Source organism: Lytechinus variegatus, chromosome 15, assembly GCF_018143015.1.
Source record: "Lytechinus variegatus isolate NC3 chromosome 15, Lvar_3.0, whole genome shotgun sequence".
Classification (NCBI taxonomy): domain Eukaryota; kingdom Metazoa; phylum Echinodermata; class Echinoidea; order Temnopleuroida; family Toxopneustidae; genus Lytechinus; species Lytechinus variegatus.
In genome coordinates, this window is record NC_054754.1 from 16,172,321 (window position 1) to 16,226,509 (window position 54,189).

At 36.2% G+C, this 54,189-nt stretch overlaps 1 protein-coding gene across 2 annotated transcripts; it reads left to right on the forward strand.

Annotated features, from left to right (window-relative positions):
• The first annotated feature begins 5,131 nt into the window (after positions 1 to 5,131).
• Positions 5,132 to 47,581, forward strand: LOC121428682 (short transient receptor potential channel 4-like). 2 transcript variants are annotated; one of them, XM_041625483.1, is made up of 16 exons: positions 5,132 to 7,085; positions 9,066 to 9,258; positions 12,495 to 12,619; positions 13,526 to 13,897; positions 16,885 to 17,013; positions 17,963 to 18,353; positions 32,077 to 32,213; positions 35,958 to 36,188; positions 37,266 to 37,409; positions 38,262 to 38,461; positions 38,868 to 39,075; positions 39,795 to 39,974; positions 41,430 to 41,474; positions 42,689 to 42,916; positions 43,358 to 43,633; positions 46,897 to 47,581. In XM_041625483.1, exons 1-16 carry the CDS (start codon positions 6,876 to 6,878, stop codon positions 46,900 to 46,902), a joined length of 3,075 nt encoding a protein of 1,024 aa, XP_041481417.1. In that variant the 5' UTR covers positions 5,132 to 6,875; the 3' UTR covers positions 46,903 to 47,581. The 2 variants fall into 2 exon arrangements, with proteins under 2 accessions (XP_041481417.1, XP_041481416.1); XM_041625482.1 differs by lacking the exon at positions 46,897 to 47,581 and having other exon boundaries at positions 5,133 to 7,085; positions 43,358 to 46,009.
• The last annotated feature ends 6,608 nt before the right edge of the window (positions 47,582 to 54,189 follow it).

Genomic DNA, 54,189 nt, shown 5'->3' on the forward strand with positions numbered 1-54,189 from the left:
AATCTGTCTTATGAAGATAGCATGCTATCTCTCAATGATAGCATTCTGTCTTATGAAGATAGCATGCTATCTCACAATGATAGCATTCTGTCTTATGAAGATAGCATGCTATCTCACAATGATAGCATTCTGTCTTATGAAGATAGCATGCTATCTCACAATGATAGCATTCTGTCTTATGAAGATAGCATGCTATCTTACAAAGATAGCATGCTTTCTCACAATGAAAGCATTCTGTCTTATGAAGATAGCATGCTATCTTACAATGATAGCAATCTGTCTTATGAAGATAGCATGCTATCTCTCAATGATAGCATTCTGTCTTATGAAGATAGCATGCTATCTCACAATGATAGCATTCTGTCTTATGAAGATAGCATGCTATCTCACAATGATAGCATTCTGTCTTATGAAGATAGCATGCTATCTTACAAAGATAGCATGCTCTCTCACAATGATAGCATTCTGTCTTATGAAGATAGCATGCTATCTCACAATGATAGCATTCTGTCTTATGAAGATAGCATGCTATCTCACAATGATAGCATTCTGTCTTATGAAGATAGCAAGCTATCTCACAATGATAGCATTCTCTTATGAAGATAAAAAGCATGCCATCTCGCGAAGATAGCATGCTATCTCACTATGATAGCGTACTATATCATAATGATAACATTCTGTCTTATGAAGATGGCACGCTATCTCACAAAGATAGCGTATTACCACATAGTGATAACATACTTACAATATAGAATTCTGTCTCCGGTTTTGGAACAAATGGCATTTTGCTCATTATCTGAGTTGTATGTGACTGCATACCTCTATCTATACATTTAAACGTTACCTATTTATCGCTTTCTATTCTTAATATCCATAGGGTTTTCTCTTTGATTTCTTGCTGTATATTTATATAACAGATCTAATTTCTTTCGTTCATTGTGCCCTGAGCACTGTACATAGTGGATTGGGTATGATAAATCATATGTAAATCATTCTTATTGCCATTAACATCTTGTGCTTCCAATAATAAAACCAATGAACACTTTCAGCTTTGATATCGATGTTCCTAGGACAATCGACGAGAATTTCGTCACCCTTTTTGTAATAAGCTGACGACTGCATCCGTTGTTTTTACAAAGCAATCGTTTTTAGCCATGACCTACATTTAGGCCTAATTGTGACATGTAAACACGTGCTGTCCAGCACTCCAGTTTACCCATAACCTTATGTCTTTGGTGATATTCTTTTGGTATGCAAGATTCAAGGCTATAGGATAGATCTGGGTGTCACTGTGTTGGATCATCTAAATGTACGGGATTTTTTGGGCACTTTTTTATTATATTCTGACCGGACATGGTGGCTCAGTGGCAGAGCGCCCGCCTCGTGAATGGGAGGTCGTGGGATCAATCCCCGGCTGATTCATATTACAGACTTTTTTTGAAAACGGAACCTTCTGTCTTCTCGACACATGAGGATAGAGAATGGTAATAATAAAAATTGTTATACAGGGCTCGCTGGAAGAATAGCTTCCAGCTGAGAGTGGCTACCCTGTGTAAATAAGAATTATTATCATTATTATTATCATCATTATTGTTATTATTATTATTATTATTATTACTATTTTGTTAAAAAAGTATCAAATTATTAAAAGTTTCCTTGATACAGTATATAGTGTGCGTGTGTTCACTTAAAGGTAAATGCTAGTTTTGGTAACGATATCAAAATGAGTTCGTACAGAATCCAATGAAATGACTACCAAAGTGTCTGTTTGTATAAATAAAACGCATGTGCCAAAGGGTTCTGGAAGAAAATTTGTAATTGCTGAGAAATCGGCAAATAACAGATTCGGGTAGAGCGTCGGGCCCGAGGCTCTCAGCAATAATTATACATTGTCCCCCGTGCGCTTATCTGTGTTGGGGATCTTCGGTGTGAACATTTTTCAACGTAGATTTCAAGATTTCACAAAGTTCAGTTAATGTAACTGTACCAGATCTAGATCCTCGATGATATACTGACAATTAAGCCTTGTTTTACAGACTTTCTCATGAAATCAGTGTTTACTGCAACTACTGGAATTTCTCTTTAACTTTTATCTTTTTTGGTATTGGATTCTGAAAGGGAAGTTTGGAGTGAATTTAGAGCATAGACGAAGAAAAGAAATATCTGTGGTAAATTCAAGACTGATAATACATTTCCACTTCGAATTCACTAGAAACGCACTCTTTTTAAGAGTGTGTGATAGATGATTGGGCTGCCATACACTGTTTAAAAAAACCCTGATTTTACAGAGGAAAAGAAGATTTTGCAGAAAGCAATAACATAATCATTATGTAAGTTCTTAAAACAGGATCTTTTCTGCAATTTAACAGAACAGGTCTGTTTAAAAAGGGAAAATGGTGTTTTATTCAAGGGAATTTGTAAGATTCCATACACCAAATACCAATTTCCCGTAAAATTACGCAATCTGGTAAGATTACATGTGTTGTCGAGATTCTGCTGCAGGAACTTCTTTTATTTTAAGGATAACAACTTGTATAAATCACGAGAGAAAATCTTAATAGTATCTGCATTCCAACCACTTACTCGATGATGATTTAACATTCTCCACTTCTCCACTAAATCAATTGTGGAATGATTCTTTCTACAAATTTTCCCTTTACTTATTGTATATATATATTTGTAAACGCCATAGTTCTTTTCGGAGAAGTTCGTCGGCGCAGCAAATGAGAAAGACAGGATTTATCGTTCAGTCATCCAAAGCTATGTCGAGTGAACTTAATTAGTCGCTGGTGGAAAAAAACGCCCATTTTCCCGGGACAAGTTATGACGAAATCCAGCTACAATAGCTCATTGTGCAATGTGATGTAACAGTCACACAAACGAACCGATTCCTAATCGATCGATGTTATATCATTGGTAATATCGTAATGTATTTTTGATCGGTCTGATGCTGGTTTCACAGGTCGCACCAATGAAACCGATCCTAATCGATCGACGGTCCGCCGTAGGTAATAACGTATTATCTTTTGTCAGTTTTGAGTTGTTTTTGCCGATGTAACTAGAGCATTGTGTGATGCCGCCCTTGGTACACGTCACAATGTAGATTGTATGTGACGTCATATATAATTATTGATTTATGGCTTCATTTTGTGTTGCAGAGAGGCGAGTCCGTAGCCATGATACATGTTTGATTAATTTGCGATAAAAATACGATCACTCCAAGGAGCAGATGGTTTGATTGTCATAACCAAATGATAGATATCTAAATCGTTGATGATCTCTCTGTTTCTTTCTCTGTTTTTGCTCACTGAGTCACTCTCTGTCTCTCTCTCTCTCTCTCTTTATCTCTATCTTCCTTTTAATTTACCTATATTTATCCATCTATCTATCTGCATGTATCTATCATATATCTATTTGTCTATATATCTATCTATCTATCTGCTTATCTTATCTAATCTATCTATTTATCTTTATCTATCTATTTTTTTCCTCAATGTGATACCCTTTTCTGTCTTGTATATGTTGTTTCCCCGTGATCGTCACCTTTTTGCAAATGAATAAAGTTCGTCCACTTAAAACAAAATGGGTGAATATAGGCACAAGATTTGGAAATGATAAATGAAGCAAGAGATACCGTTTTTATATGCTGATACTACGTTGTCTTGGTCACGTGGTAGTCTAAAGGTATCTAGAATGAAATTATTGATAAATCGGGGCATTTCAATAATTAGTTTTGTGTTTATCTTTTAAAATTTTGTTGGAACCTGCTGCAAAATGATGAGCATGATTTCCTTAGTAAAGTTAAGATAATTAAAAAAAAATGATACATGCACGATAGATAAGTCCATCTGTGAAATAAACAAACATAAAAAACCGCAAAACGCTCCCACGCCCTCACTATAAGCCTGGTCACACCGCCCGAGCGTTGTTGGAGCGGTCGTGGAGCGGAGAGAAAAAATCGTCACCGCTCGCTACCGTTCATCATTTTCGATTTCGATTGTTTTTATTTTGTTTTCGATATTTTCCCCAATTTTGTGAGCAAAATTCGACCCTCTCTCCCTACCGCTCCACGACCGCTCCAACCACGCTCGGGCGGTGTGATCGGCCTTAAGTCATTCACGCACACACGCGGACCCTCAAACACTCACGCACAGTCGAACACACAAAAAACTTATTAGCAGACGACACGATCCAAGCCGAATCGTTGAGAAGTCGTGCAAAACAATTGTGAACGCTTTTCGTTCAACTCTATAATTTGATTAACAATGACTAATCTATCCACCAATGGATATCTCCAATTTACAATACGCCTAAACTCTGACCGGTGTTTCGTTAACTCGATGGTCATCTCATAATCAAACACACCTTTCGAGTTGTATTAAAATCACTCCGACAATGATTCGGTCACGGACGATCAAATCGGATCGATTTCCTGTCAATAAATTATCGGTCAGCCGTGACAATGGTAATATCGAGCATTTCAATAAGATGCGTCCTCTATCTTATATATTCCCTCCAATATCCCCTCACCTTCGTTCAGACCATAATGATCGCGATCTAGCGTAATTTACTACGTTCGCTATCGACTGCATTATTATCCGCTCATCATTTTTCCGCGACATTTCAAAAATTGAGAGCGCTCCCCTTTGTCGCTATTTCCACCGAACAAAGACTTACGATTGCTGCAAATTAGAGCAGAATGGCAAATCTTTTCGCCGTGTAGAGAGGAGGAAATGTCAACTGATCGACTCGATCTTTTATAATGCCAAAGGATAAAGAAATAGTCGGGAATCTAAACGAGCGAATTCGATTGAAGTAATTAATTAAACACTGGATAGAGACGGTGGCCTACCCCGACCGTTGCTGGTTGGTTTTAATTTGTGTTTTTCGTCAACTTGTTTAGTGAGTTGCGAACAGATTCGTGACTGGTAAAGTAGATGGCGTGTTGAAAGTGCCTCCTGGATTAATTTGGTGGTAGCAGGACACGATCATGAACAGTTGGAAAATCAGAATAAAGGACTGAGTGGAATGTATCGCCATTCGTTCACGTATGATTTCAGGCAGGTACCACTTGTGTAGTGACCTCCAAGACCCTAGGAACGAAAGTTGCATCTCTTTTATGGCACCTGCAGCGGACCATGTTACTAGGATCATAGAATGCTTCGCCGCTTTTGATTCAACTTCGCTATTTAAACTCCTCTTAGTCCTTGATCTTCACACTTAGACGTTTCGTAAAGACTAGAGTGCCTGTATTTGTGGATACATACCAAGTATTTATCATCAACAAGTTATCATCACTTATGTGCTTGACACATTGAGTCTTCTTTGAAACTTACTTGGTCTCTTATTCAAACTTTGTTGATACTTTGCGCGGCTTCTTGACATGAGTAGATGGTTGTGACCTTAACGCAGTTTTACTCTTAGTAGGATTTTGAGGATTATTCTCACCTTGAAAATGAAATAAAAGGCCCTTTATTGTGAATAAAAGCTGGGATTAAAACGTTTACCAGAATCAAGAATCATGATCCAGTTGACTGCAGATTAGCTTTCTTGTCGCCGGTTGGTCAAACCCGAATCAGGAGTGTGATGTCGTCATCAAAGTGAGAATCAAAGGACATACGAACTTCTCCGCTGACCTTGTTGACTTTGTTACTCAAGAAAACATATACCTTGCCATTTTCTACACATTTTGCTCTTAAAAACCAGGGTAATCTAATTAGAATTAATCTTAAATCCATGGAGTGGAAGAAAGGGTGGTGTTTCTCGGAACCGCTTCCCCGGTGACTTACACATTTTTGACAACTTTTTTTTTCGTTGATTGGCATCGGAACATAAGCACCCTTACCAGGTGCCTCACTTCAGTCGATGTGTGTACACATGTGACGTTTACCTATTGATTGAAGCAAGCACACTAAGCGTTATATCGATGACATTGTGTCGGGTTGCCGATTTGCATCCCCATGTTGATTGGCCCACCTGCCCTTGGTAAACTTCCACTCAAGAAATCCCACAGAGAGATAGAGAGACGAAAACAGAAAGCAAAGAAGATGAGATAATGTAGTTGGATTTGATTTATTCATGGTTAGTCCGGTTCGAGCAGAGCTAAGCACTACTTATCCTCTTACGGCGGAATTTTGTTTCATTTATTCATTAAAAGCAAATCCTTCGTCACAAATCTATGAGGAAGCGTTGTTATTTGGTGTACCTTTCGGTCGAAGTGTTACTATAGTGACGAACTTGTTCTCAAACAAGAGTATACGAATGTTAGTTACCAAAAGCTTAGAACTGTTTTTGATCAACAACATTCAGCAGGCGCAGTTTCGTTTTCCACGTCCATGAATCGAGCACGGTCAACACTTTAATATTTATATCTGCAGGAATATATTGTTCCCTATCATGCCATCGAGCTTCTTCGTTACATTTCTCATGCTAACGAGGAAGGGGTCTTAGCCTGATTGATAAACCTAACAAACCATTGCATACTTTTTTCGCTGAGCCTACATTTACTGTTCTACATTTTGCCAAAATTGGTAATCTTTTACATCTTCCTTAGAATGCATGCACATCGTACGTTGACCCGCATGCCATCTCTAAACAGACGAGCATAAACCAAAGCCCCAACGTTTGCAAACTCAGGAATTTACTGAAAGAAACTGACGCACGATGCACCTAGGAATCTGTATCCCATGATATATCAACATGAAAGATATATTGATGATAAACAGCACGGAATGCATCATCCAATATACCTAGCTAGCTGGAAACTACAGATATAGAAAGAGGGGAGGATAGGGCGAGGAGATACAAATATTGACCAGGATATCCTTGTGTTCTGCGAATAATTTTCTTGTGGGAGACGACCAGCCCCATCAGGTATGGATCCCAGTCGTGAGGGCGACCGAAGAGGTGGCGTCCTCAACACCACAGAGACTGTTGTAAACCCCATGGACATACCGAACAATGCCAGTCCGCTGCTTCTCCAGAATGAGTCGAGTCCATTGGATATTATGATGGGATTTATACCCGGATCTAACCAGACACCAGGACAGGATCAAGACAAAGGGGACTCACAATCTCAGCAACCGGTATTTTACGATGGGTTTAGATTTTGAAGAATAAAAAATAAGGAAACGGGGAGTTTGGGTGATATTGGTCATGGTTTTGTTGGGTAAAGCTGGCGGAATTGATTTTTTTGAATGTATATGTCTTTTTTTTACATCACATGAAAGTCTTGTCATGGTGGGCTTGGCATTCAAAGAATTATATCTTAATGAAATAAGTCATTGTGCCTTGTTATATTGTACTTCATATTTTTTTGTAAATTGACCCTTTCAGCATGTCCTGCTGGTCAATTTCTATATGTATTTTATACCAATCAAGAATTAAATTAATAATTTTGCAAAGCTTTCCAGCACGATAAAATTGATGAACAAGTCCCATGTCCTTTTTGCTCAATAATAATACCAACAAGACAGTGGGATTTTAGCAGTTTAGCATTTGAAGTGTTACCGTATTATTATCTGGTGGTTTAATCTGGTAGAGTTGATTCCAACGATTTTTTTTCTGTTTTTAATCACCACTTTGAAAAAAAAACAGTGAAATTTATCATTGGAATGTTATCAACATTAAACACCATTAAGAACTGGTGGGTGTTTCATAAAGCTGTTCGTAAGTTAAGAGCGACTTTAAGAACGACTGGTGATCCCTTCATGCGGTAAGTGGTATATTGTATTGGTGATGGTGTAGCGCGTAAGAAAGGTTCACCAGTCGTTCTTAAAGTCGCTCTTATCTTACGAACAGCTTTATGAAACGGCCCCCAGGTCGTTTAGTATTTCCTTGGGTAGTTAATTTACTGATCGTGTTATAGTCTATTCATTTAGCGCGAAATGAATGCAATATCTTGAGCAAAACGAACAGAATTATTTTTCTCTTTAACCTGTTTGAACGACGTTTTGAATCACATGTACGAAAAGACAATAAAAAAAAGGAATACACGTTTTTTTTGTAGTTTGCTTGCACATACCACCTATATCTTTTATATGTTACATGCATCTTTAAATGAAGGTAAGCAGACACTAAACATCATGTATATTGAGTCACCTGTAGATTTGAATTAAAAAATACACTCTTCCGTCGCTCGACAGGACATTTTATTACTCTATCCCTCTGAGAAAAGCGAAATAAAGTTCACCGAGCAGGCATAAATGCCTGCTACAAGTCCTGTCACCTCAGATCAGCAACACGGTAATTGACGGTATGAAAAGCAAGGGAACGGTCGACTATTATAGTTATAGAGGATGAATTACTGTATCAAATGGGAAAAAACGGCGGGTCGAATGTCAAAATAATTTGCAAAGGCGGAGACCACCCTCAATAGAATTGCCAGGAAATCGTCGACAACATGATTCTAATGATAATTACATGTTTGTCTTTTGATACAACTTTTTTTTTCATAGTTTGGATGAATATGCGCGCTAAAAGTTGAGTATGCTAAGCTGTATTTTAAATCGATTCAGTACATTTGAACTAATTTTCAAAGCTTGGTCTAATAACTTTTTTATGCTGAACCTTAAAATGATTACCATTGCATCTGCAAAAAGAAAGAAAAAATGTTCATATATTTAACCAATTTTGATGCATCAATATCTTTCGCTCATAGAAAAAGTAAATGAACTTATAAGATCCGTAAAATGGCAATAACAATTTGACCCTTATGTAGTCGTTTGATTTCACATGCAAATTTGCAAGTTTTCAACTTGTTAAAACATTCTTTTTCAATATTTTTTCATTCTAATGCTAAAAATCTTAAAAGAAAATATGACGCAATGAAAGAATGATATCATTATTACCCATGTGAAGAAAAATTTGTAATCAATTAAAAATTCAATTGCTATAAATAAACAGGGTACATGAATATATATGATTCATGATATTGAAGTTTCATATCTCTCTTTTCTTCATTTTTTCTTTGAACATTCGCTCGGCATTTTAATATTGTGAAGAAAAAAAACTGTATTGAAAATTAATAACCCTGATTTGTGTTAATTTATCTTTTTCCCCAACAGAAAGGGAGTCCAACTTTCAAGATGTCGAAGATGCCAGAGAACTCGGTGGAATCACTCTTCCTCCAAGCCACTGAGAGGGGAGACCGTAAAGCCATCATTTTCGCTCTCGAAAACGCTCCAGACCTCAACGTCAATTGCACGGATGCAGATGGAAATTCCGCCTTGGTCATAGCAATACAAAATGGAAATTCAGGTACAAATTTTTTTAATTCAAAAATGTATGTTGAAAAATCCAATTGCAAGGCAATTGGTTGATGGTACTGCAGAGATAAAGAGTCGTAGAATGTGGTGACGTAGCGCTTGAAGTTGAAATCGAAGCAGTATCCCCAGTGGTAGAAAAAGAAGAAGCAGAAGAAGTAGAAGAACAAAAAGAAGAAGAAGAGGAAGGGGAAGGAGAAGAAGAAGAAGAAGAAGAAAAAAAAAAGCATCAGCAGCAGTAGTAGTATTTAGTAGTAGTAGTAGTAGTAGTAGTAGTAGTAGTAGTAGTAGTAGTAGTAGTAGTAGTAGTAGTAGTAGTAATCGCAGTCGTCATCGTCTTAAAAGTAGTCGTCTGAAATTTGCCCTCGAAACAGTTAAATCAAACAGTTTTTACAAACAATCCAAGTAGAGATTCAGACAGTGTATATTTTCAAGTTGGTGTAGGAAAGTGGATGATTTAGAAAATCTTCAGCTAAAATGATATCACAGAACAATCTTTTATAAGTAGTAATTGGATACTTTAAACTTATCAACAAATATATTCTTGAAACCCGATTTGTCAAGGATCAAAATATTGAGGTAGATATCCAACTTTGCTTAAGATTAGTGAGACGGAAATTTAGTGCAAACATTGAGTGGTTTGGTAAATAAATTTACGAATTAGAAGTGCTTACTCTAAAAAAGCCAACAATATAACACCGAAGCGAATCGCTAAATTATGATAATATCGCCAATTATTTGCATCGTTTATCACTGTCGCTAGGTTATTAAATTGTTACATTTACTGTAAAGAAAACTAACTTTTATAAATTTGATAGAACTCGTTGAAAATGAGAAGGAATTAATTCCCAAATTGGTGTACTAATAATTGGAAACAGCTAATAATTGTATTCCTTCGATGTCATAGTGTTATGTGTCTAGCAAAGTGCATATACTGGTATGACATGTTTAATAACCCAATTCCTGTTCATTATCACAGGCGAAATAGAGATGTCAAACGAACCGAATATGCTGAAATATCTTTTAAATAAGAGGCGGAATCAGGATTTTTGAAAGGGGGTGGGGTATACAATTTACAAGCAAAATCAAAATGGTGTTCATTCCAAACAAGGGACCGGTTTTCATCGATGGGGTGCAAGGGGGGTACAGCATACAACAGGTTGCGATTTCTGTACAAGTTTGGGTCAAAAGGAGGGGGCATGTGCTACCCGCGTCCCACCCCTTTCCGGGATCCGCGCGGGTAATATCAATTGAATTCCTCCCTGTGATCTATGACGATATAAATCCTCACAAATTATTGTGATTACATGATGAGAGGCCGCGAATGACCAGGCGGTAATTAATCATTACTATTCAAAAACCCCGTTGAGCGCGAGAGACTGAATTAGATCAAAATGGACTTAATACGATAAAAGTTTATCCCCGAATGAAAGGCGAACACACTTTCATGGATAAATTCATAGATGGCATCCCGAAAGATGTCATCAAGCTTTGTATGCAATTATATGAAACCAGTGGGTCTATACACAGAGCCAAGACTATTTTTATTGACCAATTAATAGAATATACGCAAATTTATTTACAGCTATTTTTTTCTCATATCATTCATTTTCACCGCAATGTTTGTTGAATGGCTAGCAATTAAATCAATCTGCATGGATAATTAATTCAAGGTTACGAATGGCTGGATCAGCTATCATCAAGATTCTTAGCAAGCATCTAATTAAGGGATTATTATTAAGTAATCGCTCGAAAATCAATCACAAAAAAATCAATTTTCAACCCGATTTATTACCATCGTTAATTGATCCTTTTCATTAGCACACGTCCGGTTTTTGGTATAGCCATTGAACAGAATGTCAGTGATCCATCCATATAGTTTTCGAGTAAATGGGTCAGTGTGAAGTTTAAGAGTGAAACCGTGTAAAGCAGAATACCATTTCTTTTCATACTAAATACAGTATCAAGTTCATATATAATCAATTGGAATAGGGGGTATTTCACAAACAATAAAGCATGTTTACTTTTAAAGTAACGTTTAAAGGAAGACATATTGGGTAATCCCAGTTACAATAGACAAGTAACCGAATATCTTACCTACTCTACGCGGTGATTTGTTGTATGCCACACCAACTAGTAAATTGACTCTTATAGGTAACCCTTTATATAACATATTCAGATATTAATACAACATCCAGGTATTCTTGCAATTTAAAGGTTGAAATTTTCTATGCCGTGATGAATCGGTATAACCCTTTCACATCACATTTCCTCACAATTTCAAATAATTACGGACCTTAATTTATTTTATTACATGAATTGGTGGCCTCAAATAGATAGACAATTGAATCCAATTTGTGAATCTGGGGCAAAGTCATAATTGATTAAGTGACACCTATAGTTATCGACCCACATGCATCACCAACACAACAGTGATTACTAGGGGCATCGATCCATGTTTTCGGATCGGGGTGACAAAAATGAAAAAAAATACAAAATTTACATTAAAATGTATGCTTAGAAGTAATTCTATGCCAAGTTTAATGATTTTATAGTGCTTTACGGTGCCTTATAAAATATATATTTGCATTGTTTATTTTGAATTTTTCTACTTATCAAAATAACATTTTCATTGGGGGCGATCGCCCCTATGCCCCACCCCCAGGATCGACGCCTCCAGTGATTACTGTTTTGCTGCCTATACTCCTAGCATAAATACTAGGACATGATGATTATCTGGAATTCATGAATTGAGCAAAATCGGTGCATGGTAATATTAAACATGGTATATGTGTAGCAGCTGCTCAGTAAATATAGAATGTTCATTATGAAGTTAAATTACACATTGTTTCAAATTTCTCTTTTCTCAATGAGCATGAAATTAAATGGCATAGATGAGAGATAATTGAGACAGCCTGTTTGTATAATGCAAGCAACGGTTGCATGATTAAACGAAAATTGGATATGATTAAATCACTTTTTTCTGTGACCAATACATAGTAACTGGTAAACACGACTGAAATTAGATATCTTTCAAACTATTTGCATTTAGTGAAATATTAATTCTGTCTCTATATAAAGGTGTATATTATAAACGATTTCTGCAAAGTATAAAATGAAAATTTTAAATAAATATACAGTATATGGTGTAAAATGAACCTTTATTTAATGTAAATAATCTTAGTGATATCAGTAAAAACGTTCTTGTTTATTCTTTCTCATTTTTTTCAGATATAGTAAAGTTATTATTGGATCATAATATTCAACTCGGTGATAGTTTATTACGTGCAGTAGATGCTCAATTTACCCAGGGTGTACGACTCATATGCGATCATATAAAGAAGAAAAATATTCCAGTAAGTATACTGAAAGTGATACCATAGAAACAGATAAAGGTGATCATTGTGAAAGGCGGTGGTGGTGTTGGTGATGAAGGTGATGGTGGTGACGGTGACGATCGTGATGGTCTTTGTGATGATGGTGGTGATCATGGTCGTTGGGTTGGTAGTTACTTTGAAACAGCGATGATGGTGCTGGTGCTGGGGATGTTTTTGGTGGTGGTAGTGATAGTAGTGGTGGTGGTGATGGTGGAGGTGGCGTTGTTGGTGGTGGTAGTGATGGTGGTGGTGGTGGTAGTGTTGGTGGTGGTGGTGGTTGTTTTGGTGATGGTGGTAGTGGTGGTGGCGACGATGGTGGTGGTAGTGTTGTTGGAGGTGGTGGTGGTAGTGTTGGTAGTAGTGGTTGTGGCGTTGGTGATGGTGGTAGTGGTGGTGGTGGTGGTGGTTGTGGTGGTGGTGGTGGTAATGGTGGTGGTGGTGATGGTGGTTGGTGGTGGTGGTGGTAGTGGTGGTGGCGGCGGTGGTGGTGGTGGTTCAAGTTAGTTGGAATGTCAGGAGTGATGTTGGTGGGGATGATGGTTGCTGTGACGACGATGACAAATTAGACGATGGCGACGATGGAGATGATGATTATGATTATGACAGTGGTGGTGGTGGGGATGGCCATGATGATGATGAGGATGATGATGATGATGGTGGTAGTGGTGGTGATGATAACGACAGGGATGACGAAGATGATAGTGATTATTATGATAAAGGTGTTAATAAGGCTCTCATAAGTTGATTTTTTAAAGAGAAAAATGATAATATCTGTATTGAAAACATTTAAAGGAATATATGATACATAATTTGATTGTTATAACAGATCCAGTATCTTTATCATGACCCCTTGCTTATTCTAAAATATATCTATATCCACTGTAGGAAGCGTTGAATTGCAAGGCTCTAAATGGTGATTTTCACCCCGACGTCTCGCCGTTAGTCCTGGCCGCTCAACACAACCATTTCGATGTGATCAAGATCCTCCTGGAGGCAGGAGCCAGGATAAAGGACCCTCGGGAGTATGTGGACCAAAGTGAGGTCCACACCCTGGAGAACTCTGTTGGTATGCTCAATCTATACAAGGCCTTGGCTAGCCAGTCTTATATTTCTCTGACGTCATCAGATCCATTCAATACTACGTTTGAGCTGTGTGCGAAGCTACGGAAACTGATGAGGACCAAATACGAGTTCTGTGACCAGTTCCAGGAACTAGCAGACCAGTGTGAGCAGTTCGCTGCTGATCTACTGGACCAGGTTAGTCTGACGTCTTGCCTTATGCTACAGAACGAAACTGACTCAGTTATATACATGTACTCATGAAAATGCAGCGAGCAAGCTATGATGTAATGTCCCCACTTATTCTTTTGAAATAAATAATATTACACAATAATTTTTTTCAATTGCTTTCTTCAATGAATGAAAAATGGGATTTGCTATTAAATTATTGTTCGGGATAATCATTGTTGAAACTTATTCAAAAAAGGGAACATTTTTACAAACATATGAACATAAAATATGAAATGATTGATTTCCATGTAGTATAATCTATGGACCCCTACAAAAAACAAAATTTGCTGATGGGGTGTTTCATCCCACGAGTGATAAATAAATAAATAAATGAATAAAAAAATAAAATAAATAATAAGAAATATTGGAGAGTCGGAATGTGACATCATTAATCTACCTCTTGTATATTCATGACGGCATGCATGTTTTCAAAGGATACTGCCAATATTTAAAATTAAATAACTTCATCACTCTATTATTCCTAAACTTTTGATAAACTTTGATTATGATTGGCTGCTGAGCCCTTTTATCATTTCATATGCAATAAAGACAAATTGTCCATACTTGTAATTCTTTTAATTATAAAAGCGCCCCCTGGTGATAACTTGGGGGTTTAAATAGTTAACCACATAAAGCACGTGTTGCCTATTGTAAACTACCAGTTGATGAATCAACATTACTTTTACAACATATTAAGTTAGAAGATTTTAAAAGTCAGCTCGTTCGATTAACGATTTCACCAAATTTTGTTGACAAAATACATCAAAAGCTGTAGAAAAAAAAATGGTGATAAAACGAAACTTTTTCAATGAAGTGAAATCAAGAATATCGTGGATATACCCAAAGTGAGATTAAAAGTAAATGTCGCGGATTGTTCATGTAGTTTTACAGTGACGTACAATTTTTTTGGGTTCATATAAGGCCAGGATACGCATAGTTCTGGCCAAGTCAGCGAGTATAAAGAATGCGATAATAAGGCCTATGTCAACAAGATTTTCTCAAAATAGGGTCTCATCAAGAAATTGGGTGACAGTTTGACATTCATTTTATATATGTGTTGAAGAGAACTGCAAGCATTGTCGGCCTATTTTGCCAATTTACCTTTCTTCGGCTCGTGGCATTTCATTGCGGAAATTAGGGATTTGTGCTGTAAAATCGGAGCATGATGCAAATAAAATCTGCAAATAATTGGTTTTAACACGTCGATGAACATTCGTGTATAATCCATAAAAAAGACAGCATTGCCTCCATTTCTATACGGCATGATGATAAAGTTGGGATTACTTTAAAAGACAAGGATAAAAGTGTGTGAATGGTGACGTCAGAAGCACGCACGTGCTCTAATCGTGTTTTTGCCTATATTGTCAACCCGTGCTGGTGTTGCCATCTTGTAGAAGCAGACGGTTGATATGGCATTGTGACGTCATTTTGACAGAGTTCTGTGTGAGGAAGATGTCAAAGGGTTGGTCGCTTCCTTGAATGGTCTATTTACATGTGTTATGTGGTGTGTAGCTTATTTGAATTGATACAAGCTAAAAATAGAAGACCGGTGTCGTATTGCACCTCTGTATAGGAAGATGAATTAATTTCTAAAAAAAAATATTTCTTACTTTCTTCCATTTCGATGAACTTTGAAGAACTGCAGTTATGTTAGTTATTTTTTATTGTTTAATTTCGGGAGCTCTATTAAGTTTCCCTCACTGCGAATAATTGCTTTCAGAGAAATTACCTCCAATCAGGGAAATATGCAATTATCGTGACTGTACATAAACATGATAAATGCCATACATAGCTATGAAAATAATTGCATGTATATAGGCTTTTCATATTGGTATGATGTGTATTTAGGAATAAGAGTAATTTAAAACGTTAAAAATTGATCACATACACATATAAGAAGATCCCGTCGGCCCCTGCAGGGACCAAGTTTCATGAAACCCTAACATTTTCATCAGCCAATAAATTGCATATAGAGTGCATATTATTAGATGAATGACTTGAAGAGTGTATGCACATGATGCATAATTATGAAACTGGGATTATTCTTATGGAAATCAGACCAATATGAAAAGTTATGAAGCTTACTTCAGCGTATCTACAATGTCAATAGCGAGTTTTCGTGCGTTTTATGTAACGTTGAGAATATTTCGAAGATGCCCGTCAAATCACAACGAACATTGTTGAAAACTGGTAAATCTGAAGTTTTGGAGCTGACGAAAAAACAATTGCAATTTCAGTTTTCAACCCGATTTATTTCCATCCTTCATTAATCCTTATCATTAGCACACGTCCTGTTTTGGTATCGCCATATAGTTTTAGAGTAAATGGGTCAACATGGTCAATGTGATGTTTAAAGGCCACCGCACACCTTACGATTGTTCGCGATCCGATTTTGGAACAAATCGCATTTTGCTCATTTTTTTGAAGATGTGAATGGAACATATCATTGTATTTGAGGTTTAAATTAATTGAAAGAATAATAGGATAACCATTTTGAAACACTGCAAGCCCTTATTTTGGAGTAAAGGCCAAATTAGTTTCAAATCGTAGCCAGTCGTACGACTGCTATGACGTCATTACGACTAGATATTAAATTCGCTATTTTTCTAAGAAGGATGACAGCATAGTCACAGATTTGAAGATAGGTATTCATACGATAATTTAGAACATTACACAGTAAGATATTCCAAGTATCAATATTATCATCAAATTCTACTACATTTTACTCTGAAATCGGGTCGCAGGCCAGTCGTAAGGTGTGCGGTCGCCTTAAGAGTTTAAACTGTGTAAAGCAGAATACGATTTCTTTTGTACTAAGTACACATGAACCTATCCACGGAGGATTATGACGATAGACTCAAACGGTAAAAACAATTGGGTTGCAAGTGCATAGTTTGGCGCTTTTCAGATCATTCATTTACAAGACGATCATCGCTTCTTTTTTTACGATACAGGTACGAGATTCGGGTGAGCAGGCCTACATCTTAAATCACGACTCGTATGGCTGGGGTAACCCTAACTCAACCCTTGCCACCGAACAGCCGAACAGAGTCAAAGCAGCCATTCACTTTGAACAAAGAAAGGTAGGCGCCATTCTTTTCAAACATAACATTACAGTCATACCAACGAAACCAACTCTAAACCGACCGATGGTGTGCAATCCGAAGCAACGTAATTGCTTTGATCGGTTTGAAGATGGTTTCGCTGATGTGACTGACCCTAATGACTCACGTTTACCCTAAAGCGTCAATTTTAATCCCTCAATGTCCTTTCATGAAGATTCTTTTCATCATGTTTATAAAAACAGCCCATTTACCTTATTCATAATGGGGTAAACGCGTAATAATCTATATCACCCTGTATGCCAGTGAATACATCAAAACCAACAATTTTTTTTGTCGTAAAAGGCTAATGAAATTGAACTTGCCTTGATATGAAAGGGAGTTACCATTGTATCTCAAGTACTGTGTCAATCTACATTAATTCTTCCATTAAGCCTTCCTTAACATGGTTATGTGTTCATGTGGCCATTTTGGGATTACCTTTTTTGTAGTCGTGATGTCGCTAATTTACTTTGGAGTAATTGAGAAGGATTTGTTTACATTCACGCGTTGATTCATTCAAGTTAGCTTCGCATTTTGTAGTGTTTTCCCTGTCAATTCATTGGAAGGAAAAGTCAGATAATTCATTAATTAATCAAAAGCAGATTGATAGAACAAGGCCTGAATTTGAAGATAAAAGTACAAAGAATTGATATCATTACAAAGTCAGTGAATTGTTCTCATTTATACATTTTTTTCATTTTGGGGGAGATTATTCAAGTGCACATAAATGAACACTTTCATGTTATGTCAATGTTCTAGGCCATCATAATTACAGGCACGAGCTCATTCTAAACTTGCGTATTTCGTCAATATTCGTTCTCCTAATTCATATTTACCATGTTTATGTCATTTTTTAATACACACATTTTTAACATGAATACATTCTACCTTGATATATCTTTCCCATCTTTATTTTTGTCCCCTGCAGTTTGTAGCCCACCCTCACTGCCAGCAGCGGCTGATCGAGCGCTGGTACGCCGGGCTGCCGGGATGGCGTGACATGAACGCGTTCAAGTCCGGTCTTCTCGTTTTCCTGATCGGCCTGGGTTTCCCCCTCCTATCCATAGCCTATATCATCTACCCCCGGGGGCGGTACCGGGACTTCCTCTCAATACCCTACGTCAAGTTCGTCTGCCATACGTCATCCATGATCTACTTCCTCCTCCTGCTCCTCTACCAAACGATGGCGGAGAACCAGGTTAGAACGGAGACGGACACGTTGATAGACGGTAACGGGACGACCACGGCGACGAAGACCATCGATTCCAGGTCGGAGCCGCCGACGATAACCATGTTACTCATCGTAGCATGGGTAGCAGGTTAGTCTAAGTAGAGATGCCCCCCCCCCCCAAAAAAAAGGGGGTAAAGGAGAAAAGGAAAGAAAAAGGAAGGAAAAAATGTTTAAATATGATATTGTTTGTTATTTCCAAAATCTATAGCAAAATTAGATTTTCATTACAAAAGCACTTGTCCGGGCTCGCTTCGTTCGCTTGCAACTTTTTAGAACTTTTCCCACATACGCCATGTTTCAAACTTTTAGTCTCATGACAGGGATGATAATAGTCAGGGGTGATAATAAAAAAAAGAATATGAGAATGTTCCCTTTTCCCGAATGTTTACTGTGATTATTTTTCTATCATAATGAAACGTATACGTTTTAGTCTTGTTTATGATTTCAAAATGACAAATTTTCATAAAAGGAAATCACATCCGATGAAATCAATACAAAACACACGAATGAGACCTAACATGTCCATCCACATGCTCATGTCATTATGATAGCCATTTGATACGACATTATTGAGACATTCAATGTGAGGACCCCTTGTGCCAGTCACACCATCAAAACTAAATGCAGACCAACCAAAGCTATTACGCGTTTACCAATGGTATCTCATCTGTCGGTTTGGATTCGGCTTCGTGGGTGTGACTGAAGCCTTGTTAAACACGAATGAAGACATCCCTGCAAGGCAAGCACCTTTGTACAAAGTGGAGTAAATTGATGTTGAATCGATATCAGTGTGTGTATGATGACGAGGTCGACGGGGGACTGCTCCTCGACGCAGGTGCTCAAATCGTCTGCCGTCAAAAGTGACACGAGCCACTAGAGCGTTATCCCTGCGCTCTCTCGACCAATGGATATCTTTGCCCCGTTCACATGTGAAAGGTATGATGATTGTCCTGTACATTGTTAGAAAATGTATCCTTAAAATCAAAGAAGTTCCTGCAGCAGACTCTCGAGAACAACAGTAATCTTACCAGATTGCGTAATCTTGCAGGAAATTGGTATTTGGCGTATGGAACCTTAAAAAATTTCCTTAAATAGTTAAACACCCTTTCCCCCTTTTTAAACAGACCTGTTCTGTTAAATTGCAGAAATATTCCTGTTTTGTGAAATTACAGAACGATTCTGTCATTGCTTTCTGCAAAATCTTTTTTTTCTGTAAAATCAGGGTTTTTTAACAGTGTAGTTCCTGTACTTTAAGCTGTATCACCGTCGTCGATGTTGTCCCTAATATCGCAGTCACACTGATCAAACCAACTCCAGACTAACCGGAGCTATTACGTTATTACAAATAACATACTGTAGGTCGGTTTCGATTAGATTTCGGTGGATGTGACTGTGGCATATTATGCTTACTAGTATGTAAGGATTCAGCCTGACCGTTTTTCAAAATGTCTTTCAAGAAGCATTGATGCCCTGACAATGTGCAATAGAATAAATCTAATTCATTAAGCCGATGATTTTTTTGATAAAAACTGAATATTCGGGGTTGATGCTTTGCCTTTTTCAAGTCAACCGGAGTGGCATAATAAGCTTTTTAAGTCAAGAAGTAATTCACATTTGTAAATTTATCATTGCTCCGACTGAATAATTTCACTCCAAATCATTGACATTGTTTACTAGTTGCAGTATTGGTACACATACAGAAATGCAGCAGTGTGGATGTTAATTAGCTGATCGATAGACTCTAGAAATATACACGTATGGTGAAATATAGTAATTATCCTTTATATACGTCGGTCATCTTTATCTGTTCATGATGAATAAAGATAATTGTACATTTTATATTGCGCAATTTGTATATTGATATATTAAAATGCACATTACATCTTAAAAATACAATATATTGCAAATGACATCACATTTCCGTTTATTTCATGCATGCATATCATAGTAATTCTGTAAACATCATTCTCCTAAATATTTGAGCAAATTCCTTGGGGTTTTTTTTTTCCTACATAAAATTGCCTTCAAGAATCCACACTACCACAGCCTTCATGAACCAATTCCGCATACATTCGTAATTCCGAAGCTTCGTAACTCCGAAGGTTCGGTTATTCCGAAGGTTCGTATTTCCGAAGGTTCGTTTTTTCGAAGGTTCGTAATTCCGAAGGTTCGTCAATCCGAAAACGAAATAAGGTTCGTAATTCCGAAGGTTCTTTAATCCGAAAACGAAATAAGGTTCGTAATTCCGAAGGTTCGTTAATCCGAAAACAAAATAAGGTTCGTAATTCCGAAGGTTCGTTAATCCGAAAACGAAATAAGGTTCGTTAATCCGAAAATTGAATAAGGTTCGTATTTCCGAAAATGAAAATTATTCATTTTGGTAACAAACACGGATAATAATAATAATAGCTGGGAGAACAGTTTTCAGAACTGAAGTGGCTTCCCTGGGTAAATAATATAATTTTTATCATTTTAGGCCTACATGAAATTTCCAAAAGTTTGAGCACGTGATTCGCTAGCAACATCTCACAAGGATGCCCTTTTAACAGTAATTGACCAAATAGGCGAATTTTACATTTTCCCCAAAACCGCTTGCTCGCTACGCTCGCAGAAATGAAACGTAATATATAACTTACCAATCAGAGATCACTTATTTTTTTTGCTCAACTTAATTACTACAAAACACACAACCTCTTTACACAGATGATAATCTTATAGCGAAAATATCCGTTTGCACCAAAATGCCCCTATTGGCCCCTTTTTTGGCTCCCCCCCCCAAAGGAAAATACGTTCCGCCGCCACTGGTTGAAACACGCATCGTCTTCATGGCTAACTGCAAAAAGTTCTTAAAATGTCCCCTTTAGATCAGGTCAGAGCTTATATTTAAAATTTCTGTTCGCGCTTCTTGCTCGCAGTTATTATCTAGTTACATAGGCATCTCGTTTTGAAGATCACAAACATATTGCCCATCATATTAAAAAAATATATAGCTCGCGCTCGCATTATTTAAAAAGGGTTCATCATGTTATTACATATTTACTTTATTTTATAAGTATAAAGCTAATTATTGACTGTTAGGACTACCCTTTCAAAAAACAAACAAAAATCAACTTTAAGCTGCCGATCGAGGAAAATATGGCCGAAAAAAATTGCCCCCCCCCCCATTTGACAAAAGTTGAATCCGCCGGGAGGGAGGCAGGGGGCACTTGCACCCCAAAAATGACATAAAAAGCAGGGAAATGCATATTTTTCCAAAAATGGGAAATATCCTTTTTCAAAAATAAATTTGCTGTTTTTCATGTTTTCGAAATAACATACTCTTTTTAAAGTAAAGTTTTCAGGCTGGAATATTGCAAATTTTCAGCTTGCGCTTCGCACTCTCAGTTATTCGATTGGTGAAATATGTATCCTAAAGAGGTCACTAAATTCTTTCTTTAAGATTCCTTTTCTGGTCAGTATGTTTAAGCTCGCGTATTGCGCTCGTGTTAATTCTTTAGTTAGATGTATATACATATTTTTAGTGACAGCAGAAATCTGCTGGGATTTTTAAAAACTTATTTCCATTTTTATTGAAATACCCTTAAGTTTTAGCTTGTGATTCACGCTCGCAACACCTCGCAATAATGCCATTTAAAGAATAATTGACCCCCAAAACGAGTTTTACAACTTCACATTTGATTTTTTTTTACCAAACCGCTCGCTCATTATACTCTCTCCCGAAAAATAAAGGCTAAATATACATTTTGCCATAATAAGAAGTCATTTCAAAAAAGTTTTTTTTTGATAATCTAAAGGTGAAAATATCACCAACGTGCCCATTTTGACGTATGAGTTTCATTTTTTGGCCTTACCCACCAAACGAAAATTCGTTTGCACACCCCCCCCCCTTTGCCTTTGCCTCTGCTTTCCCGGTTTTCATTTTTCGGATTAACGAACCTTATTTTGTTTTCGGATTAACGAACCTTATTTCTTTTTCGGATTAACGAACCTTCGGAAAAACGAACCTTATTTCGTTTTCGGATTAACGAACCTTCGGAACAACGAACCTTATTTCGTTTTCGGATTATCGAACCTTCGGAATAACGAACCGTCGGAATAACGCCACAAATGTTCGGATTAACGAACCCTTTTTCGTTTTCGGATTAACGAACATCGAGGTATAGGCAATTTACGTGTTTCGGAATTACGAACCTTCGGAATAAAGAACCTTCGGAATTACGAACCTTCGGAATTACGAAGTGTAACCACTAAATTCATGGGCTTGAAATTTCGAATATATTGAATAAAATATCGTTATTCAAATAAAAATAAACCTTTGTTTAAGTTTTGAAACATGATATATTTAGTGTTTTCAATTTTCATTTTTATCCATCCATCTATCTATAAATCCATCCATCTATCCATCCAAGCAACTATCTAGTTATCTATTCATCTATTTATCTATCTATCTATCTACACTTTTAAAAAAAATTACTGAAATGAATAACCAAACCATCCTGTAAATTGTTGTAACAAGAAAGACTTTCGACATTTCTACAATTTTACAGAACAGGTCTGTCTTAAAAAGGGGAAACCGTTTTTATTCCATAAATTTGTAAAGTTACATAAACCAAATACCAATTACCAACAGTGCATCTATCTATCTGTCTACCTACCTAAATATTTATCTATCTATCTATCTAGTTATATTTCTTTCTATCTATCTATCTACCTAGTTATCTATCAATCTATCTATCTATCTAGTTATCTATCTAGTTATCTATCAATCTATCTAGTTATCTATCTATTTATCAATATAACTATCTATCTATATCTATCTATCTACCCATCCATCTATCTAGTTATCTATCTAGTTATCTAGTTATCTATCAATCTATCTATCTGTCTATCTATCTATCTAACTATCTATCTACCCATCTATCTATCTATCTACCCAGTGGCGTACCGTGGGTCACGGCATGGGGGGGGGGCACCAGCAAAAATTTTGAGTCACTTAGGGAGCGCGCGAAACGCGCTCACTTTTGAGTTGCCAGGTATACTGACCAAATAGAGACAGTTTAAGGACATGCATTGCCATTAAACGGATATGTATCTCATTGATTAAATAATGCGAGCGCGAAGCGCGATCTGAAAATTTTTGATATTCAGACCTAAAAAGGGACATTATAAGCAATTTGTTTGTAATCATGATACGTACCTCTTGCTAAACAAACAATGCGAGCGCGAAGCGCAAGCTGAAATTTTTGTATATATATTGACCCCAAACAGGGACATTTTAAGGACTATATTTTAGGAATCCATTAAGAGTATACATATCTCATCATAGTCATCTATAATGCCATCCTTTGCTGATTTTGTTAGAATTACATCTAAATTAGCTAAACACATGAAGCACATTTTGTTCTCATACTCATACGCATCTCACTAATAAAATACTGCGAGCGCGAAGCGCGAGCAGAAAATTTAGGAAATTCAGACCCGAATAGGCTTATTTGCAGGGATTCACTGAGACCGTACGTATTTCACTTACCAAATGATGCGAGCGCGAAGCGCGAGCTGAAAAATTTTAATATTGAGATCAGAAAAGTTGACATTTTTAGGGACTGATTTTAGGAATTTATGAAGAGCAGATGTCTCACCAATCAACTAACGTTAACGTTAGCACGGACCGGAAATGTTTTATATTAAGACCTTAAAATAGGGCAACCACTTTAAGTGGTCATGAAAAGAAGCAAATGTCACTACATAAAACAATAACTCGAATTGCAAGGAAATATATTTGGCGTACAGTATATTGATATAAAAACGGGAGGTTTTAGTACAACAGGGTTACAGATCTCGTTAAACAGTCTATGCGAGCACCACGAACAATGAAGACATAGGCCCTGAGCAAATAATGTTTCATAAAGTGATGAAAATGTTTTTTTGTGATATAACATAACATAATGTAATATAACATATTATAATGAACAATAATTTCTTCTTCCCCCACTACGTTTCTCTTTCTTTCTCCCTCTTTTTTCTCCTTTTCCCCGTTTTTTTTTGGCCAGCCGATTGGGGGGGGGCACGTGCCCCCCATGCCCCCCCCGTGGTTACGCCACTGTATCTACCTATCTATCTATCTCTGTCACGCTCAGTCACTCACTTCCTCCGCCCTCATCCCTCCATTCGACTGCATTTTCGCGACACCCATCATTCAGTTGAGAAAGCTATAGCCTATAGGGGCTGCAGATTTTTTTTTCCAGGGAAGGAGGTAGGTGGGGGGGCTGTAATATCTATCTATTTTACTCTCTGGCTCGTATGCCAAAATGAATTCAGTCCACATCCAGCCTTCCCGTGATATTGCTCAGTATATCGTGATGAATTATTTTCCAAATCACTTCACGTGTTTGATTAAACCATTCCGATTTATATCACACGCGCGCCCATACCCAGTGCGATGGTAATTGATCATTTTATAGCGAGCTGGTTGGCCGGATGAACGCTTTAAAGCAGTACCAGTGGGTATATAAAAGGGTTGACTCGTGAAGTATTTTTTGTTGACGTTCGTTTGCTGTTTTGTTTGTATTATTGTTTATGTTGTTGTTGTTGATGTTGTTCTTTTGTAAATGCTTTTAATTTGGAGTCTGGTATATGGATGAGTGGGAGACAGTTTATAGTGAAAAATATACTAGAATATCTCCCTTTATTGTTTATTGAAGTTTACAATCTAAAAAGTTTACCATATATTGGTTAAAAAGGAACATGCATGTATGGGGTAAAATGATACCTAGTAATACTACGTAAGTTTTACCTAATATTGCTTTCAAATTTACCCATAAAACACGTATTTTGCCTGTAATAAGGGGCAAAAACTTACTCAATCTTTTAAGAATGTTGATGATTATAATCTGGCATACAATAATATTCTTTGATAGGGGTTTGAGAACGTGAAAATTCTTTCAGTTATAAATCTAAAAATAATCATCATGAATAATTTGAACCATTTAATGACAATTTGGGGGGGGGGTATTCAATGATCCGCCATAGTAAAGCGAATTAGTATGTTATTACGTTAACACAAACATCCGATCAGCAGATAATTTTCCCCATAATTAGGATTGATTACTACCTTTAGTCCCCCCACACAAAATCACAAATTTCTCAATGAGCGTAGACTGAAATTATACTAAAAAAGGAGAAGTGAAATATGCCATTCGCTTACGAAAATAACCAAAATTCTACAATGGTTTTTCAATCAAATAACTGAACGAAACAAAAAAGTTAGATAATTCTTTTCGTGAAAAACTCACAGAACCACCACTGGTCCGATAAATGGATGGTATTTAATTTCAAGAAAGAAATGAAAAGGGGCCGTTCCCACAGCGCCCCCAATGAAAAACCAGCATGTATATAGAGCCTACGTCAGACTTTTTATTCAGGCGTAAGTCAGGCGGTGTTTCCCGCTCTCTGCCTCCTATTACTACAGCATACCTGCATTATCAGTTATTGCTTCCTCAAACAAGTCCTGATTTGAGGACAGAAAATGTTCCTCGTGATAGGGGTGAAAATCTGTCACATAATTGGTTTTTATTGCTCTTGATTAATTTGAATGTGCGATAGGACGTGTTGATGGAATTAGAATCATGAATGATTATATACAGAGTCAGCAAAAACTGCAAACAATTATCGATAAAACGTTTCGTCACCATGGATAACAGGCACTTTTGAAGATAGATTTCAAGAGTTCTTATCCCGTCGCCCAGAAAACATCGGGAATAATAATAAGGCGAAATTCAATGAAAACAAACTGAACGAAAATAAAAATGAAACATGATCTGAAAAGTGGACATTGATGTCATTGCCATAAAAATGGAGTGTAATTTCCAACTGCTTTACACAACTTATCATGAATAAAAAAATGAAGATATTCCCTTTTCAATCCTTACATATTTTTTTTTCAATACTTAAATTTTCTTTAGAAATAACGGAAGTAAATAAAAAAGTAAGTAGGGTGAAATCAGCAGAACTTTTATTGACCAATCAGAATGTTCAAATTGTCGATATATATATATATATATATATATATATATATATATATATATATATATATATATATATATATATATATATATGCCAACGTTAGCCAATCGAGTCGCTGTTTGACATTTCTAATTCAATTGCAAAGCCCACTGTCAAAAGCGTGATCGATATTCAAACGTGTATCACTAAAATAATATATTTTCTGGGGGGGGTTGTAGTTGTAGTCATTCAGTTTAAAAACAATGTCTTGCAGCGGAGCAGATGCATAATCTAAACATTAAAGAATATAACATTTCAATGACTCTGCTATTGAGCAATTACATTCGTTTCAAACGTTATTAGTTTTTACGTGTCAAATGAACAGTTAAGAATTACAATATGAAAATATAATTAAAATTGGTTCATAATAATTAAAGTAAATTAGCAATAAAAGTTACATACGTATAAGATAGCAATAGCTTGATTATAAATGAAGTAGAAAATAAATCAGACACTAAAAAAGAAACAGAGCTTGGAGAACTATTAGGGCCTCTGAGATTGAATATAATTTCGAAGTCATACGGTCAAAATAAGATTACATATGAAATTATTTACCATTAAACATTGCCTTTTTTAACAAGGTAAAAAAATCAACTACATGGTCGTAAGATATTACCAAAAAAATAACATAACAATAAATTTGTAGCTGAGCAATAAAATACAATAAATTATAAAATAGAATAGAGTGAGAAAAACATTATGTACCCCCCCCCCTTTCCCTCCAAGCAGTCAGCCGACATTTAAACATAAACACACAAGACATGAAAAAAGCAGATAGCAAGATATGACGATTAAACCCAGACGAGACGATAATATCGGAGCACATAAACATATTTCTCAGGTGGACATTAATATCTTCATCTAATTATAATTCAAGTATTCACTGCGAAGATCATCGTGCACTCGGATCACATCTGGGTATCAGTCTTATTATCCACTCGTATGTTGTTTTTTCTATATGTTTTTTCTTTGATCAAGGCCGTGGTCATATAAGATCATTCAACTTTTTTACGCAATGTGTTTCTCGATTACTGCACTTTGCCTAATTCGGTATTACGTTATATACATGGGTTTCTAGAGAAGGGTATGTGACTGATATATTGATAAGTGGATAGGTAGGTAGATATATGTAGAGATAATATAGATAGATCAATCGATTTTTCATTGTTTTATTCATTGATAGATTGAGTTTTTATATACTGTATTTAGTGGTTTTTATAATAGCTTCCAATTCTCAACATAAACGAAATAAATTACTTACAGCGAATAAAATGTCATATCTTTACAAAAGAGTATATAAATTGATAAGTCAAGACGGATGGATATATTGATTGATTGGTTGATTGATTGAATGATTGATTGACTGTGATTGATCAATCGACTTGATTCCTGGACTCGATTGATTGACGAATATTACTTCATTGACGAATACATGAAAATATGGGATTTTTAGAGACGAGGAAAAAAACTCGCTGAGCCTGAAAACCAGAGAAGCAAAGCAATTTCTTAATATATAGCAGGCCATACGCATAGGTCAGTCGAAAGAATTCCAAATTAAAAGTGAATGGGAACTCATTCTCTGTGATCATTCAACTATCAAATAGAGCACTTCCATTCCATGACCTTTTCCCGCCAAAATGAGAATATAATTACACCTTCTCGTATGACCATGATGATACTGACCCCGGATATAAACTGAGGATAGTCACATCAAAATGGGATGCTGTATAATCGCTTATAAAATTTTGTACATTCGGGGTTATGGTTTATTGCCTTAAAAAAATCAAGTACAAGAATAAAAACATATCCATCAAACGCTTACCGAATAAGGAGCGAGTGGTATCATGCTTTTATTTTTGTTTTCAAAGTAAGGGTGGAAGGCAAGAAACCTCGTCTGAATCCGTATTAAATCTTTCATTAGAAATGAATTCAAATTATAGAGATCCACGTTCTCCATTACCCCCCCCCCCCTTTCTTCTCTCTGCCTCTCTCTCTCTCATACATTCACCCAGCCTTCACTTACTGTTATTTTGATAATTATGAAATCTAATCGGTAGGCCTATACCAAAATTTAATTATAATCATAACGCGAGTAAAAGCGTTGATACCATCAAAAAGGTGTTGAAAATGCGATGACCGTATTTAACACATGGTATGAAATGGCGCCCTCGGTCACGTGACCCGAATGCTATCCATCTGATTGGAAGACGATTTCCGCCACTTGTCACCGCGATAACACGTATGATCGTGCCTCTCGTGCCGTGTGTGTTGACCGAGAGAGAAGGGTTTACTTGACAGACCATGTTGGAATCCAACTCAACGAGCCAACCCAGCAAACATGCCTGCTTATTCCAACTATGTTCATGATGTTGGAGCTGCTCTTCCGTTATATCATGACTGCTGTCCCTCTACCCACTTTCAATTTCTTCCTTTTCTCTCTCTCTCCCTTTCTGTTGAAAACCTCTCATAACCCCTTTATATGTTCCTCCATTGCGTGCAGTATGCCCTTGTCACAATGGTGAAACCAACTATAGATACAACTCATCTCTTGCGTTATTTCCAATGACATGCCATCGGTCATTTTGGAATCGATTCCGTTGGTGTAACTGTATGTAGGGAAAGATTTCGTCCGTTCATCTTTTCCCCGCGTGTACGGATTTCTTTCTTCTTAGACTTGTCTTTTTTGTCTATAGTAATTCCCTTCATCCACCTTTTCTCATATTTCTTCCTTGTCTTTATTATCATTGTCTTCATTTTCTTTCTTATTATTCTTCTTCTTCTCCCCGTCCACCTCCTCATCTTCCTGCTTCTTTTTTCTTTTTCTTCTTCTTCCTTGCCTTCTCTCCTCCCTCTATTTTTTTTGCTAATCTTCCTTCCGAGATTTCTTGTTCTTATTATCTTTTTTAATTTTTTCAAATAGTTTTATCATGTCTATAAATTTCCTTTATTTTCGCACATTTTTTCTCCATTTTAAACTTACTATTCTTTTTTGACTGCTACGCTTTCTTTCTTTCTTTATTTCTTACCTGTTTTTCTTCCTTTCTCCTTTCTGTTATTTCCCTGTTCCCGTTTCCCAATATCTCTTCATTTTCTGCATATATAGTTCGACTATCTTTTCTAAACCAACTGCCATTCTCTTACAATTTTTTTCGTCGTAATTTGGGCTAGATTTCAGTGTATATACAGTATGACATTTTTATTATCTTTTATTTATTTTGGGGGCCTTTGGTATAACGTCCTTCCATTGTCAAAAACTATATTGCAATATGAAGCCATTAACCTCTCCAGTAAATAGATTGATGAGAAGCACGTCAAGAGGAACTGATGCATTGAAAATTGCACACTCACAAAGAAAACATTTGTGCTGGAATTCAATTCCTAAAGAATATTTAATTCCTGCTCATAATATGGTCTTGTCTGTTGCATGAATAGATGCGTAATTAACTTGATAAGCGGCTCAAAATTGCACAATAGCTCATTCTAAACACAAAAGCGAACCAGGATTGAGAATGGTAATTCACTATCATGTATATTATCATAATTCAAATGCCGCTTCAATTGATATTCAATTCCATTTAATGTAGAAGAAAAGCGATATTTTATAGATCGAGTCTGCGCGATTCTAACTTGACACCGCCGTAAGTGTAACGCTTTTAAAATGGACCTTGAATTCTACGACCAGTCACCGATATTTCATGGTCAAAAACGAGATCAGTCTCTCATCATTTTTCCTCATTTCGTTTGGAATGCAGAGCTATTTCACGACTGACTGTACAGAATAATTATCTTTACTCTGCGTGCAAACCGGCAATATTGCTCGGTGGAGTAGATTAATTTATTTCCGTCTTTAAATATGCTTTCGCGGTATTCATGAGGTCAAACAGAGTGTCTATTTCGGAGTTGCACAACTGTGTTTAATTTTCGGTACAATAATGATACGACAGGGTATAACCAGCCATTAAAAGGTAATATCAATTTAACGTCATAAATAATGAGAAAGTGTGTTTGGCATTGCAATGCACGCTGCTGCACAAAGTTGCACAAATTAAAGTTCAGTCGTAGTTTTTGAAAATGCGTTATTACTCAATTCATCACACACTTATTAGATTCAATATTTCAATTGAAACAGTATGGTAATTGATAATATTTTTACATGGAAAGTATTTAAAACTGTCGCTGAATTTTATATTCACTTTGTATTTTATTTCATTTCGACAGAACAAAGTGGTCGAAAATAATTACAATGACATTTGCAAATGAAACGTATACACTCTTAAAATAAATGGGCAAAAAATGCACAACTTTTAACCAAGCCTGGGTCCAAATTGGGTAATAAAATCTAATAGTTGGGAAATAAATTTGCTAAATTGGATAATAATTGCCCAGAATACCAACATACAGTACCCAACACAGTGGACATTATGTTGCCTAAAATTTTATGTGTGTAAAAACAATATAAATTGAGGCATGTACAATATATTATAGTTAAACAAAAGAAAATATATATATCTTTATATATATATATATATATATGTGTGTGTGTGTGTGTGTGTGTGTATATGTAAGAAAAATAAAAACATTATAAACATTACTACTCGTAGACTTACACTAACTTGAGTTGGTATCCATAGATTAGCCCTGTATAGTTTATCAGTTCATCCATTTATGTATAGATGCATGTCCTGCAATAAGTTCAATGATAGTGATAATAAAATAGAATGAAATTTTAAAAATACTATAATGATGGAAGGTGGTATTATCGTACTACGATAAACTTGACATTAATGTATACAAATTTGCAGGAGTGGGCCGCTGTCGATAAAACACTATCTCTGTGATTGTTGATGTAATTGATATGAACGAGTGTGACTAAAGTTAATCTTTCGGGTATTTTTTATGCAAGATTTGTATAATTTGTCAATATGTTAACTATAATTTGCTTATTTCACATGCGTTTACAATATCACTGTATAACTTATAAACCATAGAGCAGTGCCATTGGCAATGGACATGTTAAAGTGAAAGTTTTGTACATTATGCGATACATTCACATTACCTTAGTGGTCGATTTAGAGTCTGTTATGTTGGTGTAAATATGTCATAAACTTTGGGGATAACATTCTCTGAAACTCATGATAGACAACGCATTCAGATAATGTATTTCGCATTATTTTTTTATTTTATCGTTGAGCTCAAAATTAAATGAATATTGTGTAAAATATCGGACAGTATTTGAAACAGATGAAACGATTAATCAAGTACCAGTTGTTATCTGCTACTGCCCGTTATTCTGTATTCAAAATGAAATATTCGCATACATTCGATATTCCGAAGCTTCGTTATTCCGAAGGTTCGGATATTCCGCAGGTTCGTTATTCCGAAGGTTCGTATTTCCGAAGGTTCGTATTTCCGAAGGTTCGTTAGTCCGAAAACGAAGTGAGGTTCATTAGTCCGAAAACAAAATGATTACCTTATTTCGTTTTCGGATTATCAAACCTTCGGAATAACGAACCGACGCGTCGGAATAACGCCACAAATGTTTGGATTAACGAACCCTTTTACGTTTTCGGATTAACGAACATCGAGGTATAGGCAATTTACGTGTTTCAGAATTACGAACCTTCGGAATTACGAAGTGTAACCGAAATATTACCACCAACTTGTTACTGTGTCTTGGGTAAATACAATGTTCTGTTGACAGTATTTGTTTAATATAACTCAAATAAGGTTATTTACCACCCTTTTCGCAGGTCAAACGTGGCAAAAGTGCAAGGAATTATGGTACAATGGAGCTAGGTTCTTTGTCAACTTGTGGAATTATTTTGATTTCTTCATGCTTTCTCTTTTTTGGAGTTTCATCGCACTCAGAGTTATGGTCTATATTCAGGTAAGGAAATTGCCTTGTTTCTTTATTTTTCTCTAAACACAAAAGGTATGTTAATATATCTTGTAACATACCTTGTTGTGGGCGTAAAGTTTTATAGATAAAACTTGTTTGCCCCTCTCCTCCTTCCAATTTCTTGAAGTCAGTAAAGTGGAAGATAGACTGGTACTCGTTATAACTAGCATAATTATTCATATTTCATACAGAATTAAAAAAAGGTGATCTTGACAACACAAAATCATGCCAGAAAGTCACCAGACAAAACACCAATTAATATTTGCAAATAGAGAACCAGGATTGAAGTGGAAATTTCATTTTTAAAATCGAAACTTGTAAGGAATAAACTGCGTTCAAAAATTAAAGTTAAATTTCGTCAAAAATTTAGTTAAATTATATAATTTCATGTGTACTATTTCAAATAAGGGAAGGTAAAGGCATGATGAAAAAAAAATGCTTCAGTTTTTCATCATTGTCATTACCCACAATTTTTATTCGTATTGATTTTCTGACATTCGTAAGAGGGTTTAATGATCAAATGTGAATTTTACTGGAGAAATGATAACTTAAAGTGCACAATTTTGTAACAGTTCCTTGGGTTTATATACTGCATAACAAAGTCCAATTCATTTGCAAATTGGCGATTTACCAACATGTGTGATGGGAAGATTAAGTTTGATATTTTGTTTCGTCAAGTTAAGGATCAATTCCGGATCTTGTTATTTGATGGTATTATATTTGACTTATAGAGCGAGAAAATAAGGCGGAATGTCGAACGATCCCAAACACAGGATACAATGAAGTTCATTAGCATTATTTTGGTCCGATTCATTCATAAAATACAGTATTACTCAAATTTGTTTGTGAAAACACTTTAGTAAAATACTTGCTAACCGATGCCTAGAATTAGACCCGAATCTTGAGGAGGCAATTTAATTCCAGTAATTCTGTTTGACTCCGGAGCAAATTCAGTGTGCGACCATGATGCTTAAGGTTTTTTTTCTGTTTGCTTATTTCAGCTTACACTTCATAATGGTTTGCATAACCTCTTTTCCCAGTCTCCTATTCGTTTCCTAAGGGTGCTGATGCGTGTAATAAGAGCGGGGGCTGCCGGATCATTTTGCGTCACCGGCCTTTGACACGTCTAAAAACCGAGATGTAGTTTTTGATGATGGCGCGCATCTTACTCCAACAGGGTCACGCATATTGTTTCATACACACACATGACTGTTAGATGTTGTGTATACATCAAATTAAAACGGGCAACATGGATGACGGAGTACTAGTTCATGAAGCAAGCACACCAAACAGAGTTATTGTTTAACGATACTGTACACAAAACTTGTGTATACTTATCATCAATTTTGAATGTACACACTGCGGCGTGGCGGAACAAAAATGAGAGATCATTCCGTATCGTTTGCACAAGGAAACATAACAGATGAAGGATTAGCCTGAAACAAATGTTCCATTTCATTAGCTGTTTTAATCATGATTATAACCTTTCAGGGTATGCAGAAATGGTTTCCGCTGATCGTGTTCTTGCGAGGGTTTAAATGTTTAGAGTTCTGAGTTACTGATGGCAGATGCACATAGATACGTACAACACAGATCATGTTGTGTCTATTGGTTACCATTTTTCTTTCAAATGGTCCGTATGGAGTAATCAATCGTTCGGCCTATTGAAAGGCCAAATACTTAAGCATAAAAAAATAAAGAATAAAAGGGAGGCCAGTATAGGCTACATTAAAGTTTTTTTTACGTCAAACTTAAATAAAAATATAAAAGACAGTATAGATCCTATTTTGCAAAATGGCTGGTTATTCTTTTAAGTACAAATTATTCATCGTATCTAAGCACCATTATCAAAGGGATCTTTGATGATCGCTTACATATCCAAAGCAAATATCTCGTACGAATGGTATATCAGGCATATAGGCCAATAAAAGTAATAATTTTGAAGAAAAACAAATTGATGTCGACCTATATAGCTCTGCGGCTTATTTACTATATGATATAGGCCTAGTGTTCTGAAGAACTAAACATGTATGTTGGTCATTTACATCAAGGAACGTGAGTTTTAATGCCTTTATCTGATATAAAGAGAATTACCAATGTATATTTGAGAGAAATATAGACAAAAAGTCACTACAATGAATGGATACGAATTGATGCAATAATATTATACAGTATATCGACCAAGGAAGTGAAAAATACAGTTAATTTTGAAGAGTCTCGTAAAATCATATACGATACACACAAGACCCATTTTCAAGACAAGTTTTACGGAAAAACAATGTCAATAAATCTTGGCATCAGTGCTTTCACGTAGAGCCTCTTCAACGGTCCCATGTCATCAAATCGGTGTAAGTATCCCCGACACAATCCAACAGTAAATTGCCACTTCTCTGTTGTAATCTGCAAACAGTGAGGCGAGTTATTCCCACCCGCATAGCGCGACTTCCGTGAAGACTCCTTCAATAATCTTGGGCAAATATCACGGTGTCAATTGGCTTGAAGTATCCTTTTGAGTCTGATGACAGGCCTTGTAACACTTCTACCCGATATGACAGCAAGAGGGAGATGATCTTGAAGTTTAGAAGCTAGTTTATGTACTTGAGTTTCTCAAGAGAGTGTTATCTTTGTTAGATGTCAATATACTAAACTATACTTTAATCACCTGATACTCGAGAAAATGATGTTTCAAGGATACTCTTATTCGGAGAAAGACGTAAATTTGTATTGTGTTCTTTAGCGACACACTATCTCTCTATCTCACACAAACACTCGACTCGCTTCCACACACACACACACACACACACCCACCCTCACACACCCTCATCCAACCTCTCTCTCTCTCTCTGCTTGCTCTAAGCCTCTTAAGACCCAAATTTGTATTGTTCTTTAGCCACACACACACACACACTATCTCTCTTTCTGCCTAACATATACACTCACACACACACACACACACACACACACACACACACTCTCTCTCTCGTTGTATACCTTGCACTTAAACGCAATACACACGCGAATACACACACATCCACCCTCATTACACACAAACACATTTTAGGAGTTTGTTTTCATTACTGAGTCATAGTAATCATAATTCTTATTTATACATTTATTTATTTCGTATTGTTTACCCTGGGTAACCCCAGAAGTGGACTAATTGAAAGGAATATAAATACCGTTTTCTTGTTTCATTATCAAAATACTCACAGTTATTACCAGTCGTGTATTTTTAAGCCTTTATGTTGAGAATTTGCGGTAAGTCTGATGTCTAAATTAAAGTATTTAATTGCTTAATATTTCACAATTTGTTTTTAGCCTTTTTTGTTGTTTTTATCAACACTGTAAGAAAAAACAGAAGATTTTACAGAAAAAAAAACAGATTTTACCAAAAAAAATTCTACAATTTTATATAACAGGTCAGAAAAAACATTTTTATTACAATGAATTTTTAAGGTTACATAAATCAAAACCAAATACCAATTTTCTGTTATTTTACACAAATGCATGTAAGATTACAGAGTGCAGTAAGATTACATGTGTAAGTAAAAATATTCTAGCAGTGAATATAATGATACCTTAATCACGATCAGCACTTCCATTATCAATCACATGACTCGTGGTTACGTAGTGGGCATCAAATCATTTTTTTTTCAATAAAACAATACTAAACGCACTGAACCATAGAATCATAATTATCCTCATTTTGCGATTTCTTCTCTTTTAATGCAGGCACTCGCAGACCAAAACGCATCATTCCACATCGCACCGCGGTCGCAGGATTTCAATGCGACCCTGTCCCCGCCAACAAGTGCCAGTTCCTTGGACGCTAGCGTCATCAACGACAACGCTGTGGTCACCGAAACCCTGGACGGTATCCAGGATAATTTGCAGGGTATCCATGATCGTCTTGACCAGCTGACCATTGGTCAAACCCAAATCAAATCCTTGTTTTCAGGGGATGTGAGTATTGTCCTTTGCGCCGTCCCCATGATGGTCGTTTGGGAATGCAAGGCTTTACAGTTCTATTTATCCATGATCATTATCACACGTATTATCACTGGGGGTCATACCCCACCCACCCCCAAACACACAAAAAAGTCGAAATATCAAAAAAAAATGCTGATAAAAATAAAGAAAAGGAAAATGGGGAAAACATTAATATATCACAAAATAAGGGTCAACGTTTTTACATACATTTTTCTCCATATTCCATGTGTATAGCTCCCTCAATTCTTTTTTATTTATTATGACATTGCGTTTTATCATAGTTGGTGTATATTTCTGATATAGGGTTTTAGGTGCAATTCCAGTTTTGCAAGGGAGGAGGGTTGATAGATACTAATAGAGTGGGGAGTGTAGATTCGTTTAAAATGGATTAGTAAGCATGAAAGCTTGCACTTTCACGCTCGATAGGGTGTTTTTCTTTTGTTTCTTTATAATCTTTTCACGCTCTACTGTTCGATTGCTACATACGTTGGCAAATGCAGGCAAAATCTTTATATTACATACATGGAAGGTGAAAAGTATCTCCTAACTGAAGTTGAAATAATCAAATCAGACTGAAAACTATTCAGTATTTGATAACTCTGATAATTCGTTAAAAAATGATATGGAAGGGAAATAAAAACTGACAGTGAAAATTCGAATCGAAAAAAAAATGTTTATTCATTACGAATAAAAATAAATTGTAAAAAAAACCGTGATTTTACAGAAAAAAGAGAAGATTTTGCAGAACGCAATAACATAATCATTCTGTAAATTCATAAAACAGAACTTTTCTGCAATTTAACAGAACAGGCCCGTTTAAAAAGGAGATAAGGGTGTTTTATTTAAGGAAATTTGTAAGATTCCATACATCAAATACCAATTTTCTTTAAGATTACAAACACTAACAGTGTATAACCATTAATATCTAACTCTTCAAACCGAAATATTGGCGTTTGTTATCTTCGCAATATTTGACTTATATTTGCATAAGTTAACTTATTATGCAAGATGTGGCATATTTTTTCTTCCTTTTGCTCATTGTCGTTTCAGGCGGGAGAGGGGTCATCAAGCAGAAGACGGGGCAGTGGCGGGCTAAGTAAGACTGACATCACTGACAATGAAGACTTTGAGAGGGCAAATTGGGGTCCCTACGACCCGGTCCTGATTGCAGAGGCTCTTTTCGCCATAGCAAAAGTGAGTGCATTGTGATTTATTTTAAAACATTCATTTCGTTCGCTGCACTGCAATAAGGACTTCTATTTTCATTCGCTGCTGTAGAAAGAAAACACGGATGATGTTCGAAGGTTTGAATGGTGGTATGAACAATGACTAAGATAAAAATGGATAGAGGTAGAAGTAAAATGAAGAGCCGATAACGGGGAGGTTGGGAAGTAGAACAATTTCCTGAATTGAGTGTAGTCCTTAGAAGGACTGCAAGCCAGGTGGGTGTTTCATAAAGCTGTTCGTAAGTTAAGAGCAACTTTAAGAACGACTGGTGATCCTTTCTTGTTGTAAATGGTATAATGAATTGGCAATGGTTTAGCGCGTAAGAAAGGATCACCAGTCGTTCTAAAAGTCGCTCTTAACTTACGAACACCTTCATGAAACGAACCCCAGGGGCCCGTTGCATAAAATTTTTTACCTGAGAAAACTCAGGTTATTTTTACCGGAGTTTTTGCCCTGTGTTAAAGTCAATGGCAGAAATCAGACTAACCTTAGTTTTCAGTTTTTACCAGAGTTTTCTCAGGTAAAAAGTTTTATGCAACTGGCCTCAGGAGTGAAAAGCTTGAGTAGTAGGCAGAATGAGAGTCTTGAGTATAGATGTATCAAAAGGGCAACATTTATGCTCGCTCGCAGCTCTTCAGAAATTTTGCTCCATTCCCCATATCTCCCCCTCCAAAAAAAGAAGGTTCAGCTCATTATTAGCCACAGATTTTGGGGCATCAAGTTTTTTTTCTCCCTACCTGCGTAGCCGTTGCCTTTTCGATATATGCGACCAATAAAAAAAAAACTCTTATTTTTTTTTATTTAATTCTTTCAATACAGGTGTTGAGTTTTCTTCGCCCTATCTGTATTACTGTGGTTAATCGTCATGTAGGGCCTATGCAGATCTCTCTCGGTGGTATGATCATTGATATCTGCAAGTTTCTTCTCATTTTCTGTTTCGTTTGGTTCGCTTTCTCGCTTGGTATGAACCAACTCTATTGGTACTATTCAGCCTTTATTACAACTCAGCCGTTTGGATCGTGAGTATATCACCTCGTGAATTTTTCATATCGCTCTGTAATCATATGTCTTTCTCCTCTCCGACACACTTTTCGATTTCCCGCTGAATGACCGCATTTATAATACGGTTGATCCGCTGGGGTTTCGTTCATTTCATACAACTTCACATGCCTTTTCATGGATATATTTATTCATTTCCATATTCAATCTTATCCTTGCATCAATTGAGGTATCGGAGGGTAACTCATGAAAGCCCATTAAAGTAAATACCAAACTGTATTAAAATATGGATAGCAGGACTAACTGCAGATATTGTAATATTATATAAATAAATAATGAATTTCTGTAAACGGAGAAACTTGATTATTGATTTGTATTTTATTATTATCTTGAATTTCTTCTCTCACTTATTTGCTTGTTACACAGATTAGGGGAAACGATGGCCACGCTTTTCTGGGCTCTGTTCGGTCTCCCTGACATGAATATCGTAAACCTGTCGAGCCAAGCAAACATACCCCATACCTTTACACAAACGGTGGGGAACTTCCTTTATGCCACCTATCACGTGATATCCATCGTGGTGCTCCTGAACGTGCTTATCGCTATGATGAGCAATACGTATACGCGTGTTGAGGTGAGTTCAAGCGTGTAAATGATATCAGTGTTATCGTGATCGTCTGGAATGTCGTCTGAGGGCCGTAACACAAAACTTAGCAATGATGATGATGATCGTAGAACAGTTTTCTATGATTGATTCCATTGACGACAATGTACAAGCGAGAAAATCGAGCGTACGATTAATTGGTATGTGTTACGGTATACCCTGGTCAAAACTTATCGACCAAAATTTGTAGCTCTTTCCTTATTTATTTATTTTTTGTCCTTTCTTTTCTTCTCATCAAATTTGTAAGGAACCTATAGCAGACATTTTGTATAAGTAACAAGTATCGGAAGATTAAAAACGCCTTTGCTCTGTCCTAAAAAATTTAAAGGTTAACACATGATGAGATTTTTAATGAAGTTCTTTTTCTCGAAAGATTTCTACAACTGAGGTGTTCAAAATGGGTTTAATAACAACTTGTCTAAATTGACTCACCTATCACGTTTTTGTCAAATATCACATCAAAGCAAAAATTAACAAATTTTCAATTAAATTGAATCGATTTCAATAATCAAAATGCCGTGACCGAGTGGTCTAAGGCGTCAGACTACACCATATGAGTTTGGGGTTCGATTTCCGGCGCGGCCCTTGACCAACGGAGTTTTATCTTGCATCAAATAAATGAAAATGCTTTAGGGATACAAACGTGTGCATGTGTTTAAAAAACTAATCATTTCCCAATTGATTCATAGATGGATGCCGATATTGAGTGGAAATTTTCGAGGTCTAAACTCTGGATGAGCTATTTCGACGATCTCGGCACAGTGCCCCCACCGTTCAACATCATACCAACGCCAAAGGCCTTCTTTTATTTCTTCCGTTGGTTATTTTGTGAAGTTTGTTGCAGAGGGGATATGGCAAAAGCATACAAGGTAATTTGAACCGCCCTTTCACACGGTAAAATTAAAATCGTAATTTGAATGACGATTCCAGTGAAAAATTAGACTAATGACGATTTTTTTTTTAGCACGTGGGAAACCAAACTAGAACATAATTAGAATCACGAACGCTCATCACAATCACGAATTCAAATTCTACTCCAGAGGTGAATTCCAGTTAAGTTTCACTGAAATTACGGTACGAATTTTAAGTGTGAAAGGCTTGACCATCAAAACATCTTTTGAGGGCGGAGCTTACGTGACGTCAAGTACTGCTGTAAATTTTATTGTCATGCACTCGTAGTTTGTATTTGCGATGCATCACAGTTTTCGAGTGAGCGTGTGAAAGGTCCGATGATTCTAAAGACGAATTGCAATCTTCAATACAATGATGATTCAAGATTTACGTGTGAAAATGCCCTAATTACATACAATGTGAAGACTCTCCAAGAAAGAAATGTCATGGTTTAAATGTTAATGAGTTTCTCCACTTTATCTGGGGTTAATCAGTGATGATTGCATAGTCTGTATTATTATAAGGTCTAATGAGTCATACTTGCTTTTAATGAGTTTTCTGACCATCATATCGACAAGGCGTGACCGAATTAAGATAGATCCATATGACGTGTTACATAAAACGCCCTCGAAGGGCACTTAAATGGCCATTGACGCTGGGCTTCAATTAGATTTTTCTTTTGATCTTCATCGAAATTATCACTAATTGGCATATTTAAAAGAAAAATTAACGAAGACAAATATAATTTTACATAGTGTAGTAACTTTATTATGTACACTGCAAAAACTGCGGTGTTAATTTAACACCAGTCCGGAATCTATATATGGCTACACCAGAGAAGCCTTAAAACAGCACCGGTGTGGTTTTGGACTAATTTCAGGGATAGGCGTTTATACAACACCAATTAGTGTTAAAACAGCATCGATTTAATTTCAAACCGGTGTCGTTTTAACATTTCTCTGGTGTGGCCATATAAAGTTTCCGGACTGGTGTTAAATTAACACCGCAGTTTTTGCAGTGTATAATGGACAGTTTAGTAAAGTTATACGGTTCAGAGAGATTCATAGATAACTCTTTGATTTTTCACAAAGATAATGAATGTCGGTAGAAAAGGGTAAGATGGGGGAATACTTTGTAAATATAGATTGCTAAGTTATAACGCTGCCTTAGCTGAACCAAGTAAGGTTCGCTGCGGCGCCTCAACTGCATGCGGTCTCTAATGTAAAAAAAAGTATAGATCGGATCGAGTAATGTGTTTTTAAAGATTAAGATTGTATGAAAGGGGCGGCGCCAGGGTTTTTCAATATTCGGGATTAGGCCACCTAAAAGTTACCTAAGTGAATGTAGCTTTTGAAATGCATGTTTAGGGAAAGTAGAGTATTGTTTTGATAATACGCCATCTTGGGTTTGTTTTGTTATCTTTAATTTCAAAGGAACGATTGAAGAGCTTAGTAGATGAACGTCAACTGCGTTTCAAGGTAAGAAAATGTTATTTTGATAACTCTGAATGTAACCAAGTATATTTTGTGAATATAGTGATGTATAATTCCATCTGCTGCACGATCATAATAACAATGCTAATCAACACCCCAAACCGAAGTGATTTTTAAACTTAATGATGACACTGCCTTTTTTACTAGACTATCACTATTCTTCTACCGCTAATACTTCTACGACGACGACTATCGCTACTACTAGTTCTACTACTACTACTACAACTACTACTTTGACTAACTATAGTCGTTTTCTTTTTCTTCTACTACTGCTACTACTACTACTACTACTACTGGAGTTGCTGCTGTTGATGATGTTGCTCCTGCTGCAGTGCTGCTACTGCTGCTGGTGCTACTGCTGCTGCTGGTGCTACTGCTGATGTTGATGATGGTACTGTGGGTTGCTTCAATTACTAATACCTAAAGTTGGAGATAATTATAAACAATAGAATAGTAGCATAAAATCTCCATCAATACCGAGTATCATTACTACTGTTTCTCATACTACTACTATTACTGCTACTTCTACTACTACTACTACTACTACTACTACTACTACTACTACTACTACTACTACTACTACTACTACTACTACTACTACTACACTATTACTACTACTACTACTACTACTACTATTACTACTACTATAACTACTACTACTCCTATTTGTAACTACTACTACTATTACTACTACAACTACTACTACTACTGCTGCTGCTGCTGCTGCTAATGTTAATGCTATTACTCATACTACTACTATTACTGCTACTTCTACTACTACTACTACTACTACTACTACTACTACTACTACTACACTATTACTACTACTACTATTACTATTACTACTACTACTACTACTACTACTACTACTACTACTACTACTACTACTACTACTACTACTACTACTACTACTACTACTACTACTACTTTGACTAACTATAGTCGTTTTCTTTTTCTTCTACTACTGCTACTACTACTACTACTACTACTACTACTGGAGTTGCTGCTGTTGATGATGTTGCTCCTGCTGCAGTGCTGCTACTGCTGCTGGTGCTACTGCTGATGTTGATGGTGGTACTGTGGGTTGCTTCAATTACTAATACCTGAAGTTGGAGTTATAAACAATAGAATAGTAGCATAAAATCTCCATCAATACCGAGTATCATTACTACTGTTTCTCTGGATTCCTTCTTTCACAGGAAGTGTCGGACCATCTGGTCAAAAGATACCACTTCGAGAAACGTCACCAGGAAGACGACGACGACCAGGCCAACATCCTCAACGAGCTCAAGCAGGACATCTCGGGTTTCAAGTTCGAGATGTTCGAGGCCCTGGGTGAGATGGACAAGAAGATTCGGCAGGTGGAAGCCAAGGTGCACGACAAGGACTTGGAGGACGATGGCGCACTCGGCACAGGGATGTTCCAGGTAGGGTTGACACGGTGGCAATGATGGTTATGATGATGATGATAATGTTGCTGATGATGATGATACTGATGCAAATGATGATATAGATGAAGATGATAAGCTTCGGTAAGAAGACGATAATTGTGATAGGGCCTAATCGACGGTGGTGATGGTGATGATGGTAGTTACACTATGGCCATAAAACGTGATGTGGTGTGGGACTTCGGCGAGAGCCGTCCCCACCCCTCCACTCGTGTATTTCATTTCAAATTGTTGACCCATTCTACCTCCATGTTTGTTCATTTTGTTTATGTTTGACTGTTGTTGTTTTTTTTCAAAAGAGAACCGTTGGGGGTTTGGGGAGTGCCGACATACTGAATCCCGTCAAAATCAAAATATTGTGCGGGTTTGAAGGGACATTGTCCATTAAAAAAAAATGTCTTTGAACATTTTATTTTCCAGGCTCTCCGCGATGCTATGAAAGAGCCCGAACGAAGGGACAGCATGATGTCACTGTCATCGGGATGCTCAGAAGCAATGGTCGACATGGCCCAGGCAAAAACCGAGAAGAAACCGAAATGGCTGGACGAAGCTGATATGGAACTTCAACCGCTGGTCCCGCCTGTCGTGAACACGACGCGAGAGGAGGCTCCGACATCCCCACCTAACGGCATCCACGCCAACCAACTCCGCTTCATTGACGAGGACGATGCGCTAGGAACACACAGAAACACAGAAGTATAGTATTTAGACGTATTACTTCGGCCTGCTGTCAAACTCTTGCGATGTTTCTGCTATTTTCTATCTTGCAAATCCAGTAGAACTTCTATCTTCAGTCTAGACCAGACTTTGGCTGTTTCTCTTGTATAATGCCATGCTTGATCAGAAATCTTCTTCTACTATTCAAAATGTAGTCGAGACTCACCTTTCTTACTCTCTGGTGTGCCGCGAACGAAAATATGCCTGATTTGTAGCACGTGATCAGAATGGAATGTGTGTTATTAGCCGGTAGTGTATGCTTTTCTGACGTCACAACTTGTGCTCTTTTTACCATGACGTAACAAAGTGTGTCACCCGTCAATACTTCTTAAATGTGTGTATAGAGTGTATGCCTATCAATATGAGAATGGATTTCGTAGATTATTATTTCTCTTTGTAGAAAGTGGTAGATAAACTTTTCGATATTCTATTACTTTCAGATATCTTCATCTTTTTTGCTCTTAAAACCCGACTTTCAGCTTTTTTGTGTACACTGCAAAAACCCCGGTGTTGATTAAACACCAGCCCGGAATCTATATGTCCACACCAGCGAAGTATTGATACAACATACTAATTGGTGTTGTATAAACACCTGTCTGGTGCTATAGACCAATACCAAACCGGTGTTGTTTAACACTTTTCTGGTGTGGACATATGGATTCCGGGCTGGTGTTAAATCAACACAAGAGTTTTTGCAGTGTAGCTGCTTTTTTCAATTATTGAGTGCTTATATCTACCACATAGATTGTCCTAGCATCTACTGTATAATGTTCAAATTTAGAAATTCGAATAATTGGTATTCAGTCCTGTTGAAAATCTGTCCTTTGTTTTTTTTTTTTCATTTCGCTAAAATGTATTGATATACATCAAATTCTATCCGATGTGAAATCGTTCAAATACACGACAACATTTCAAAAACCTAATTTTGATCACCAACTCCGTATTATGTAAGAGGCGAGAAGAATATGTAATTTATATCATTACTACGACAGTGCGTACAAAAAAAACCGGGACAGTTTTGAAAGTCTATCAAAACTTTGTTTCAAATTAAGATGTCAATAGATGCTCTGAAGTCGTATCTTTCAAATGCCATTTGAAGGTTTGTTCATCCTTGGAACGTTTTTGTCAGGAGTTAAAAAAAAAGGCTTGCGCCAAATGGCAAAAATGAAAAAGTATTGACGATCAGACCTTCTGCTACTCAGCAGACTCCCTCTTAAGCTTTTCATTATCTTTGCCCTAATTTTCGAATCATGCTTTCAAAATCCATTTACAACGCATTAATTTACATAAATTGTTTTGTATTTTCATTTTAATATCTTTTAGCATTCCTTCATAAATAAGAAAAAAAATGTTTGCCAACCCAAGCAAGGAGATTTGCATTATCAATGGGCGAGCTTGTAATTTATTCGAATCCTTTTGTTATGTAAAACAAAGGTTATGGTGACTTTAAAAGTCATAAAATCCTAAATGAGAAGGGGACATTGATTCCTTGAACAAGTTAAATTGTGTGTTTTGTGCTTGACAGGGTGTGGGAGAATTTTTTAATGGGGTGCTGATTTGAATTCGACATGCAAAACAAAAGAGTTTTCGCTATAAAATTGGGGTAATTTTTGTTCAATATTTACATTTTAACATACGTAACAGGGGTGCTGCCTATGATGAATTATACACGGATCACTTCCGGGGAAATCTTGGTGGGGTGGGAGTTCAGCACCCCCAGCACTCTTCTTTTTAGGGCCATGGTGCTTGACAGGACAATATTAATTCTAACAGGAAAAGTTTCATGTCTTTCAAATGCACCATACCGTTTGTTTCACATTACAAAAGGATTTGGATAAATTACAAGCTCGCCCATTTTGGTAATGCAAATCTCCTTGCTTCGGTTGACAAATATCTTTTTTCTTGGTTAGGAATTAGGAATGCTTATAAAGATGACGTAGTAACATGAAAATACAAAACAATTCAAGTAATTGCTTTTTAAATGGATTTCGAAAGCATTATTCGAAAAATATGGCAAAGATAATGAAAAGCTTAAGAGGAAGTCTGCTGATTAACAAGATGTCTGATCGTAAACATTATCTAATTTTCTGTCATTTGGCGCAAGCCTTTTTTTTACCCCTGACAAAAAGATCCCGTGTGCGCTCAAGCATGAACAAAACTTATTCCTTTCGCTTTCAGAAGATAAAACTTCAGAGCATCTGTTTACATCACAAACTACATATCATGATTTGAAACAAAATTTTCATACACTTTTGAAAATTGTCCCGTTTTGTGTTTTTTTATACGCACTGTATATCTTTATTCTCTTTATTCAGTTATTTATCAGATTTAACGCAGGAATGATATTTCTTGGAATTATGTGTCAAAATAAATCATAAAGCATGCGGTTTAGATGCAACTGATTTTGATAGTTTCATCTTCTTCTGTCTTGGTCGGCAATTCCCTTGAAATAGATTTAATAGTAAATTTTCGAAAACTTTCTTTGCGAAAAAAATTATATACCCTTAATTGCCTTATGTCCCATTTACTCAATGAATACTATAATTACACAATTCATTACATTGGCTATATAGTTAATTATCATTATCATGTTCAAGTTCATTATCATGTCAAGACTAATTTTGTTCATACCGAAATTAGGGCCACATTTGAAAAAAAGACGCTGCAACGACAAAACGTGTTCATTTACCAAAACTCAACGATCCATGTAATATAATGATAATAATAATAATGATAATAATTACAATAATAATAATAATAATAATAATGTTGTTTTATTTCAAGACTATTTGCAACATGAGCTGAATTGTACAGAGCTTTTACTTGTTAAAAAAAAAGAAAATATAACTGCAGTAATACTTGAATACTTGATAAAAAAATAATATCGAAATAGATTATACAAAGCATGAAGGAATGTCATATCAATGATATGATACCTTTGGGGTGATTCAGTTGTTTTAAATGATTATAGATAATTGCAGAAATTTCAAAATTTGCTTAAATATGACAATTATGTCAAGTGACGGTAAAAGAAGCAGATGAAAATATTTTCATGAATAATGATTGTTTAAAACGTTGATGGTCAATAATTTGCGAGTTCTGTTTTTATTCTACTGTCAGGTTTAGTATGATATATGATGGTCTATGTTATGTTATTCGGAGGTCAGAGGATTAAAAGCTTTTTAGACAGATTCAGCTATGATTTTGTTTACATACTTTTGTTTTATTTCCTTCTCGAATAGGCATAATGACGGCCTCATCAATAACTGTTGATGATGTTTCCTGATTGGTCAGCAGGCATCACGTGATCTACCACTGCCGTGACTCTTACATTCGCTTTGTACAAACACTGGGCAATAAAATGGCTTTTCATTTTGATACTTTATTTGAATACAAATAGTGACGTAAAGTAATAAAAAATAATAATTTCATGATAAAAACTAAGTTAGGATCGATATTTGGGATCTGCGAGATATGATTGTTCTTTTGTTTTCAACATTTTCAAGTTTGCATTGTAAACGGATAGATCTACAGTGTGTATTCGTATGCCTACATTTCATTCTTTGGACCCATTCTTCTTCCGCATTTTATTATTGATTTGTTCTATTTAGCGCACAAATAATGCTAAACGTAAAGTGCTTCTCATGAATATTACTTCTCTAGAGGCCAATTTTTGTTGCGATCGAGGGATTTTTATAGTAGCCTAAACATATTTGAAAAAAAAATGAAGTGTTTAAGATTCATATAATGATATAATGCATAATACGTATGAGCTTATTATGTCATTGCCATTGATATACAGATCAGTTTTCATCCCCTACTCATGTATTGATTCACTGGATTGCTCAATTATGCACAGCAAAAACTGTAATGTTAACCGGTGTACATAGAGGACCACACCAGTTATTTTACACCGGTGTTAAATTGGTGGTGTTAGTTTTACACCTATAGGTGTTATCACAACACTTTTTGTTGTTACATTTACACTCTTTGGTGTTATGTTTAATCTCTAGGGTGTAATTTAACACCTCAGGGTGTCGTCCTCTATTAACACCTATTGGTGTCAGTGTTAACACCGCAGTTTTTAGAGTGTGCCTAAGCCAGTCATTGGAATCAAGTTTATCTTCGAATAGGCGCCATCCACGCCATAATTTTTTTTTCTTTTTTTCTTTACCTATCGACTTTTGTAATCGACAAGCATGGTATTGCCTTAAAAGTATATTTTCTTCATTTTCCATCGGGAAACTTATGTGTTTACTGTTTGGAATAACCGAAAATAACTCCGGGAATGTTATATCCTTGGAGCCAGCAAAAGACATTCTTCACTTCGACCTGATTTTCGGGTAATTTCGGAGACGAAGATTTTCCGAGATTCCGTGAGAGAGAAAAAAATGTCTTTTGATAATATTGGGAAAAAAATGTTGTCCTGTCCAGAACGGATAAGTGCCGGAATGCTTTTTATTTATTTATCTATTTATTTATTTATTCATTTATGTATTTATTTATTTATTTAACATCTTTATACAGTGTAACCAATTCAGCTATACACGATACAAGATAAAAAGCTGGTTTGCAATCGGGCCCTGTTAATCAAAATACATACAAATTACAAAGTACATAATATGCAAAATATACAAGAAATAAATCTCTAAAAATCCCAACCCTCATGACTCTACCATGAATATTATTTTAAATGATTGGATTTAAAAGCAACAACAATGTACATCAACAGACGTTTGAAGACGAATTTAGTGATATCATGCTCCCAGCACGTCCGTGGCTAGACGTGGGTTGACGAATTGAGTAGAGACCACTTTCGTTTATTATTTATCGAGATTACTTTTGTGGTTGGAGAAAAAGTGCGCATTCTTGCTCTAAATTATCTTTGCTTTTGCAGGGATTTCGATTTTGTGACAGCAATATTTTGATTGAATTATTATGCAGTATGTAACTATATTGTTGCTATTCCGATGTGTACATATATTTCATAGTTCTTTTCTTAGCGTGTATGGCTAATGTATGATTTATTATTATAAGCAACGAATATTTTGAATTGCTTTGTTAGTCTTGATAATATTTTTGATTATTATGAAATTCTTGCAATCAATTTAAAGTGATTTTGAGTTGAATTCGTGTATTTTTCCCCTTTCTTTGTTCGAATTTCTCAATACATTAAAGTGAGACATGGGTTTGTTTTTAGATTTTTTTATACTTGAAATAACGGAGAGCGAATTTGGCTTTGAAATGTCTAAATATTCTATGACCTTTCTATATATGTATTCCAAATGTAGGTAAAACAATGCATTGATTATAGCTACCATCATGAATATATATCCATCGTGTTCCAAGCTTCATTTAAAGCAATTTTGATTATGATTTATTGGTCATTGCACAAACACTATTTTCAGTTCAGTAACTAAATGGTTTTGTTTTTATTTCAATGTAATCTATTGACAGCAACTAATGAGCTACAGGGCGGATCAGGGAAATCATTAAACAGGGCGTACACAATATCTGTAAAAATAGGGATATACCGTACAATATTTGCTTACATTAAAATTGTTAATGCACCAACTACAATTGTTTGACAAACCCACTTTGGTTTGTCATAATTATGCGCCATGCATTCGTTCATAAAGTTATTCATACATCTACGAACATATTCGTAAGAGTCAACGGCGAATCCAGGGGACCAAGAGACTCGGGGCCCGCTGCCCCTGGAAGATCCACCAATGCATATATAAGAAGACAATGCACTGGCCCACCGCCCTGGATCGATGATGCCTTCTTTTTTTCTTGTCAGAATTTGTTGTTCCTGCCCCAGCTCCCCCTCATGAGCCCACGCATGTATGTGCGACTACAATGCAAATTTCAACCATAAGACACATTGCTTGCACTATAAAGGATATTACACATATATTTCTAAATTTTGTAGAATTTGGTAGCTCAGTATCGAATCTGAACAGATTAAATGAAATCAATCTATAGATTTTATAATAATTATGAAGTGAAACGAATATCATTATGAACTAAGAAACACCACGCCTTTGAAAATATAGATATATTTTTGTAAGGGAGATATAAAAACACTTGAAATCTAACGGCGAGGGATAAATTAAACAATACAGTGCGCGTTCAACAATATATAATGTCAAAAGCGGTCAAAATCATGAATGCTTCTTATAAGGAGAATTTTTTACATTAAAGTTGCTCTCAGTTATCTCCTGTTGGATGACACACTGTTCGAAAATTAATCCTTAAAATAAAAGAAGTTCCTGCAGCAGAGTCTCGAGAACACCTGTAATCTTACCAGATTTCGTAATCTTACAGGAAATTGGTATTTGGTGCCATGGAATCTTACAAATTTCCTCAAATAAAACACCTTTTCCCCCTTTTAACAGGCCTGTTCTGTTAAATTGCAGAAAATTTCCTGCTATATGAATTTACAGAATGATTTTGTTATTGCTTTCTGCAAAATATTTTTTCTGTAAAATCACGGTTTTTAACAGTGCAGTCCAACAAGGCAAGGTTTGGTTAATGCTTGAACGACTTCTTAGTCTGGCCCAGGCAATCAAAAATGGCTTGCGCCAAAATGAAAGAAATCAATCAATCAGAAAGCAGCAGTACCCTTAATCAAAGTATATTGATTTGAGATAATGCTGTACTATAATTTCAGTTGTTTTTATGTATGATTGATAATTATTCATACGTAATTGCTTTCCTTATTAGTGAGAACTTTACCATATATTTTGTTCAATCTTGAATAAAGAAAAGTACTAACATAAAAGCAAATATATTATAACTATAATGATAATTGACGCATAATCCCAACAAAGCACTGCTGCCTTCATTGCCAAATTCTTCATTTTCAATTCGTAAAGCTATTTTTGATACTCTGGACCAAGATTGTAGGCATTCGCTCAAGCTTGACGTTTGCCTTTTGGTGTTTTTCTTTAAAAGAGACTTACTTTAAGTATTTATCAATACTAAAAGACCTAATATAATTTTGACAGATTTTCAGCGGGGGTGAAATATTTTCACACTCAACGTATCATCAAAACTATGTCATAATTTATATTATTAGGATTTATTTTTTTCAGCATTCTGCAGCTTTTTAATATTCGCTAAGACATTGTTTTGTGTGAATTTGCCAGTTTCTTTTTTAGTACAGCGGCACCACCAGTCAGAAATAGATTTTACTGTATGATTGCGAAAGGAAATGTCGAAATTAGGATTTTTTGAAAGTTATTTTGAAATTTGGGGCAGTGCAAAGGCGAATATAAAATACTATACAGCAATACAAACGAATATGACTTTTTTTATTCGCGTATTTCGTCGGGACTAGTTTAGCAATATTCATAATCGTGTTACAAATTTCATTGTTGTTCTCGCTCGTCCCTTTTTCTCCTCATATTGAACCCTCCCTCTCTTCCCCTTCCCTTCCCCGCCTCCCCCCCCCCCCACATCTCTATATCTTTCATCAATCTGTGTCATTTTTATTTTCTCTTGATTAGCCCGAGGACTCTTCCGAAAGTGTTTATCATTGCTAATTAATTCGTATTTAAAATTTGAACCATTGTCCTCTTAGTTAAAATGTATTCTCTTTAGTTATGTAGACCTATTCCGATTTTAGTTATTGTATATTTCTGTGTATTGACATTCTTTTGAGAGATATGACACTGATTTACTTTATAAAGATGAACATAATGTTGACTGTACTATAATTTTAGGGTATATTCATGTATATATTTCTTGCGGATTGTAATTTACATTATTATATAAATCTACCTAAGTTTTCTTGCAGTAATGATTTTGAAAATGTATATGAAAATTTATCTAAAATATTGGTATAATGTGTTTTGAATTGAATGTCGTATAGTATACTCATAGGGATATATTTGTATCACACATAGCGCTCTTTCAATGTTATGTAGTAACCAAGAAAGAAACAAATTCTCTTTATATTAATGTTTAATCAATTTAAGACAACTTGTATGAAACGATATACAAGGTGCTTAAGATCGCGGGTATCATATTAAACTTTATCATATTCAATAAAAACAATGTTCCCTCTTCGAAGTTACTTGTGTTCAAATCATTTCATGTTTTTTGGAGGAAAGGGGTAGAAAGAGAGAGAGAGAGTTGAAAAGACAAGAAACATGATGAAAGTTTCATAGTGCAAGTTGAATTGAATGAATACAGAAAATCAAACAAGCAAGGCTGAATATCTCAATGATGTAAGATAGTATGATATTTTTCTCGCTTTATTTCAGAGAACAGTTATCTACACAGAATAGGCTGTGTGTGGACACGATGACGCCACCTTTACATAACAAATTTTAATTTTGCTACTCAAAGGCATTTTTCTACGATTAATGGATTGATGGTACCCCCCCCCCCCTGAGGGGCCAAACAGACCATTAATATGACAACTATGCAACCATACATCTATCGTAGATTTGTCTAATAAATGTATAGTTTTAACCAATCAGGGGCCCGTAACACAAATCTTAGCAATGATCGTAGAACATTTTTTTACGATTGATGGCGGATCCAGGGGGGCACAGGGGGCACGTGCCCCCCCCCCCCCCTTTAAAAGCAAGATTAAAATTTGTAATGTAAAAATGCCATTAGAGAGATGTGCCCCCTCTTTTGGAATTGAAGACCTTTTTTTGGCTTGTTAATTTTTTTCGGGTACGAAATATCCTTAATTTGTGGTTGATTTTTTTTTTTTGGGGGGGTTGCGTGTCAAAATTTTGCTCCGAAAAATTTGCCCCCCCCCCCACCGTTGGAAAATCCTGGATCCGCCCCTGATGTCCACACCAGAGAAATGTTAAACAACACCAGTATCGTTTTGGTCTAACACCAGATAGGTGTTTATACAACAACAATTAGTATCGGTTTGATCATGGTGTTGTTTCAATACTTATCTGATGTGGACATACTGTATATAGATTCCGGGCTGGTGTTACATCAACACCGGATATTTTGCAGTGCGCCAACCTCTGTGTTATGGGACCCAGAACACAAGAAACTATACATCTTTACATCTATCCTACTGACCCAAGCCAAGATCATTTAGTTGCATGCTTGTATAGTGGGCGGGCCAAACTGCCATTATTCCGCCCACTTTACTTAACACTTTACATCCCTGAATCCATGCCAGTCCAGCCAATGACATCATGATTCATACTACCGTATCAGGACATCTATCCCCATGGACATCCACCCCTGGATATCCACCCCCGGATAACCACCCTCTAGGACAAGCACCCCCTAGGACATCTACTCCCGGACATTTACCCCGGACATCTACCCCGGTCATCTACCTCCGGACAAAGGAAGGAAAGGAATAAAACAAAAAAGAAGAAGGATATGAGGAGAAAGAAACGTGAATAAAATAAGAAGAATAAGGGAATACTAGCAAGTAGAACATGTTTGTGTCATTATATAAAATGAAAATTTCGCCCGCGCTCCGTGCTCGCAGTCTCCGTTAAGTGAGATAATATAGTTTGAATCAGAGGATAATATGGTTTTAAAAGTTACCATTTTTAAGTAAATGTGCACAGATTATTCTGTTCGCGATTCGAGTTTGCAGTATTTTGTATAAGCGTGATACTCATCCCGATCGTGATCACCAAATTGCCTTAAAAAATTCAGTTTTCACCTTGGAAAATGAACAAATTTCAGCTCGAGCTTCGCGCTCGCAATGCCTTTTCGATAAGATATAATTACTCAAGAGACTTAAATGGAGCTTGAATTATTCAGTTATGAATTAAATAAACGAATCATTATTCAGCTCGCGCTGATCACTCGAATTATTTGATTCATGAAAATACCTCTCCTTTTCGTGCATGCAATATGTCCTCAAAAAGATGCCTTTTCAGGATCCCTTTTGATCATCCTCATTTTATATTACATTTTATTGAAGACTTTGTCTCTCGCTGACGCTTGCATTAATTGTAACAAATGTAATAACACATGCATCATGTTACAAAAAGTGATTAAAATGTTCCTTTCGATCGGATATCGAACACGTTTTAACTCGCGCTTCGCGTTCGCATATTTGTTTGGAAAATACTCATCCTTTTAATCATTGCCAAATATGAATAAAATGTCCTGTTTTTAAGTCGGAACATCAACAATTTCCAGCTCTCGTTTTTCGTGCGCATTATTTAAAATAGTGGGACACGTATCCTCCTGGATTCCTTAAAATGTTATGCCATTGTAATCATAAGTGACGAAAGCATGGGAGAGGGGGGGGGCTAGAGGACGCATCCCCTCCAAATATCCTCAGAGAATAAAATAAAACAAAGAAAGTAGGAAAAGATCAATGAAAGAAAGAAAATAAAGAAAGAAAGAAAGGAAGGAAGGAAGAAAGGAAGGAAGGAGGAAAGAAAGAAAGAAAGAAAGAATGAAAGAAAGAAAGAAAGAAAGAAAGAAAAAAAGAAAGAAAGAAAGAAAGAAAACACAGTGTTACAGATTGAGGTTATTGGGCAGTGAAAAGTACATCAAACCGCTAAGGTATTCGCGTT

Bases quoted from the DNA above. Each gene is read 5' to 3' on its own strand.
- LOC121428682 (XM_041625483.1), top strand. From the start codon at position 6,876: ATGGATCCCAGTCGTGAGGGCGACCGAAGAGGTGGCGTCCTCAACACC. The intron at 36,189-37,265 runs GTGAGTATTGTC...TTGTCGTTTCAG, and splicing joins AATCCTTGTTTTCAGGGGAT to GCGGGAGAGGGGTCATCAAG. The intron at 37,410-38,261 runs GTGAGTGCATTG...CTTTCAATACAG, and splicing joins CTCTTTTCGCCATAGCAAAA to GTGTTGAGTTTTCTTCGCCC.